General features: G+C 43.8%; 1 protein-coding gene across 1 annotated transcript; it reads right to left on the reverse strand.

The window, feature by feature from the left end:
- Positions 1–1,987: 1,987 nt before the first annotated feature.
- Positions 1,988–60,676, reverse strand: SYT16 (synaptotagmin 16). Its single transcript, XM_066551329.1, has 7 exons — positions 60,521–60,676; positions 48,720–49,346; positions 27,513–27,769; positions 23,254–23,697; positions 22,024–22,213; positions 11,058–11,173; positions 1,988–9,342 (listed from the first exon to the last, which is right to left on the reverse strand). Exons 2-7 carry the CDS (start codon positions 49,273–49,275, stop codon positions 9,145–9,147), a joined length of 1,761 nt encoding a protein of 586 aa, XP_066407426.1. The 5' UTR covers positions 49,276–49,346; positions 60,521–60,676; the 3' UTR covers positions 1,988–9,144.
- Positions 60,677–60,948: the final 272 nt, after the last annotated feature.

Consider the following 60,948-nt stretch of genomic DNA (forward strand, 5'->3'; position numbering starts at 1 on the left):
GGGGCTTCTCCTCCAACTCCGCCAGGGCTGGGTGGGACAGCAGGGAAGAGCAGATGTCAAAGGCACAGCCAGAGCTTCTCCTTCCCCACACAGAGCTGGCTGAATGGCTCTATGCAGAGGGAAGCAGAGACATGATGGTGATGCCTTAGGATTTAGCTTTCATATTTTTCAGGTCCTGTACTGCATTAGTGTGTAACTCTAAAACTCCACAGCCTGTCAGCTGCTGTTCTCCCATTTTGCTCAGACAAAACAATTCCTCTCTATGCCTGAAACCCAAGGACACCTCATTGTCTCAGGCCCCAAGAGATGCAAACAGCAGTGAAATGGAGGGACAAACTTGGAGTAAATTACTTCATTACCTGAAATTGTAATTGCAGGATTAACCCCTGATATGGGAATGGACCAAACTTGTAACTGTATGAAAAACTTGTGACCATTGTCCATCCTGGGTGTAGCCCCTCAGAGGCTTTCACTGCCCAAGGTGTCCCTAGTGAAGACCTTCAATAAATACCCACTTTTATTCTCTTAATTTGGTCTAGCCTCTTTCAGACAGCCACTCCAGGGCACCAGTGGGAGATGGGAATCTCTTCAGCCCCTGGAACACCCCATCCTGCTGCCACAGAGCCGCTGTGTCCATGTGGATGGACAGGGGGACCAAGGGCAGGGCAGACACTTCCCATTCCTGCCAGTCCTGCATTATGCACCAGGCACCTGCATCCCTGCTCTGAACAAAGCACATCCCCCTCTCCTGGATGCATATTCACTCCTTTCTGCCACAGAGAGAACAAAAAGGAAGACAGGATGGGTTTGCATGTCTACATGAGCCATCTGCTTCTCTTTTATTGATAAACCTGTAACAGCAGCATTCTCCATGACAAAATAAGGCTGTTTCTAAGGTGTGGACAGCTGTGTGTGCAGGGCTAGTTTCAGCCCAGAATTCTGCAGAAGCTGGGTTCAATGCTGATTTTTTTTTCCAGTCAGATATCATCCAGACATTAGTATTCCTAACACAGCATATAATTAGCAAGAGGCAATATATTGTATGATCATGCACGTTAGCACTTAAGTAAAATAAAAAATGTTTCATTGTCAAATTCATGAAAAGCTAAGAAATAAACCCATACCAGTTTTCCAGCTGAATATCTAAACATCTTTTCCTGGTACTTTTCATCTCTTTCAATCACATACCCAGCCAGTGAAACAATGCTCACACCATCCCAGTGGCCCCTCACCAGTCAATGCCAACCATTCAGCAATAGATTCAAGGTACAATTTTGAGTGCAAATCTTTGAGCTTTACAAAAATGAAAAGGACATATATATTTGTTTCTTATAACTTTCACAGTAGGCAAAGTTCTCCCTTTATAGCTTTATTTACCAGAAAAATAATTCATCAATAAATGCAAGCTCTAGAAGCCTTGCCTTTGCACCAACAGAAGTTAAGGATGTGGCATTCATATTAATTTGTCTGTATTGTTATTTTTTCAAGTAAACAATTTATAGATAAATTTTGTGCTTGTCCAGAGTCGTTGTGGATGTGCTCAAGGCCAGGTTGGATGGGGCTCTGAGGAACCTGGTCTAGTGGGATATTACACATGGCAGGGGGTTGGAATGAAATGGTCTTTAAGGTCCCTCCCAACCCAAACCATTCAGTGCTTCTGTGATCTCAGGCTGGGAAAGGGGAGCTGAGATCTCCATGGTGCTCCCTCAGCCACGGGGCTGAATCACTCCAAACACCAGCCAGCTCTCTGTGCTGAGGAGATGGCAGCAGAGAAAGGAGAAATAGGAAATATTCTACTAAAGACCGGGTGGGGGGTGCAGTGGGAGGCTCACAACTCTGTCCTGTGGCAGCAAACCACAGGAGGGACATCTGTGCACCCACAAAGCTCCTGAGGGGAGCAACTCCCACCTCTTGGAAAACAAGGAGGAAACAGGACAAGGACACACCTCAGTGTCCAGCTGTGCCCACAACAGAGACAACAAAACCCTGCCAGAGATGGTATATTGTTCCAATATAGAAAGAAGTCAATACACACTAAAAATAACTTATTACATACTGTGTATTTAAATCAACAGTCAAATATACATTGAGATGTGCTTCATGCAAACGCCCCGTGGCACTCTGCCATAAAACCCATTTTTTATATATACACACACACATATAAATGTCACACAGTATTTAAATGCTAAGTCTACCAAATGATTACTTCATTTACTCTTCTTGACAAACAAAATTCTCTGCTGGGAAAAGTCAATGAAGTTACAGCTGAGAACAAAGCCCAGCAAGACACAAACCACAGCAATGCCAGCAGAGGAATACAGCAGAGATGTGATACCAGTTTAAATGGAAAACTTGTGCTTGAGGTGCCACAAAGTGACAAGGGATTGGAGGACAGGTTTTATCCTGAGCACCATGAACAAAAAATATTGCTACCAGGCACTGACCTGCCTTGGACCAGAGCTCTGCAGACATTAATGAGAGGGTGGGAGATGCAGTGATGGAGACAGCATGAAGGAAAAACACCTGGAAAGTGCTAACAAGACATAACAGGGATGAGGAAAGCTGGCAAAATTATATTATTTTTTTCCTGGTTGTTAATGAAGAGAGAAATTTGCAATGTTACCCTAAGAGAAATGAAGAGAGAGGAAGTATTTGGCATGATGAAGTGCCTTCCCTGAAGGTCACAGCTAATTAATGGTTGTGGGGCTCGGGAAGAATCCTGCTTTTGTGTGAACCCTGAATCCTTGTTCCTCACCCATGGCCAATATCAGCTTTTTGTCTCTTGTTTCTCAGTAAGATCAGCCCATACTGGGAATGACTCTACAGGGGACAAACACCTCCAGAGTATTTGGTGTCTATTTGATGTCCCCCTCCAGAGCCAGAGGAAATAGAAAAGCAAGGAGGAAACATCCTTAGCTCCTCACACCTGCAGCTGCCAAAGCAGCTGTGATTTCTGTTACAGCAAAAAAAAATTACTTTCCAATTTCCTTGAGAGATGAGCAAGTAACAGTTCTGAATGGAGTTTCACAGCTCCTGTCTGGCTTTTGTGTTTCTTCCTCAGCTATTTCCAACCCCAGCTGCCCAATACTGACTGTGACCCAGTGGCCATACAGGTTTTTGGTGTGTGAGTTCAGACTCTCACAGCCTTCCTGCATCACTACCTGCAGTTTCCTCCTGCTCCATCAGTGATACCTCAGAGGATTCAGGAGTTTATTGTTTTCCCGTGATAGGCAATACCCTAATCCTATGCAGGTTCCCAAATTAAGACCAAAAAAAGTCCCACCACTGGAATTTTGTCTGCCTTCTGCAAGAATTAAGTTTTCCCTGCTCTAGGTGTAAAGACCTGTCTAGTGGCAGAGCTCTGCTAAGGTTGTTCAGCTTTGCAGAGAGATCTCAAAATTCATCCACCCAGGACAAACTCAGGGGGAGCAAAAGAGGGAGAAAAATCTCACCTTCAGCCTTCTGTTCTGGAGGAGCAGCACAGGGAGAGCCCAGCCCAGAGCACTCCTCTTATCCCTTCATTTGTAGAGAGGGTTTGTGTGGAGAACAGAGGGATTGTAATGCCAAAAGAGATGAATGGCATCTACCAAGTTTTTTATTGAGGCTACAATATTGACCTATATCTGCTTTACAAAGGTGAAAAAACATGGATAGCTGTGTGGGTTGAGCAGGAGCATCTTCCTGCTGCCAGCTGGCAAACAGCTTGGGGATTACAGCATGAGGATTAATAGCCTTTGTCATTTGTAAGTGCAGATGCTAACCTTACTCATATGACAGACTGATCTTCTTTGGATTCTGTGCCTGTTTGCTGTTCCAGAAAGATGACCTTGGGCTGCTGTGAGAGACAAAATATTTACACATTCATTTCTTAGGGCCCACAGCGTAGGCTGCAGGAAGACACAAGCTCACTCTGCACTGAATAAAAAAATCTGTGTGCCTTCAGCAGAGCTGGAGCTCAAGAGTCAGGCAGAGAAACTGGGTTTCAGCTCAAGCTGGATGCCACTGCAGCCTGGCTGTGCTGCTTTCTGGAGTAAGGAGCGAGCAAATTCCCAGCTCTAAGCAGCACAAGCTCACCAAGAGCCTTCCCCTCCTGCCTCTCTCCCCCACCACCACCTTCCCACCACTGCCTGGGGTTTTCATTTCTTGCATGACAGCTTGTTAAATCCTCACCAGATCCCAAATAAACACCCAGACCAGCTCTGTGGAATTATCTTGGATGCCTTTCCAAGCTTTAGGATCTGTCATCTTCTGGCTGCTTGTATCACAGAGGCAGATGAGCTCAGAGCCAGCACTGCTTCCTGGGAGATGAGAATGTATTTGTTGGGGTATCACATGCTGGAGGGAAAAACCTGCTTCATTCAAAGTGTGAGCTTCTCTACAAACCCTGGCTGCTTTGTTTCTTCCCCTCAAACCATAGCTGCAAACATCACACTTAGCACATTTTAAATGGAAAGAGGATGCTCCTGCATACTAATTCCTGCAGGCTCCGTTGTCCTTTTGCAGAGCACAATGCCCATGAGAAAAGGAAGAAAGCAAATACAAACCAGGATCTTTCTTCTGCCATTAACTTGGTCCACGCGGAGGTGAACAGGTGTCACTCTGTAAATATTTAAGTGTCACAGCCCAACCAACAAACTTCAAACTCTACAAGTGGACAAGAGAGCAGGAAGGCAAGGTCTTGATCAGGAACATCACAATTTTGGGATGAGATAATATGATGGAGAGGCCATATTCTTTGCTCAGCTTTTCAGTCTAGTTTTCATGCTGAAGGGCAGAAGGCATGAGAGATGAGAGAGAAAAAGGCAGAGAGATGAAGTGCTATGATCACACAGATTAAAAATGATGATAAATATGGGAGTGGAAAGCAAGCACTGCAGGCACACCAGCTCCAAGGTCACTGCCAGCTCCAGCTGAAGGGGAAAATGAAATGCCACCAGAGGAAAAGCCTGCTCCTCTGCCAAGCTGCCACCTTCAGCTTTATGCTGGGAAAATGATCAATAGCAGCTGGCAGCCTTTGGATCTGTGCATCCAGGAACTTCTAAGGCCATCCATGACTGAAGATCAGTCGGCTGTGTAAAGCACCAAATAACTCCTCGGGATCTGCAGCTGCTAAAAATACACCCCAGCATTGTCCACCTACCCGGGAGCTGCACAGCCCTCACTGCCCCTGGAGGGAAAGGAGACAAGGCAGAGCAACAGGAACAGGCAGGCCACAGCAGGGTCCAGCTAATTAAAGACACTGGCAAAAAGGAAACCCAGACAAATCAAAGGATGTGGAAGATCATCCAGATAAAGCCTTTGCAAATAGGTACTTCACAAAGTGAGCAGCGATTGCTGCAGCTCAGTGGGCTAAAAAAGGAGCTCATTTCTGTGGGCATCAGCTGAAGATCACCGTTATTATGGGGAGTAGAAGCACGGTGAGATCACTCTGTTCTGTTGTCAATAAACATTAAAAAAGAAAAAAGAAAATAGCAGCAGAGAGCTTGGCAGGAGCTCTCTGGCCTGGACTGGGGCATGGTGGCTGGGGAGAGAACAAGGAAAGAACAGGCTGCAATCAGCTGAACAATGCTGTTCAAGATACAGAGATGGATCCAGGGCACTTGCCCATAATACTCTGGGCCAATGCAGTTAATCCCTTTCCATATTTTCAGGCCTCTTTTTTTTTTTTTTTTTTTTTTAGAAAATTCAAATAAACTATAAAGTGGTGTCAAAAAGGAACAAATTATCTTAGAAAACATGAGGGCATTAGGAAACATCCATAATCTAGACCTGTAAATTCCCAAGCATTCCCAGGACCAAGTTATCCATTCCTCTCCTGCTCCTTGAAATCCTCATGGCCTTCTCAGAGCTCTTCTCCCCACCTGGAACCCCACAGGAGCAGAGAGCATCAGCACCCACATGGAGAAGGCCAGGGGAGCACAGGGTCTACAACCTATCTGCAAGTCAAGTGACAGTCAGGATTCCCAAGGAATGGAAAACCTCCTGGAAATTCAGTCTTGTCAGCCACTTCCAAAGGAAACAGGGGGTTAAAGCAGTGACTAAAAGGGCAGTGGTGTTTACATAAGAAAGACCATGAGCACAAGCCCAGCCTGTATCAATATTAGCAATGACTAATTCAATCTGTCAATGGGAAGAATTTACAGGAGCTTTGGAATATGCCAGAGCTGCTGCAAAGCCTCCATTTCACACACAGTCAATAATAGAAGGAAAAATAAAACCCAAAAGCAATAAAAATCCCAAAATACAGCTAGCAAACATGAGCACCCCCAGCACCTTGTTCATCCCAAGATTCCTAAATTTCCCCATTGCTTTAGCATGAACATAAAGAACCCCACAAAAGCACTTCTTGGGGTGTGGATGTGCCAAGAGTTTTGCTAGTAGCTCTAAAAACCCAATGGTCTCCCTGCCACAGCCCTTGCCCCCTCCCTCCAACATTTTTGACAAAATAGAAGGGTAAAACATGGCAGCAAGGATGGAGCAACCTGCTTCCCTTGGACAGCCAAGTTTTAACACCTGCTTAGGAATTGACTTACTCTAAGTAAGCCATTTTCACTTGCTTTACTCTGACTCCAAAAACTCTACAATGAAATTGTATATTAAAATTCAATTCCCTTAATGCCATATCTTCAGAAAAGATCTTAATGTGAAAACAGCATGGAAGTCCAAACCCAGTGTACTTCATTGTTTTTTTAAATTATCTTTTTCATTAGGGTTTTTTTTTTAATCATGCCGTTATAAATCTGGGTTATCTCCAGTTCACTGCTGAAATGTATTATGAATTTACACTTTTTCCTTAGCTAATCATGAAGCATAGGCAAGGCTTTGCAGGTTCAAGAAGTTCTGAAGAAAATCTCAGTAAGTTTATTACACCCACACATTCCAGGTAATAAAAATTAATTATAAACACTTGCATATACATTTTATGCAGTTCAGGACAAAAAAGATGGAGAGATTGGAAAACAACTAGAATCAGCCTTTTGAATTGGGCTGTTTCCTCTACTTTTTTATTTTTCCCCAGCAGAAAAGTGTATGATAAATGAAATTCTATTCTGCTGGTTACCACTCAGATGTTCACTTTTCTTGCATTGATAATACAGCAGCTTTAACAGTGCAGTCAAGAACACATTTGCTGGATGAGCTGCATTTGGGTTAAACCCTGTCTGATGTTTCAAAGCCCCAGTAGTGCAAAGCAGACATGCCAGCTTATCTAGACAGTGGAGGAAAACCCTCCTGCATAGGATACCCACCAGTCTCCCTGGAAAAATGATGCTCAGACAGGTGATAAGAAAATACAAGAGTGTGGTCTGTAGAGTAACTTGTATCACCTGTAGCAGAAGTGCTTCTCTGTGCAGATTATTCTGTCTGCCTCCCTGGCCAGACATAGCCTCTGTGACACCAAGTGATAACCTGTGAGTGCCCTCAGGGCCTGTCTAGCCTGGATGTGACAAAAACCAGCACCAAGGACCAATTTTGGTCAAACAGCCAGTGCCAAAATTTGCATTAGTTAGATTTGCACAGCACCATTGAAGCAAAGGAAGCGGCTGTGGTGCAGGAGGAGGCAGAATTTGGTGCCAGGTCTCTGTAAATGGCAAAAACAAACCATGAAGTGACTCAGTACAGACAAACCTCTTCAGCAAAATATTTCCTGTGTCTTGCTGTCATCAGCAGGAATGGAGAAAAGACAGTCCTCTCCTAGAGAGTGTGGGGAATGGGAGATTGGGCAGCTGATAGCATTTGGAGATCTCAGCAGCTCACTGCCTACATTCCACTGAGGAGGAACATTCTCCTTTGTGTCACACTCAGCACTGCAACAACAACCACTTAGCCAAGCAGCAGACTGAGACACATCGTCCATCCATCATCCCCAGGACTTCAGCTCCCAGAGACAGGAAAAGAGATTAAAATGGAAAAGGACAGCGCAGTCTGAAAAGTAACTACGTGACAGTGTCATCACCTCATCCAGCAAGGCTGCTCCTTGCTTTGCTCTCAGTTGGAGGCAGGAAGCACAACTCTTTTCTCCTGTGCTAGTTCAGCAGAGCCAGCAGCCCCTCTGGAGCCTGTTCCTGGCCTGCAAGAGAGCTCCTTCCCCAGCTTAGGTGACATGGTCTGGCATCCTCTACTGCTCAGCATGCCAAAACCAGACCCTTTCCATATCCCAAGGAGATATTACAGGAGATTTGAAGAAGAGCCCTCAACAAACTGAGTAGTGCTTTGCTGAATCACAGAAAAACCCCAGGTCTGAAGCCCTCTCCTGTAATGCTCACAGGAATGCTTTTCTGAATGAACTTCACTTCTAAAAATCACATTAACACATGGGCAAAACAATGCAGAAAGGAGTGATTCAGGCACAAAGGTGGCTGTGCAGTTTGTTCTGGTCTTTTTTTTTTGGTATTTGTGATGACAGAAGCCATAACTTCAAGTAAACATCTAAACATGCATTGTATAATGCAATATAAAACTGATGCTTGTTATCTCTTGTGCAAACCTATGTCAATGCAGGCTAACAGGTGCACAGGGTGCCTAATTAAAAATACCAGTGGTATTTAGTCCTTATATCAATTGTTAGTACAGGAGAACAGTAGGAATGTCTAGGCACTTAAAAGTTGACAGAGAATTCAAGAGTGCTTTCTCATGCTGCCTGAAAAATATATCATCCAGTCTACAGTGGTATCAAATGCTTTTTTCTAGGACTTAGAAACACGATAATAAAAGGGAGAGGATGTGATCTGCATGCAGGTTAGCTTTTCTGCGAGCTATCTGCGTGGCAAGAATATTTGCAAACATCATTAATACAAATAAGGGAAAAGGGGGAAGTGAGAGTTTACCCCAGAAGAAAATAGCATCACATCAGAATCAGTCTGTGGTGATTAAGCCTATAGAAAAATGAGCAAGACAATGTCCAAGGAAAGGATTTTCCAAGTATTCCTGCTGCTTCTTACTAGGGTTATGTGGATGTAGAAAATGCAGGGCAAGCTGGTAAGGCAAGAACTAAACTTGCTTCCCAGGCCTTGCTATCTTTGATACCCACAGTTGCTGCCACTGGGGGGGGCAGATTAAAGCTGTGTGCCCTGCCAGGGCTGGATTCTGCTGGCAGAGATCAAGGAGAGACAGCCCTTTGTGCCAGCACCTGCAGGCTGGTGCCCACTAGGACTCCAGCAGCGTGTGCCACCTGCAGACCTGTGTCCCCTGTGCCTCCCTCATCTCCTGCCAGTGGCTCTGCTCCTCCTCCCCGCTGCTGCTGTGGCCCAGGGAGATCCAGCCCAGCATCTCCTTGCGCTTCAGGCCGCGCCTGCTGTAGATGGAGATCAGCAGGGTGACCTCAGAGAGCTGGAAGAGGGCGACCTGTGGTGGGGAAGATGAAACAGGAAAGCCTTATAAATATGATTGGCTGGCAAAAGACTTTGAGAATATGGAAACTGTAGGTGAGATTGGAATGAAAGCAAGCTTTGAGATACCTCAGTTACTGAACAACTGGAAAACAATGGTGTGGCCAGCTGAAGGTAATCCCCTTTTGATGAAACAATACCCTCTGCCTGCAGACAGGCCCAAGGGTCAGAGCAGACACTACTAGCTCGGCAGAAGGGGTCCAAAGAGTCATTTTTAAGGTTTAAAATGTAACACAGAATGGTAATGTAATGGTTGTTATAGGCTGTTGGAAATGCTATAGGATTTGTATATTGTACTGTCACGGACATATTTTATGAAAAATCCTTTTGCTGGGATTTTTCTCCTGAGAAGCTGAGAGGCTTCAGAAATGAAATGTAAACAATAATTATCTGCTGCTGTGGAGTGCAACAGGTGCATCTTTGATTGGTCTCATGTGGTTGTTTTTAAGTAATGGTCAATCACAGTCCAGCTGTCTTAGACTCTCTGGTCAGTTACAAGATTTTATTATCATTCCATCTCTTTCCTTTCTAGCCTTCTGATGAAATCCTTTCTTCTATTCTTTTAGTATAGTTTTGATATATCATTTTCTTTTAATATAATATATATCATAAAATAATAAATCAGCCATCTGAAACATGGAGTCAAGATTCTCATCTCTTCCCTCATCCTGGGACCCCTGCAAACACCACCACATTGTACTACATTGGTTAGTGAAAATTAGAACATTCAACATAGAAGAATTGTTGCATTGTAGCAGGTGCCTTGCTCTCTGATCCTCTCTTTTACTTTCTCATCCCCTTTACCACACTCTTGCCTTCTCTCTCTTTACCACTGTTTCAGTTTGCAAGACAAGATGTGTTCTATTACCATCTGTATGGCAGTTGTCTTTTGTCAGTGGGCAGTTTTCCTTATCTCTCTCTATGTGCTCACAATCACTCCTCCCTCTAGGGGGACACCTGCTGATAACAGCTATTGAATGTCTCTGCATGGCTGATAAGAACTACAGCATCCCATTGGGAGATGTGAGCCCAGGGGGAGGGGCCAAGCATTCCTGCCTGGATATAATCTGGAGATCCTGGAATAACTGCACAGCTTCTCCACTGGATTTCCCAGAGGAACAGCAGCTGCCTCTTCTTCCACTGGATCTTTAGAGGATGACTACACCTTTCTACAGGACCCCCTGCTCCATCAGAACCACCCCTGACACTGCAGGAGGGCTGCAGCCACAATTCCAATGGCACTGCTACCAACACCCTGACCCACAGGGTGTCAGGTTGAGTTCTGACTCTGTCAGTGTTTTTCCAGTGTACTGCATTGTTTATTTTATCCTTTTATTTTCTTCCCTGTTAAAGAACTGTTATTTCCTGCTCCCATATTTCTTACCTGAGAAACCCTTAATTTAAAATTTATAGCAATTTGGAGGGGTGGGGAGGGTTTACATTCTCCATATCAGGGGAGGCTCCTGCCTTCCTTAGCAGACTCCTGTCTTTCCAAACCAAGACAAACACTCTCTTTCCCTCTCTCGGGCCTGCTCCAAGCTGTGGCTGGCAGCTCCCAGCAGTGCCCCTGCACCCAGGCCCTTTGCAATAAACCACAATTTCCATGACCTGGCTTCAGAGATCTCTCATCTCTGTCTGTCCTGACCATCCTACCCCCTAGCTCCTACAGACCTGGAAGATGAAAGTCTCCTTGTAGACAGGGTTGGGCTGTGCCCGGCGGAGGGAGGTCTTGCAGCGGGACATCTCCTGACCCACAGAGTTGCGCAGGCAGAGCTTCCCATAGGTGTCTAAGACAAAAAAATAAGGGAAATTACATGTTTGGGGCAGGTGAGAGGCTAAATGAATGACCCAAGCAGTCAAAAAACACCCCCAAAACCCATCCAAGCAGAGGTGCTTAGTCTGCAGTGAACAGCAGATGAGGGCTGGATGGCGCTCATGGTAAAATCCATGGGATGAGAAGGAGAAGATGAAAGCACCTCTGGGATTTTCTCATATTCAGCTGGGGAGAAAAGAAAACTGATGCATCTTTCAGCCCCACTCTGTTGCAGTATATATCACAGTTGAGACTGCCATGATACACAGAGCCTCACCGTACAATTCCAGAAGGCTTCACGCATTCCCCCCAAACAGAATAACACCATACTACATCAGAAGGCTTAAGGAGCCTGCCCATACAGAGTAACATCCTATCACTTCAGAAGGCTGCAAGGGTCTACTCTTTCTCGTTCTTCAGCCCAACCTTTCATCCCCCTCATGTTGATGCATTGCCCCTGTGTGCCCTCTGTTCCCTTGGGTGGTTGCTCAGCACACCTGGGCACTCCATGGCTCATTGCTGTCACTGCTGCTCACCTGCTGCTCACAACTGTGCCCACTGGGGATGAGGCTGGGCCACAGACCCATTCCCAATCACCACAAACTTTGTACCTACATCACTGTCTTGGAAAGAATGGGATATCAGGTACCCAGTCCTAGCAAACCTGTGTAACCAAAGCTGTGAGCATCTCTACGGATTCTCCACTTCAAATGGTGTCTCCACCTTCCCTTCCTCTCCCTCACAATCAAGCTTCATTGGGGCTGCCTTACCCAGGCTTCCCTCAGCTGCCCTTGCCTCTCCACCACTATTTATTTTTTGGGATACTAAAAAATAAGGGTCTTGAAAAAGAGGGAAAAACACCCTGCAGAAACAGTGAAATTATTTTATCTCCCATAATAGTTTTCCAAAATCTCATATTACTTTTTTGGTGGACCCAAGTTGAATTTTATTTACAATTTAAGTGTATACAAGTAGTAAAACATGCTTAACAAATACAAGGAAAGGATGGTCAATTTAGTGCTCCTGTAAATCTGCTCTTTAAATTCCTGCTGCCTCCTGTATTAATCAGTTCTCCTCTATTACATGGTTGCTAACACTGTGGTGTCAGAGCTCCCAGAGCTCCACAGACCCAGCTCAGTGAAAGTTTTCACCTCGCTCTGCACATGACAGTGACAGATTCCCTGGCTAGACAAGTCCTCTGCTAACCTCTTCATAATCTGTGCCTGGGTCCCTGCAAGTGAGTATTATTTCAGAGTGTGCTGAAGATAGGAAATAAATAACAAGCCTCCATCTCTTGTCTGCAGCATTTCTACCCTCTCCTGTTCCCGTTTGATGTGCTATTTTACGCACTTATCTACTGAGCAACACAAGGTGTGAAATTGCACTTCAGGTGTGAAAACACTTCCACCGTCTCCAAAGCAGGGCTTCCCGCTCCTCTCAAACTGTTCCCCTGAAAAAGCTGTCAGGAGGCTGACAATCAAGGAGCAAATTGTGAGCCTGCACAGCTGTACAGCTATCGAGTTACTGTGGGGAAAGTTCAGCCCAGTCATTAGCTGGGGGTGCCAGCTTGGCTCCCAGCAGAACGCTGGGGATGGAGAGGATCTTGCCAGCAAAGACCAACTTGTCACACAGAAAGGAAAAGCTCTGATTCAATTTCCTGATTGTGTCTGGGAAGGAAAAAAACCCCACTTTACTGAAAGGTGTAATTTCCACTAATTTCCACTGTAATATTCAGTGTTGAGGGACTGAAATCTGTAACAACTTCAGGCTCATCAGGAACACAAAGCCCGAGAGAGGACCCTCTGTTCCAGCTTGACTCAATGTGAAAGCAGACACAACTCCTACAGTGTTTGTAGGGATGTCACTGTACTTGGCACTGACGAACCACGATGTGCACTGAAGCATTCCTCATGTGTAAGTCCTGGCTGCTGGTCTAGACTGCAGGCAGCTCCCTGAAAATAAAGATAAGTAGGGGTTTTTTGGATTTTTTAAAATGTATTCATTGGGGGTTTTTTGTTTTTTCTGAGAAGGGGATTTCAAAATTTTGGAAGAACTCCACCAGACTGATTTTTAAATACAAACAAGCATGTAATTAGTACAATTCTCTGTTTGAACTTCAAAATTTTTCTTTCTTTTCACTACCATCCCAGCATTACCTTCCTATGCTATTTTAGGGAAAGGTGTCCCACACATGCCTGCATCTCTTTTTCTAAGAAGACAGGGAAAGCACTGAGGTCTAGATTTTACTTTCAGTAAACCTTGCTGTCATACTTCCTTCTGACTTTCACCAGTTCTGGCAGCTCAGGTGGGATTCATCACACCCAACTGCAGGCACATCCATCTGAACAGTGCCCAAAGGAGTCAACCAATTCATAATCCAAAAAGCAGATGCCATAATTCAGCACAGATCTAGCAGACAGTGATACCAGCACAGATGATTTAGGTGTTAACACTAAAGCAAGTGCCACAGCTAAAGCACCTCATGGGATACTGTTTCAGCATGTCCCAGTTAATTTTGCAGGCAATGAATGGATGAGAGTCTTACAGCCATAAACTCCAGGATGTCACATCCCTGACCGAGGCCTCAGCTTTTGCAAGTGAGGAATAACACAGCTGGCTTTGAGGAAAAATGACCACCACACCACCAATGAGTTAAAGTCGGAAAAGTTGGCTTTTTCTTTAATATATGTCAGATTTCTACATAATTCTGCACCAAGACCCTGTCTGTTCAGTACCAAAGTAGGTGAGAATTCTGCATGTATCCTCTGGATCAGGCTGGAAGGAGACTGTGCTCAAGGCAGAGCTAATACCAGGAGCCCTATTCACCCCCAAGAAAACACAGGCACAAAACCAGTGCAAGTCACAACTAAATCAGGCTGGAAATTCTCCTCAAGTTTATTCCACTGGGTGTATTTTACCAGCCAAACGAATCAAGCTTGCCTGAACAGAAATAAAAGAGTAGGTGTGGATCATATATTTAGCATCTGAAATTTGCTTTGCAGAGTTGGTACATATGAGGCTGAGCTGTTATTCTGCTTCACTAACTAAATTTTAAGATTGTAGTTTTGCCTTCCTGCATTGTGCTCTTTGCAGCATCTTTTTGGGTATCTCATCAGAAAATACAGCTTTTCTTGTGATCCACTCTGGTCCTCTGGGATGGAAAGCTCTCCCCTCCTGTTGACTTTGCCAAAGAAAATCCATCCCCAGTTACACAGTGAAATTAATGTTGCTACAGCAAGGATGAACTTGACGATTTACTGAGGAATGTATGTGTAAGAGCATCTATTCATTATGAAGGCAAACATTTTCCACCTAATTACATGCTCAGGTTCAGTAATGGCCTCATTACCGTGTGTCTCAGCACTCTGTGCTCTTCACAGTGTTTACTTTTGTGCCACCTCCATCAAGCACAAAAGGAAAAGAGATTAGGCCTGACACTCTTTAAAGTGCCTAAGTACTCACCTTCTGTTTAGGCACCCATCTCACTGAGTGAGGAAGAGTGAGACCTCTAAATATCTGGGAGTGTCTGAGACTGCAGCTTGCCCACGGTTACACAGAAGTCTGTGAAGATCCAAGAACAAAGTCTAATTTTGCCAAGACCAATTTTAGCACGGCATCTACCAGGCTCTCCTTTCCATGCAGGTTTTGGAAGAGAAGTTCTTGCTGCATTCAGAGCATTTTTGCTCTGAGCTCATCTTGCCTCTCTGGTATGAGTGGACTGTACGATGTCCACGTATACATAAAATACCAACATCTCAGCATTTAATACCAGACTGAAAAGCACTAAATCAAGAATGCTGTAATAAGCCAGACACATTTTGGGCTAGTGCTGCATCTTCTTACTCCAGAGGGTTGGGCAAACCTCTCCTGGTGCAGACTGCTCTGTCTCCATCAACCATCAAACACCTCTGGAGAGCTCATCTGCAAAGGCAATCAGTTTTTCCAGGATTCTTCTAATGACCCATTTCTGTCATGATTCTTCTGAGGGAACTAACTGATAATGACAACTCAGGGGAATAATCAACTGTAATTTATGCATTCCTGTTTTTGGAGCGGGGACCAGAGCGAGAGCGTTCTGCTTTCACTTACACTAAGCACCACCACTATTAGTAAAGCTGACCCGTGAGCAACAGCACTGCAAATACAAAAGCATCCAACCCCCCTGCTTGAATTTATATTTAGAAAGGAAGTAAACAACCAAAGACTCCTGACCCCTCACGTCTGAGGACTGCAGGGCACCGCACAGCGCCGAGCGGACTTTCCCACCCGCGCTCCAGGCGAGCCAGCTCATTTCCAAAAGCAGGATAACCATGTCAGCATGCTGCAATCCAGACTAATAACAGCCACAGCAGAAGAAAGCCTTGGGCCTGGAGCTTAATTTCCCCCAGCTGGCAAGCCCACGCTCCCAGCCTACATAATGAACGGCAGCGCTGCATGGCAGAGCAGCCCCAGAGCTCCGCTCTGTGCTGCTCTGTACAGGCAGCCCCATGTGAGCTCTCAGTCCGAGGCCCACAAGTCCATTAGTGCTGCCTTTGCCTCCCCTTTCAACCAGCAGTGGGGCAGAACACTCAACATTCACACTCTGAGCCAGGCTCACTGCAGCTGGATCAGTAAAATAGCTGGGAGGAGGATTAGACCCGAGCTTTTGATCCCAACCCCACGTCATGAAAGTCTGGATTAAGGCAGTTTATGGCCTATACTGTATAAATCATACAAGAGCTGAGAGCTGCCTACTGCGTTGCTGAGAAGCCAGCTTTCCTTTCCCTGCTCCACCAAGCCTCTTCTCAGGTTCCCTCTCCTGGGGCTGGCAGCTCTCTCACAAGGGAGAGGCTGGGAGCTGGCAACCTTCACAACATGTGAGTCATCAGAGAACAGACCAGCAGTGCCTTTAATTTAAAATGCAGCAGAAAAGAATGCCCTGGTCCCTGGAAGCACTGTTCCAGGGCAGGGAAATGCTGGCATCAGTGACATGCAAGAGGGGCAGGAGATGAGGGCTCCCTGGAAGCAACTGCACAGGTCTCTCGGGAAAGAAAGCTTCTCCTGGAGCACCTTGGAGCTCAGTTCTTCAGTAATCTTCCTCTGCTGCCTCAACAGCCCATGTCCACTCCATTTCACAGCACCTGGGACACGTGTCAGCTGCAGAGCTGGTTCACCACCTGCCTGCACTCCCAGCCCTGGCGAGGTGCAGCTCCAGCCCGGGCTGACACAGCTACAGCAGAGCACAGGCACCTCTCGGGATGCACAGCATGGCTCTCCTCTAAAAAGGGCATTTCTACTCCTTCCCACATCAGTGCATTGCTGCTGCCTCAGAGAGGGGGCTGGGGCTTTACCAGAGAAAGCAGGGATGCACACCCCAGCAGAGCAGGGAGGACACACACCTGCCCAGCCACCAGAGCAGGATGTAAGGATGCTTAAGCCCGGCTTTTGTCACCTGCAGCAGCAGTGCCCACAAGCATGGCTGGATTACACAGCCTGTGATCAGATCTCCTGCAGCTCGGCAGTGCCACTGCAGATTCCCACTAAACATTGGAGTGAGCTGGTTCCACTCTGGTAGAAATTTGGAATGAGCATGGTTCCACTCTGGTGGAAATGGCTTTTCTCTTCTGCCTGTTTTGGGAGGGGAAGAATTTTCGTGTTCACAGCCATAGGAGTGGGAGAGCATCACCATCCATCCACTTTGTCCTTTGATTCAGAAAGATCTTGATTCCTACATCCAGTAACTGTATCATGGGCTGTGCTTTTCACAGACCTTTCAGAAACCTAAAGCTATTGAAAACATTACTGGATAACCACACACTATCCCAGGATGTCTAATTATTATGGAATATCCCCCACAAAAATCTCACAGTTGCTCCTTGAAAGTCCCTTTTTCACTTGTTTTGAGTGTGACATTTGTTCTCCTAAGGCTTCTCAGTCCCAGGTGCCACATGTGGTGGGGAGAGATGTACCCAGCCAGCCCATCCACCCAACAGCACCCAGTACCACACACACATAAATCCATGAAAATATGGCATGTGCTGGTTCTCTCACAAATACTCTCAAATCTCCAGTGATTTGTGATTCAGGAACTTCCTCAGCCAGAGGCTTTGTATTTAACAGTCCTCTGTGGAACTTTCTCTGTGGATTTCTCCTGTGCTGCACAGAATTGAAGCAGGCTTCCAGCATCCATGGCATTCTCTAATTCTAGAGGAATTTGACAGCTCAGGTGAAGAGCTGTCTCCTCTTCAGAACCTGCTCCTTCCTCACTTCCTTTTACCATCCTTTGGTTTTGTATCAGGAGAAGACAGCAAATTTCTGTTGTTAATTCACTTTCTCAATGACACTTAGAGACCTCCGTGAGTCCTCCCCCACCTCCTTTTGCTGGAGCACTGTAGGAGGCACAGTCTATTCAGCTGGAAGCTGCTCCTCTTCCCCCTGATTGTCTCCAACACTCCTCACCACATCTTTCCAGTCCTGGCCATATTCTGTTTGAACAGAGGAAGACAGAACTGTACATGGTGCTCATTTACAATCAAACACCAATTTTCCATTTTGTCCACCTTTACTTTGGGGGTTTTTTCAGTACTATTGGTGACCCTTGAGTTGACATTTTCCTGCAGCTATTTACCATGAGCCTAATATTTCACTCCCAAGAGGCTCTGAGTCCATCCTGCTCACGTTTGAATTCCACCTGTGTCCCCATGCAATATCTTACACTCATCCACACTTCCTCTTCCACCTCACTGCCCAGCTGCTCGTTACTGAGACATCCTCCTGGGGCTTCTTGCATCTGGCCTCATCTTTTCCACCCAGAACAAAGCTTCCTCAGCTGTTCTTATTATAAGCTTATTCCAGCTACATTCATGGATGGGCAACAAGAATGTGCAGAAGGAGAGGGGGTTTTCTACAATCTTACTGACACTGACTGGCAAGCAGTCGGCAGCAAGAAGCTTCCCAGCACATCTCCTGCTCTGTTATCCAATATCTGGAGGACTGAATCCATCCCAGCTTGCCCTGGCACAGATCCCTCTTCTATTACTGATGACATGGGAACATGAATCACAAAGCTTTAGGAGCTCAAGCAAGTTCCCTGTTCAGAGCAAGATATGCAGGTTAAAAGTTGATTTATTTTATTCAGCTTCCTGGCCTGCTTTGAAGTAATTAAAGGAATTAACCTATGCCTTTGTTCTCCAGGAATGTAACAGGAATAATAACTTTTCTTCCCTCAAAAATAAGCTGATAAAATAAAATCCACTAATGGCTTTCAAGCACTCTGATCCCAGAGCAAATAGGATCCTAGTTTAAAGATCCTAATTTTCCTATGGGAATATTTTCTCTACTTGTTGGCATCGTTACCTGTGGCTCAGGTAGATGTTTGTTTTGAGACAAGTCTTTACTTCAAGAATTTCTCCTGTTCCCCATAGAAATCCTGATAGCTTGTTCTCTCCCCTCCTGTCTTTTCCAGCATCAGTGCTATTGTATTTGTTTAATGGGGTTAATATGCTGCTGGTATAATAATGATCATGCACGGATGCAATTATTATGTGTGATTAATTCTGCAGCTGCCAAAAAGCTTGGAGGACTTTTCTTAGGCAAGGGAATAACTTCACAATAGTTCTTCTCACACTGCATTACACACAGACATAAACCCCAAAAGAAATGCAGAAGGGAACAGAAGGAAGGCTGGATTAGAGGAGACAGAGCTGCCCCCAGCAGAGCAGCAGATGAAGGTTTAGCATCACATGGGCAGACACATTTCTGTGCTTTGTGTTTATGCACTGGCTAGCTCAAATGATTCCTGGTCCATCACTGTGATCCCAAGGTATTACTTCCATGCACATTGTATGTAACCAGTTATAAATTTTTAAAGACATTTCTGCCAGTGGTGTAGCCTTCTCTTGTTTGTTTTGTTTTTTTTTTTAAATAAACATCCTTTAAATGAACACACTGCATTTTGTTCTAAGAAGATACAAGACCACAGACCAAAATATGAACTCCTACAAAATGCTAGCACAGGCTAATGATTTTTACAAGAAGCAAGGAGAATGAGGTGCACAGCACACAGGCCATTAGCACTAAAATACCAACAGTGTCCACATCTGACAAAGCTGTGGATGCTTTTCTGCACGAGGCTTTTTGGCACACCCAGATAATTTATGTTCCAGTGCTGGAGCCACACTCTTGAGTGCTCTTAAGTGCTCTGAGTGATAATGGATCTATTTGTGTGATCAGGGAATGTAAGCTGAGGCCTGTAACTCAGCAGGTTCCCCAGAACAATACCTGGACACTTATCTTTGACCAAACTATTCTTAAATCTCACATATGTGTCCTGAAGAGAAGGCACTGCCTGCACAATTTAGGTTTCTGTAAGCTGCCCAGCTGTTTTCTAACCCATTTATTACCCACATAAGCACCCATGACTTTGACATTTACCTGACTCAGTTGAAAGGTTTAAGTGAAGGAGAAGATGTGCCCAGGAAACACTGAGACATGCACCATCTCCCTTTTCTTCTCTATAAAACCATCTGTTCCAGCCTCTGCAGCCTTTAACACCTAAAATCACCAGTGGCCCAGTCCAGTTCCTTGTTCTGCACACAGAGAAATCCCTGTGCTTGTATGCCAAGAAGGCAGCACACATGGTGTGGGTCTACAGGTGGCAGAGAAGAGGGTCAAGGTGGGCAAAAAGCACAGCTGGAGACTTTGCTGTTGTTCAAAACTCCTTTGCCATTCCTAAAAGCTGACAGGACCACAAATGGGTTCTGCACAGGGTCTGTGTATCCAGGGCTGGGAATGGTGAGGAATTCTGCCCCTTCAGTCTTACCATAAATGGCTGCCCTGAATAGCAGTTTAGGCTGGCTGTTTAAGTGTTCCACAGAGCTATTATATCCAAAATTTCCATGATACTTTAAAGAAATCACTCCCTCTGAGCCTTGAACAGCAGAACTTCAAATAGCACCTATTTAAGAAAACACAAGGGCTCTTTGCTCAGCCTCCAGAAAGGGGCTCAGCAGTTTTAGCTTCACTTTGTGAAGGACTTATTGAGCATCTCATTCAGCCAGCAGCATGTTTGAGACAGTAACAAACTGCTCTGCAGTGCCTGGGGGTTATCAGTGAAGTGCTACTCCAGCACCGAGACAAGGGCTGGTTTCCTTCCTTCTTTTTAATTTCTTTCAGTTTCTGCTTCACTGGGTTTTCTTTTCTCACCACACTACTGGGGCTTTACAGGCACAGAAGAACAATTCAGAAGGCAGAAGCAAAAATGTGACTTGGAATAAAAGAAGTAGATTTTGATAGGTTCAGAGTTTGCCTCTGATAATTTATGGATTTCTGTGTTTCACTTAAAAGTTGATCTAGCAGTGAGAGACATTGGTTTGACACTGGTCTGTATCCTCTGGGTACAGAAAGGATGACATTTCCTGTATGGGAAGAGAAGTGGGCATTACAGTTGCCTGAAAACTTATTTGGACCTATATTGGGACTACTTTAATTTAATTTCTGAGAATAAAACTTTAGGATGTATCTACTCTGCAGCATATATAAACAGGAGAGCTTTCCTGCTGGGGCATGGTTGCCTTAGTCTACCTTTGTTCTAAATTACTAAAGAAGATCCCAACTTAAACCTTTTATTAAAACATGTACATGCCAACAAGAACATGCCTTTAAGTAACCCATGTGGAGAGGGATCCTGTCACAGCTAATAAAAGACAGTGAGAGCTGCACAGGCTGGGGTCAGGGGTTTTATTGTGGCACAGAATTTCCTTAATTCTCAAGGGACTGACTGATGGCAGATTATTTCTGTAATCTGCTTCAGTATAGTTTAGTGTAAAACCTGAATTTTCACATCCATGTACTGAAATATTTCATCAATATTTTGCTAGATCTGAACCAAAGAGCAGAGCATCTTGCAAAAGCCATTTCAGTGTTCTGCAGCTTGGGATACTCTATCAAACCCAGAGAAGGCAAGGAGCTGCCAAAGGTTTACCTACTTTGACAAGCAGGCACACATCACAGACAGCAAACAAAAAGTTTGTTTCACATTGCCATCATCTGCTGGTTTCAGACAAGAGGCAAAAGGACAGCAGGAGACGAATGAAGCACTCTGTTCAACCCCTGAGTGAGGCAACCAGCAGCAAACTGTGCCTGTGACTCCATCTCTATCATGGACATTACCAGCACCATCCTTCTCCAGGACTTACTGCAGTTCAAGCACCAAGTAAACCTACTTTAGGCAATTTCCATTTTTTCCTTTAGGACTGGAGGAAAGGAACTCAGCTGTTGCAACAACCTTCAAATCTTCTTTCTGCAGAAGATTTCCCTGTGCAGCAGTGGAGGATTCAGAGCTGGAGGGTCCCCAAAGGGCCCAGAGCACCAGCTCACTCAGCACTCAGCAGCACAGCAAGGGGACTAAACCAAGTGTAGCCTTGGGAAACACTTAATGGCACCAGGCAGGGCCTCTGTGGGTCACATGGTAACACATTGGAAAGTGGTTTTTTTTAATAGAAAAACACTTGGAAAGTGTTTTTTTATTCAATTTTTTATGGATCTGCTGAGAATTCTGTGCTTTGGGTATAGCAGCACTTTTGCCATAATCAGATGTTGTAAAGGTATGAGGAATAAAGAAGATATTCAGGGATTATTGTCCCATCAGCTGAGCCTTCAGATGATTCCCTCCAATTGCCCTGTACTATTTATCAGCACATGCATCTGAAATAATACCTAATTTTCAATCAGGTGCTCTGCAAGGGAACCCAGCTCAGAAATGCTCTAGCTGAGTACCTTGAGGAAGAAAATAAAAAAGCAAATTTTGGCTCAAGGGTCCTATTTAATAGCAGTGAAAGTACTTACCAGGTGGCCTATTAATTGCAAGGTTTCTGAAATGGCTGCCTTTGATCATCTCCACTGCCAGCCTCCCTGTAGTGGCATTGTATGACAGTCCCACGAGCAGCTCTGGCACCCCTCCATGCGACAGGGATTGTGTTGAGGAAGCGCTATCACTGTGAGAGATTGCTGACAGACTCAGCTGAGAATCTGCACTCTGCAGGGAAAGAGCACTGAGAGAATCATCAGGACATTCATCACCCCTCCCCCCCCTCCCCTTAATTTGTGTCTCGTGGCCTTGTTCAGTAAGATCTCTGCTAAGAAATTACAATAGCTGAGAATTAATTATGCCGGGGCACCAGAAGAATCAGAGCGTCACTTTTGCAAAAACACATCTCTGAACTTTCTCTTTAAAGATGAGGAACTCTGAGTGAAGTGTTATCACGAGTGTAAATCAAAGCCTCTGAGATAAGCAAACATCCTGCTACACTAATACTCTGTACATCTCCTTGATAATGGCTTTTGGATGGAATACACTTTTCAGTTTGGCAGTTTTTGGCCGTGTACTGTGCATTTCATTACTTTCTTTCTTTGCTACCACAATGCTTTCACTATTCTCCACTTCACCTGAAGTAGGATGTTTTATTCATCTCACGTGCACAACCTCCCTCTGAGCTTTTGTAGACAATGAATCATGACAGAGCTCATCTACAGCAATTGATTGGCATAGCCAGAGCTGGATACAACTGTGATGTGTGTGGAAAATTAAGAAGCAGCACAGCCAGTTCCTCTTCACATGACCCAGCTCTCCACTTCCATCTGTCACGTAGAAGAACATTACTAAGCATTTCTGGCAAGATGGAAACTGCACAGAGGAGATCCACAAGCTGGTATCTAGGGCCAAATGAGGTATCTTCTGCACTGGCAGTACCAACACAGTGGTGCACAAGAACCACTGCCCTTATTGGAATTAAGACTAATTATGCCTTGGTGGTTCCCAGACCAACCTGGGGTATCTGAATGGCGCAGCATGTGGTGAGTTGTGCAGATCCACACGATTTTGTGTTAATAAAACACAGCTTTGCACAGAGAAGAAATGCCCTGAGCTTCCCCTTCCTGATAACTTTTTAAGTGACAGCAGGTCAGATCCACCAGTCACACACTGACAGCCCTGAATGAATGAAGGACTCCAGGAACACCATATTCACCAAAAACCAAACAATTTTATGGACTCCATCTGTCCTTCACCAAACTTACACTCAGGTTACTCCGTGGCTCCAAGAGCAGTGTCACCTTCACCTCCCCTTCCTGGCTGATGCCCCTCAGGTAGAACAGCTGCTCCCCCATCATCTTCTCCCCAACCACCTTGTGCACGGCGTAGAGGCGGAAGCGAACGGCGTGGCTGCTCAGCTCCTCTGGTTCCAGCTTGCTGAAGGTGATTTTGTCCTGGAAGATGGGGATGGGTCCTCTCTGCACACTGGTCTTGCCCCTCTGCTTCTTGCCCGGCATCAGAACCAGGTGCACCTGCCAGGTGTTGACACCACTGCGGTCCCTGTCTGGGATGTCCCTGGCCTCCAGGACAGTGGCTGTCAGCTTTTGGCTTGAGGATTTGTAGGTGAAGATGACATCCAGGTCACCACATTTGCAGATGGGCTCGTGGGCACAAAGGTGAGCTGGCACACTGTTCACTTCGTTGTGCTCCTGCAAAGGGAAGGAAGGAGTAAAACCTCCAGTGGAGTTCAACTGCCTCTATGGTTCCAATTCCAATTAAAAATAAATTGTTCTCCTCACTTGTGCCTGCAAGTATAGGCAGTTGCTGTGCGAAATATGGATCCAAACTGTTTCTGGAAAGGCCAATGATAGTTAATTGCCTGATTTTGTGTAATAGTCCCTATACACTCTAGTAAGCAGCAGCACTTGTTGAAACATTTCCAACAAAAAGTTTCATCAATATTTAAGTGTTTTGCAGGAGATGGTTAATTTGGCAAACATTCTACATAGAGAAAAACTAAACAAAGGGATTTTTACATTTAATTCATGCCAATATTGAGGCAAAACAACTTGACCTACTTAACCTGTTACTTTGAACATACACTGGAATTGCTTTTCAAGGTGGATTTTTTTTTCATTATTAAAATTAAACAATTCAGCCAAACCTGCTAAATTTTTTGATATTTTGTTCTGCTAGAAATTAAAAAAAATTAGGCACTATGTTTAATATGAAGAGGAAATCACCATGTCAGAATTTCTTGTGGAATGGAAATTCCATTTCTAGATGCTAACCCATAATTCAATAATTTTCCTGCAGCTAAAGCAATGATAATGGGGATAAGCAGTCTGATTAAATACACATTGATTCTTTATACCCTTCTAAAATCTCCCAAGAGAAGCATCTGTTCCTTCTGTTCAGTTTGGGTACTAATAAATTCAGAATAAAAATTCAATAAACAACCACAACATGTGCAGACCAATTCACACACAATCTTTTACCTACTTTTAAAACAAAAACCATCTTGATAAAGCAAGATAAAACCATGGATGCTCACCTTACCTTTTGCTGAGTGGGTGTGTGGGTTTCTGTTCAACAGTGCTTTTTTATCTTAGAGCTAGAATGTGCTTCATATGATAAAGGGGTTGCTATAGTGATCAATGGTTTGTATTTAAACATGAGTATACACTGTACTAGGGAAAGATTTTCAGTTAATAGCCAGAAGGTGAATTAAGGCCTGTCACCAGCATCTGAGTCACCCTCCTCCTCAAACATTTATCTTCTTTTCACATTTCAAGTAACACTTCTTTCCAGCACAGGAGTCTTTTTGTTCAGGGAACAGATGATGGGCCATGGGACGTCTGGTGTTAAGTCCCTTCAGAAGTGTCTGGGTGTCTCAAACAGGGCCTCGGATAAACATCAAATTTTTTGTTTACTTCCTGTCAATCTACTTTTGAAGTGCCCAGATTCATCTGCCATGACATGCAAAGCTCCAGATTTTCACATTTTCAGAGGTGTTTAAGACTTGAACACAAAAGTCCGAGTGTGCAGATTAGAGACCTGCTGTTGCATGTCTTGCAGAAGTAATGTCAAAGGGAGAACAACACACAAAATGACTTGCTTGGCTACAGAAACACCTTTCTGTATAAACAGCAGGCTGCTAAAAACAAAAATGCAAGGCAGGCCAGGTTGCCTGGCGAGAGCATGGTGTTACAAAAATGTTAAGTGCTCCTGTGTAGCAGTCAAATTATTTCTCTCTGGTTGATGAAATAATATTCAATACGTGATGGGGTTGGGCTTGACTCATATTTCCCTGCACACTTTTATCTGTGTGTTTGCTGTTGAGGAGATGGAATCAAGGCACATTTAAGGACTGCTGCTAAGGTCTGGAGAAAACCGTGCTTGAGGCAAAACTTGGCTTTCATCTACATGTCTGAGCTGGAAAATGTGAACTCTAGTGCATCAGCACAAACCCACAGGAATGAAAATCCAAGAGACACCTTCCTGCCCCAGCAGGGCTGATATCATCACCTTCTGGCAGTGTGTAAGGCAAACTGAAGGTCAGATATCTGCATTTTGACTGAACAGCTAGAGAAGATTTGGATTTCAGGAAAGCTCAAATTGTGCTACTAGATCAGAGGCCAGACCCACTGCAGAGAAAACTGCATGAGCTGGAGGCAAAGAGGGAAAGAGAAATGCCAAACTCCTTCAGTAAGCTTTCCATGGGAAACCAAGCTTTGGAGACCTCAGAGCCTGGCCCTTTCTGAGAGCACTGTGCTATCGAGGACTCACCCCCATGCAGGTTTGCTACACACCTACAAATCCTCCTTCTGTGGGAGTCATTGACAGAATTCCCCCCTGCTTTCAGAGCCCAGCTGGGCCACAAGTGATTCGTGAATGTGTTGGTTATACAGACACTTGAGCTGAAATCCAAGGAAAGATTGGGGTTTAGGTACTTCATCTGAATTTCTTTCTTTCCCTCTTCCCAGCAGAGTTATTGAGAGGCTAAGCCAAGAATCCTGATTGATACTGCACGTCTAACCCAGTCATTCAGGACAGCCAGCATCCACTTCACTAAGTAAAATAAGTCCATTTCTGCCAGAGAAACCTGAAAGAGCAGCTAATTATGGACAAGGCTTGAAATGGTACTTGTGGTTCCACTGCAGGGGCATAAAATTACCATTTCTGTCAGTAAAGAGAGGTCCTTTGAGTGGAGCATAATAACACTTGGGCATTTCTGGCATGTCAGAACATTTAGTTCCTGCAATAAAAAGTCTTTCATTAATCCACGCAGTACCTTTGAATGAGAAGCTGCTTGTAAGAGATAAACTGTGTCTTGGGCATTTCTGCTCCAGTATGCTGGAACTCTTCTTTGCATTTTTAAAATGTAGACACCAGGAGTAAAATGGGCCATGCATTCTAAAGAAACACAAGAGGACACTGGAGACACTGCAGCACACGTGAACCGTGGCAAAGCAAATCAAACATGGAAAAGGAGAAACGAGCCTCAGAAGGGCAAACAGTGTCAGAAACACAGCAAAGAGAGGGCAGGGCTGCTGCCACACACAGCTCCCATGTGGGGTGTAGTGTTTTGTGGGATTGGGTTGTGCAGAAAGCCAAAATGCTGCTCCAGACACCCCTTAGGGCTGGAGCATCTGCAGCAAGGAGCTGCCCTCCAGCTTTGAACTAGCTGCAGAACCTTCCCTCAAAGCCTTGCTGCTCACAGTCTGATGGAGGTATGGATTTCCACAGCTGTCTTTTAACTCAGGCAGAAGATATGACCTTTGTGCTGTTCTTTTAATATGTCTGATGCAAGCTGATATTTTTCCAGAAATCTAATCCTGCAGTAAGATAATGAAAATCAACACATCATGCAGAGAGGATAGAAAAGGGGGATGCAAAGTCATCGGGTGTTTATAATGCCTTAAAATCCAAAATGTTTCCTTGAGGATTCAAAAAAAAGTGCAGAACTAAAGGAAAGCAGACTCAGGTTCTCTCCTTCCCTAAAAGTTTGCCTGGTATCAATGGGGACATTATGGTCACTTGGGCAGGTCACAGGCCACCCCCAGCAGCTGCCTCCAGCTTTTCAGATTATTCCCATTGTCTAAGTCACAGAAAATACCTGGAAAAAGGACACAGATCTGACCCAGTGACCACATACTCTGTCCTGGGACACACACCCTGCACGTACAGCCAGTAACCAAGCCCTGGGATACCACTGAGAGCTCCTTAATAAATGTCAGTAAATGCTGCTGGGTAGCCAAAGTTCCAATTTCAGTTCAGAGACTGCAGTCAGAAATCAAGCAAGGAAAGCCTTTCTGTGAATTAGTGTTAGTAGCAAGGGGTAAAACACCAGAAAAAAGGGGAAACACAAAGAGGTGTATGGTCATGCACACAAGCACACAGGAATACCATTATCTTGTGCTGTGCTGATCAATTTTTCACTTCATTTCTCCTGTAACCTTTTTTGGCCCCCAATACCCTTCAAAAGCTTTCAGTGTGTGTAATAAATGACAATCCAGCATACCTCAGGGCTCCAAGCCGATGAGCTGTTAGTAGCATCATTTACTTCCAATCCCTGGTTGGCAAATGCTGCCTCCGTTTCCAGGCGTCCTTCCCTGTGTGACTGGCTGACACCATCCCCAGTTCTGGGCTCCATCCTGGGCCCTTTGTGCTGCCCAGTGTCCCTACTCCTGGTTGTTGTTCTTGAATCAACAGATACATGGTCATCTTCACGACAGGAGAGGTTGTCTTGGTAACTCAGTTGGCTTAGTCCATCCAGATCTAACAGTTTTCAGCAAGAAAATAATTTCAGAGGGATTAGAACAAATTCCTCCCCCTTCCAAAATGTGCCTTTCTCTCCTTTCTTTTATTTTTTTTTAACTTTTCCCTAATCCCCAGAGTTTACAATAGACAGTTTCTGTTTCCTGCAGCTCTGAACCTATAAAGAAACCAATCCTGTTTAAATCAGCATTTGATGGAGGGGACATGGCTGTTTCTCGCCCCTTACTGAACTGAGAAACCCATTGCCTTTACTTGAAAAAGTTATCCACAAAATTCAAGTGGAGTGTCTGGGATATTCAAGTGCAGCCCCAAAGCAATCTATTCCATGAAAACACAAATCAAACCACAGAAAAGCAAGTAGGAATCTCCAAATCCCATGCTTGGGCTGAATTTTCCTCCCAAGGACAACAGAGGGGAGCTCTGTTACCTAATTTTCTAACTGCTTTTATTAGGTTTAATTCATCTTGTCCTACACACTTGTGCTCCATGGGCTAGAGTAAGCTTCATTAATGAGAATAAAATAATTCACACCACAAATTCCTTTCCTACACTACTGAATCTCTGTTATGAACACAGGGTGCTTTTCTCTACTTGAAAGCACCAGTGAGAGCTCTCTGGATGGAGCAGCACAGATAATTACATGTCCAGGGACACAGATGAAAATAACATCATGATTTGGCCTTGGATGTGTTCTGCAAGCACTTTCAGAAGAAAACCAGGGACATTCCTCCTCCTAATGCATCTCATGATGAGCCTTGCTTCAGGAACACGGAAAGAAAATTCTGCCTCCATCTCTTTCAAATAAGCAAAAGGCAGTCACAGTGAAAGAATGAGTTGTGCTTCCAGACAGCTGATGACAGCTATGAAAACATAACAATTCCCTTAGCAAACAGAGCTATTTGGGGTTTGAAGGTTGCACAGAAGGAGGTGAGGTTGGAAAGAGCCTCTGAAGGTCATCTTGTCCACTCCCCTGCTCAAGAAGGGCCACGTCTTTATTCCTACAAAGGTCACTACCAATGAACAAACATTTTTCTCAAATTTGGTCTCAAATTCAAATTTTAAAAGATAGTATTAATTACTGTGTTTAATAGAAAACTATTAGTTTGCTTTTGTTAAATGAATTAATGTTTTTATGCCCTGTCTGATAGATGAGATAGAGAATCTGGTGGCATGGAGGAGGCTGAGGTGCCCAACAACTTTTTCTGTCTCAGTTTTCACTGTCAGCTGCTTGTCTCACATCTCTCAAGTCCATGAATCTCCAGGCAGGGGTCAGAGGAATGAAGTCCCACCCATCTTAGAAGAAGATCAGGTTTGAGACCCTCTGAGGGACTTGAACATCCACAAATCCGTGGCACCTGAAGAATGCAACCCAGGATCTGAATGCAGGGAACTGACTCATGCAGGAGAGACATGGACCTGTTAGAGCAGGTCCAAAACAAAAAAAAAAAAAATTGTCTGAGGGCTGAAACACCTTTTGCATGAAGACAGGCTGAGGTTTGAGGTTGTTCATCCTGGAAAAGAGAAGGAAGACCTTATTGCTGCTTTTCAGTACTTGAAGAGGGATTACAAGAAAGATGGAGAGACACTTTTTGCCAAGGCCTGTAGTGACAGGACAAGGGTAATGTTTTGAACTGAAACAGGTGAATTTAAATTGGATATAAGGCAGAAATTCTTTGCTGTGAGGTGGTGAGACCACTGGCACAGGCTGATCAGAGGAGCTGTGGGTACCCCAGCCTTGGATATGTTCAAGGTCAGGCTGGATGGGGCTCTGAATAACTTGATCAAGATAGGGAGATTGGACTAGATAAATTTCAAAAGTCCCTTCCAACCTGAGCCTTTCTATGATCCTCTACACATCGCTCTGTCTTAGAACAAAAAGCCCAAATCTTTCTGAGTAGAAGACATTCTTTGTTTGGCCTTAGCAGCAAATGTACTGTTTCTGATGTTTATCTGCTCCACACACACAAAATTCCAATGAGAGGAGTGGGGATTATAGTCAGGAAACATTTCCTGCAGGTGAACAGAAGTCCTTGTTTCTGTCCTTTGATGCTCTTTCAATTTAAGAACTCAGAAATTAGGAGGATAACTTTATCCCCTCTCTTCAACTAAGAATGATCTCCACTCTCCCTCCCAGTAAAATGCTTCAAGCACAGGCACTTCAACCAACAAGTCTGAGAGCATCTCACAGCTTCGTAATTATGGTCCTCTTCCTCTTGGGAGATGGTCCTTCAGGAGCAAAGAGGGATCCAAACTCATCTCTCTCAAATTCCAGGTGAGTGCTCTTCTCACTCCCTTCTGAAATGCAGAACCCATCTCTTCTCCTGCTCCTCATTCTCCCATCTGGCAGACCTAGTTCTGAACTGAGAGCCCTCATTGTCTCACCTCTGCCCTGAGCAAAAAGTCTTGAGCGAGGGTAGAAAGCAATTTTTTTTTTTTTTTTTGCCATTACTTCCCTTCTTCTCTACAAAGTCAGAAAACAGAAAGAACTCAACTTAGGAGCATAAGCAAGAAATAAAAGAACAGAAATTCCACGCATTTACTGAGACTGAATGGAACCAGGCACTCCTTAAGGCATTTAATTAGCAAGCCAATGTCTAATACACATTTAAACAGTGGGTCATCCATCAAAGCACACACCACACAGCAGGCTTTCAGAATAAAATGCTTCTGTAGTAAGAAATTATCCTCACACAATTGTCTTGTGGGTTTGACTCCTGCTGGGATAATATCTAGATCAATAATAGAGGAATTTTCAAAAACTACATTAAAGCCATAAAAGTCTACCCATAAGAGGAGAACTCCAGAAATATATTAATAGAGCAAGCCATCTCCCTGAGACTCAGGCACAAAATGAATGTGTTAGGAAAGCAAAAAATGTAGTATTCAGGGGAAGTAAAGAAAAAGGTGATTCACCCAAACCAATCAGTGAAACAGTCTGGCTTTTTCTTTAAATTTAAAGCAGTTTTGGTAAGAGATAATCACGTATAAATACCAGTATTAGATGATTATTACAGGTAATAGACCAACCATACAGACTAAAACAACTACACCTCTCCAATTACATCCCTTCCAACATTATATCCACAAAATAAATGTTGAAAACAAAAGTTCCTCCTGTAAAGGAAAAGGTCAGGGCAGTAAAATGCCTGTAATTTACCTGAGAGATCTTTAAGGAAGAAAATGTCAACCGTCTTATGAATACCTGACGTGAATAAACAGCACAGCATCAGGGACAGAGGTTGAGACAGCATTATCTGAACTTTAATTAGCCAAGACTCCCTGCAGAGCAATAGCAGACAGTTCTAAGATTAAGGACAGATAGTACTGTACAATGAAAAATCGGGATTTTTTCCTTAAGAATCCCATGTCCCAAACTTTCCCTTTCAGGTCACATGTTCACAATCCAGGAAGGAGGCAAGGGGGATACTGGGTAGCAGAAATCACCAATAAATCAGAAAAGCCTGTACTCAGGGTTGGAGAACTGGCAGTGAAGGAACTGTCAGATGAAAGGATGAACATGACCTTCCAATAGAACCCTAACAGGAACTGGGATATAGAAGCCTCTCTCCAAAGATACAAGGATACATCAAACACTGAAAACCAGGCTAGAAAAATATTGTGCAGTCCCTTCTCACACTGGCAGGCAAATGTTCTGGCTAATTTACAGTATCTGTCTCTTTTTTTCAATGACACAAAATCTCTCAATTCTATAAATCATTGTATTGTGCCAAAGGAGTGTCCTGAGAGGTCTCAACACTTCCTAAAGCCCACTGCCAGAGTTAAAAGATGGGGACTGGTAGATCTTGCTAAATTAACACCACATAGTTCATTAACCAGCAAGAAACACAGATGAAGAATTTATGTGTGCCTGTTACCTGTGCTGACCAAGGGAGTGTTTGCTATGTGAACTCTAAGGAATGACTTTGCTTCCATGCAAAAAAAAAAAAACCAAAAAAAATTACAGGAAAAAAAAAAACCAAAACCCATGTCTTTTCATTGAAAGAAATTAGATCCCTCCTTTAAACTGTATAAAAGTCATAATGAAAGTTAAGAACCTGTTTAAATATAGTCCAGAGGAAGAAAGAATCTCAGTATTGCCCTAGGTACTTCTGGACTTGAAATCCTCCTAGCTACAAGCAGTGATTTTTCAAATCCCTCTTCCCAAAAGAAAGCAGAGCTATGACTAAGTAAGCCTGAGAAATATTTGCCCCCCCACAGCAGCAATTCTCTTGTCTGTCCCCTGCTACAGCCCCAGTTCCAAACCATTCTGCACCCTTGCATGAGATAAACACACAGGGAGACCAGGCAGTGCTCCTGCCCCTGGTAATTTGGAGATTAGCTACCAAAAGAGTGCTAAAAAACTTCCTAGAAGAGCCTCAGAGGAGCAGAATCATTGTGTAATTACAATAAATCTAAACAAAAATGGCCTGTAAATTTTAGGGGTTAAGGAGAAAAAGGATCTTAAATTTCAAGTGACATTATGCAATCAGGCCAAGATTGTTTAATTTACCACATGCTGGGTAATAGCCTGAGAAGGCTCCATGTTTCCAGAGCTGAAATAGGCTCTTTATTAACAGGGTGATTTGCAGAGAGGCTGTGGGCAGAGCTGGCATTCCAGCCCGTTCATCTCCCCAGAGCATCCTCCAAACACTTCCTTCATGCTGTGTGCACTCCAGGATCTATTCAGGTTACTGCAAAGATTTTTTAACAGGTGAAAAGTTAAAGCTAAATGAGTCCAAAGTGCAGACTGTCACAACAGTGAAAACAGAACCAGGGGGTCAAGGAAACTCTCCTGTATGAGCACAGTGTGAGAAGACTCTGCCCCATGCCAAGTCTGAGTGGGAGAGAAGTTCAGGGCTCTCCAAGATGCTCAGCTTTGCTCTGTGCCCGAGTTTGCTATAGATTTTGGATTATATAAGAAATGAAAACTACCAGCAATATGTGTAAAAGGCCTGTTAAGAGTACACAAGGAGAAGCAAAGCCTCAGGCAAAGTCTGAACATGCCATGATCCCAGTCTGGAATCAGCACTTCCTAAAGGTCCTACATCCTTCCCAGGCAGAGGATCTGCTCAGCTGGAGCAGTGTGTGATACACCCTTGGGGCACAGGGATGGCTTTACATCCACAAATCTTTGTTTTGGGATCGTGGCACCAGCTAGGTTCCTCTCAAAATAAAAGAGCAACTCTGCACCATGTTGTACCAGAAGAGCTAGATGGAGAGACAAATCTTCAAATGATCTAATTGGAGGGTGCATTAAATTCAAGCAATTATATTTCAAAATTAAAACATTCTGTGGAACTAAAAACAAAGGGCACTTTTATGGCTCTTCCCTCTAATGAACTTCTCTGGGTTTTAGAATGTGTTCAGGCCAATTTTCTAAATAGCTATGTTTTTAAATGCATTTTATCTCTGTTTGTATAAAAGAGTCATTACATTAGTCCATGGAAGATCATAAAACTCTTCCCTTCTGTGCCATAAATTTTCTGTCATTGCCTGACATTTGGTGTATGTGCTGGCAAATGATACAGCATAATTCATCCAATGTTCACCTTGTGTTTGTGAAGTTGTTACAAAAGGAGATATTCAGCTTCTGCTAAAAGGCTTGCTAAAGAGATGACTTATGTGGCACAGATAAAAAATATTTACAACCAAGTCCTGCAGTCTTTACTCTGGAAAAATTTCCAATAAAAATCCATGGGAATCTGTGGGTTAAGGAAAGAGAATTCAATAACAATGTGCAATTAATGGAAAGATCTTAATGGACTTCAGCAAGGCTTGGACCTGGACACTTCCCTCTAAGTATTATAGCTGCAGGTGAAATCAGGAAATCAAGTTTAGTAAGAGAGAATGGAAGAACCAGGACTTGTTCTCCACAGCAAAAGAACATTTCTGTGTTGAGGCTACAGATCTCAGACTCCAGCTTCTTGAACTTTTTCCATACAAGCAGCACCTCTGCATCCAGACACCTCTGTCCTGTGCTCCTCGTGGCTGGAGGGCAGGTGGCTGAATTTGGGTCTGCACTCCACATCTACTTTTTATTCAGATACTTCTGATCAAAAACCATGTCACCATGGCACAGAGGCCTCAAGCTGCCTGACCACATCGTGGTTACTGCCTGAAGATGCTGCTGCCTGTTCATCCTCCCCCCTGTATCTGTTCACTGGGAGAAAAACAGAACTCAGGCTTTAGCCAGCTGCTGCTCCTGGCCAAGATGCCAGAGGGCACTTCTGACTCTCAGGTGCATCCCCTGGGGAGAAAAAGTCACCAAGGATTTAGGGAACACTGGGGCATGAACATGAGAATCACCTGCCTCTTCAAACCTCTGGAAAGCTTGATGGTGTCATATTCTATCAGCAACATTTACTTGTTATTAGATGCTGCTCAACTCTGCCTGTTAACCTATTTTTTTTTTAATGAAGAAATTTAACAGAGCAAAACACAAGGTCACAACACACAGAAGTGTGGTGGTGTTTGAGGGTCCCCAGGACAAGGGAAGAGATGAGAATCTTGACTCCATGTTTCAGAAGGTTGATTTATTATGATATGATATGAAAATTATATGCTAAAACTACACTAAAAGAAATAGAAAGTAGACATCAGAAGATTAGAAAAGAATGATGATAAAAAACCCGTAACAGACTCAGAGAGTCTGACACAGCTGGCTGTGATTGGCCATTAATTAAAAACAATTCACATGCTGGGTAAACAGTTCTCCAAATCACATTCCAGAGGAGCAAAACATGGAGAAGGTGAAGCTTCCCAGCTTCCCAGGAGAAGAAATCCTAGAAAAGGTATTTTTCATAAAAGATGACAGTGACACAGAAGAACCTTGTAAAATCATTTACATGTGCTAAGACAAAGTAGTAAACAAAACTCTTGAAAACTTTTTCCTGCTTCCATTCCCCTGCAGTCTCTGCTAAGGTGAGGAGAGAACTTTTGTGCAAAAAAAAGCAGCTCAGATGTAACCTGCTCAGGGTAGCACCACAAACACATAAATATGGCACGTGGCTAACAGGCACTGCGGGCTCCATCTGCCAGCAGCAGACAAGCTCTGGAGACCATTGTAAATTATAACCCTTAAAAATGAAGATAATGTACTTGAGCACATCCCTGTACATGGGGCATGGCTGTACCCTCATCAGTGCTCAGCACCCTGCAGGTGGGAGAAGGAGTGTGGTGTTTGTGAGGGTCCCCAGGATGAGGGAAGAGATGAATCTCACTCCATGTCTCAGAAGGCTTATATTATATTATATTATATTATATTATATTATATTATATTATATTATATTATATTATATTATATTATATTATATTATATTTTAATACTATATTATTATATTTTAATACTATATTATTATATTTTAATACTATATTATTATATTTTAATACTATATTATTATATTTTAATACTATATTATGTTATATTAATACTATACTAAAACTATACTAAAGAAAAAGAAAGGATACATCAGAAGGCTTAACAAGAATGAATAATAAACTCGTGACTGACTCAGAGTCTGACACAGCTGGCTGTGATTGGTCATTAAGTAAAAACAATTCACATGGAACCAATCAAAGATGCACCTGTTGGTAAATGATCTCCAGACCACATTCCAAAGCACTCAGATAATTATTGTTTTCATTCTTTTCTGAGGCTTCTCAGCTTCCCAGGAGAAGAAGTCCTGGCAAAGGGATTTTTCAGAAAATATGACAGTGACAAAGGAGGGCTCAGGACATGCTCTGTATTCTTGGTCTGGCTTGGTCAGGATGGAAACACAGAGACATTTTGCTGATGTCCCTGCCAGCAGCACCAGGGGAGCACAGCAGGATGTTGAGGGCAGCAGCAGGGACCCAGCAGTCACTGTGCACACTTGGATTTGTGTGTGAACAGCCCAGCTGGGAGTGGGGTCAGGCCACAGCTCGTTCTGCAGCACCAAGGGCATGATTGGGTTGCCAAGACTCACTCTGATAATCTCCATGGCAAACCCCAGCAGCTGAGCAAACACGGGGAGAGGGAGGCTCTCCTGTTTTGGGAGGGAAAGCACCTTCCTCCACCTCAAACCTAACATCAGCCTCAGGTGAGGAGGCAGGGACCTGCTTGTACACACTCTGCTAGATCTATTGAAAATCTGCAGTATAAATTTAATGGCAAGTGCAGTCAGAGCTCCATAAATGTGCCTGCTGCTGCCCAGGAGGCAGCTCTCCCCTCCCAGGACTCAGCACCCGGTCCAGCTGAGCCCAGCAGGAGCCAACTCCTTTCATGCCACCACACTGGTGGGTCTGACCCTCTGCTGTGCCACAGTTTGACCACAAGCCTGCTCTTCCTGCTGGAAAACTGCTCTCAACTGGAGGAAAAAAGCTGTGTTCCTGCTCTGATAGAAGTGTAAAACTTTTAAACATTAGTTTGTAAATGGCCGGTGAACAGCTGTCATAAAATTTGATTACTTTTATGAAAGCTATTAAAATAACCTTCTTTGAAATTTTCTTGGATAAAAATTATTTCAAGCTGTAACAACCTCATGGCCTAAACGTGATCCAGTCAAATAATCAAAACACATAAAAATAAACATTCCTTTTCAGCCTAATACCTGCATTTCTACCTGCAGCTCATGTAAGCTCTACTAAATGTATCTAATTGCTCAGCAAATGCTATAAAGTTCTATTAATATGTGTATATCTTTTGGGTGATTAGGATAAAAATAAAAAATTACCCCAGTTTAACCAAAAGTCCACATTTCAACTTTCATTCTCCCATTTCAACACATTCTCAACTTTTCTAAAAATCCTGAATAAAGTAACACCTTTAGTAATTAATCCATACCTTTCACCATTTTTAAACAAGTGTAACATTAAAATCCTGCATCCATGGGCATGATACTGTAAATAATCAAAACACATAAAAATAAACATTCCTTTTCAGCCTAATACCTGCATTTCTACCCACAGATCATGTAAGCTCTACAAAATGTATCTAATTGCTCAGCAAATGCTATAAAATTCTATTAATATGTGTATCTCTTTTGGGTGATTAGGATAAAAATAAAAAATTATCCCAGTTTAACCAGAAGTCCACATTTCACTCAACTTTATAAAAATCCTGAGTAATATAACATCTTTAGTAATTAATCCACACCTTTCACCATTTTCAAACAAGTGTAACATTAAAATCCTGCATCCATGGGCGTGAGGCTGTAAACTTAGATAAACGTGGCTTAACAAAATGTGAAATTCTGATTATTACAAGAAATTTTGCAAAGGCCACGTGGATGCAGGACTCCTGGACAGCTCCTGTCGGGGCACTGAGCCACCTGCAGCCCCCTACAAAACACAGCAGAGCCCTTTTGCCAGGAGAGGAGGAGGAGGGTGCAGGGATGGAGGAGAGAAGCCTGGCATGGTGTGATACATTATTGGCTGCTTGACTTTGATTTCAACTTCCCCAATCCCCAAGGCACGAGTGCATCGCTTGTTATGACAGAGGCTGCTATTCCTCACAAACATTTGGAAGCACACAGGCTAATTAAACTGTGGCACTGGGGAATCTGCAGCAAATCTGCCTGATGTGCCTGCTGCTGCTGCTGAATCGCTGCCTGAGCAGCGACAGCTCCCTGTCAACTTAATATCTCTGTATTAATAACAGTAACTTAACCCAGGGGAGAGGAAAACGAACACCATTCAAACACACAAGTGGCCTGATTAGCAAAGGACAAGGGGGAAGCATTTTCTACATCACCATGGAAACTTAAATAAAGGGCCTGTAATTACAATCTAAATTCTGGAAAGATAATGAATACATCTTGAGATCTGCAGATGTTGTGCAGCATATACATATTTCTAGCAACTTCAACTCAATTACTTCTATGCAGCATCTGTTTTACAAATCAACTTCCCACTGCTCATAACGAGGCATGTGGGATTTTTAATTTATTTTTTTTCCCAGAGGAGACAATGGGGGAAGAAGAAGGGTGACCTCTTTTTTCTGGAAAGGTATTTCAAACCACCACTATTTATTTAGAAATTTCAAACACCCAGTCAGTTACAAAGTTAGCTTACAGGCATCCAAATACACCAAGCTAAAATGCATGAAATAAATAATTCAAGAATTTGCTGCAGTGTTACCAAGTAGAAAGAATAACTTATCATTTGCTCCAAGCTTACCCAAGAAAAAAAGAAATTACTGAATAAAATACATCATGTAGGCGTGAAATACAGAGGTACTGCACACATCCTGTCTGCCTGCTTGTTAAAAAACAACAACAAACAAGAGTCATTTTGTCTGAACAATGGAAACTTCCTAAACGCTAAATTTCTGGTTTTCCTATACATTTAATGCTGCCTTTGTGCATCCACTTTTTCTGAGAGACTTTTGATTCTGCTCTATGGAAGTCAGTGAGAGTTTCAATGGGAACATCACCAAGCCCTGAAGGAAGCAGGGGTAGTAACAAAAAAATGCATTTGATCACAAAACCAAGACAATATCAGTACATCTATGCATAATGCAAACACTCAGAGCATCCCAGGAGCACTCACTGCTGTGTTTTTTGCTTCTACAGAAGCAGTCACACAGGCCTGGCCTTAAAATTTTCATGATCAGGATGACAGAGAGGAACAGAGCTCCTACCTCAGCAAAACCCAGAACTGTGCACAGAAAGAAAAGCTTTTCTTTGGAAAAATGGAAAGGTCTGTGGCAAACAAGGGACTTGTTAAAGCTTCTCAGAAAAAGGAGGAACATTTTGTACAGGGAGGAACATTTTGTGCAGCAGCACACATGGAGCTGCTCCTATCAATTCCTGGGTGGCTGCAGCTCTGTAGGAGTTTTCAGTCTGGAGCCTTCATCCTGCTCTTGCTGTCAGCCCCTTGAACTGGGAATTCAAATGTACAAAGCATCAACCTGCCTGATTTAGGCTTAAATAAGGAGGAGGGCACCCAATCCAAGCCATTCCCTTAGATCCCAAATGTGTTAAAAAATGCTGGAGCAAACCCAAGCTCCTGCACACTGGCAGGACACCCCTGACAAACACCCAGTGGTCATTTACTGCTGAGAAGGATTGGATTTCTCCTTGCACCATCCCTGTGTGTTCTCAGCCCTTCCTGCCAGGTCTAACAGCCAGGGAATATTTGGTGTCCAGTGCTGAAGGTGAGGATTTCCCCTCTCTGCTGAGTGTCCACAGACAGGGCCCTGCTTTTGCCTCTCCATCTGTCCTCACTCCATGACCAAACCAACTAGGAAGCTCCCCAAGGTGAGTTTATTTGGGTGTTTGCATGTGATAGAGGTGGAGAGCATCACAGCTTGGGAGCCTCTGTACCAGGAGATATCCACAACAAAAATAATTTTCAAGAAAAGAGAGTGAAACAGCAAAAAAAAGAGAGCAATCAGAAAAAAAAAAAAAAGAAAAAAAGACATTTTTTGGCTCTAACCACCTCTACAGTGAAACAACACAGCAGTCAGAGCACTACACCCCAATTCTGTGCACAGCTGTGGAAAGAAATAGAGGACTGCCCACAGAAAACAGCATGAAAACCAGCATATTTTCCTGTTGTTTCTTTCCTACTCCCAAAATTGGATTTTAAAAATAGGAACATGGGATTCCACATCAAACTGGCTCTCACTGTGCTGCCTAAGGTTCTTCCATAGCTGTAAGAAATGGCAGCCAAGAGACTGAACCACAATCATCCCTGATTTTCCCAATCACCTACTTTACATCTTACATGTAGAGCAAAAATGAGTCAGGCTTCATTTATTCTACTGGGTTCTATTAGCACAGGCCCAGGATTTGTGCAGAAGTGGAAGAAAAAAAGGAGATTACACACTGCAGGAGACACTGCTAAGCCAGGAAAACCCCTGGTGTGGATGCAGTTACATCCATGAGTCAGCCTGCAGGTCCCTGACAGCTCAGGTTGGGTTGTGTGCAGGAAACATGCAGCTGCAGAGGCAGAAAAAGCACCTTCTGTCAGCAGATGTGCTGCACTGGGGACTCTGCAGGGCACAGGTGGAGCTGAGTGTGCCCTGGGGTGTGGGGCTGGAAATGCTCATGGGCTCCGAAACTCAACACGCTGCTGGATGCCAATGGCTGGTGAAGTACAAAGCACTGTCCTTCCAATCCAACAAAAAAAAAAACTTTCCCCTCACCATTATTATTTCCATAACCATTTTCCTGGTGGTTTTCATACCACAATGGGTTGAATTCCTTCAGGTTACCCATCCATCACTTCTTCATTTTGTTTGTTTGGCTTGGACATGAACTTCCTCTAGTGCAAGGCAGTCAGTTCCTAAACCTCCTCCAGTACGTTTAAGGAAGTTTCTTTGGATTAGGACCCGTTGCTTTCAGCTAGCAGAAATCAAACTGGCCAAGGAAACATCCAGAAAACTCAGGCCATTGATTTTGCTCCTCTTTAAAGCAGTTTCACCACTCCACACAAGACCCAGGGTATGCACATAGCATTTAAACCATCAGCTTCACACCCACAGGGCTTTGTTTGCTGATCAACAGTGTGGAAATGAACTCCCTCCAAAAGCGATTTGTTTGGATTTGATACAGAAAACAACTGCACTGCAACAAGGCAGATATTTATTTTCCCACTGATTTTTCTAATGGAAACTTTGTTTGCTGCCAGAGTGTTGATTCACCACAGTCCCCCTTTATTGTAACACCACAGCACTCTTGGGAAAATCACCAGCTTTGGGGGCAGCAGTGGGTGGGGATGTGGTGCAGCAAGGCTCACATGCTCCAGTACTAAAGCTGTCACCCAAAAGGGACAATCCTGTCCTCCTGCCCCTCCCCTCTTCCTTTTATTTTGGTTTCAGCAATCACATTGCCAACTCACCTGGCTCAAAAGTAACAGGGAAGGGGCTGCTGGCCCTTGTTGGAAGCAAGAGGCTGGGTTGAGTCATGGGAAGCATCTCAGCTGTGTGATAGGGGAAGGATGTTGTATTTCATCTGCAGTTTTACTTCAATAAGTGGCAATTGCAAAACTCAGGCCCAAGGGGTTCGTAGCTCCATTATTTATGGCAGTAATTCTAAGCCCCAAACTGACCTTGAGACACAGAACTCCAGCAAACCACAGGGCTCTCATTAATCCAAACTCAGGGCTTTCTCTCCAGCACCACCAGTCTCATTATTTGCTAGCAAATACTCCCACCACAATTATGCTGTATGGACTGTACAGGTTTGAATCCCTCTCAGCCTGAGGAGGTAAATTCCTCCAAAGACCCAGCTTGGGGGGGCAAGTCCTCATGAGTCCCTCCAGGGAGGCTTCACCTCACAGGGGTTCTGAGTTCTTGAGTCAGAGAAGCACCTGCCTGGACACAAGGGAACTTTCAGGTGGTCCAGTGATGCCATGAGAGCATCAGCTATTTTCATGGTCATGGGAAGGGATTTTCTGCAGATTTTTGCTATGGACTGATTTAAGATTCAACCCAAGCCATTCTTGTTGGTCTGCAAATGGGTACTGATGAAGTGTCCCTAAGTCCATCTGTGGAAACTGCATGAGAATCACACAAACAGCATCTGTGGAGGGACAGCCCAGCCACACCTTCCTCATTACCTGCAAGACCCCCGAGCCCAACAGTGACATTATTCCCTGGCTTTAAAACTACACAGTTTTACCCCCATGACTGTAATCTCCATATTGCAGAAAATTAATTTTCCTCTTGGTTACTAAAACTTGAGGAGTCTGTGAGGCCACTCCAGGTCATTACAGCAGCCAAAAATTACCAGGGCACAGGGAAGTCATATCCACACCCCTGTCTGGCAGAGGGTGAAGATCAACACCAGCTCACCTTTTGGCAGAGTGATCCCATCTTATATAAGCTGTATGCCTCTTATTATTAATGTTATTATGAGTGGGTTTTGTGCTGTTAAGCATTGGAAGGAGGGAAGAGGGATGGATTACCTGAGCTTCCACCAAGACCCTGTGTGGTATTCACATTCTCTGAAGAAATCCCTTCACCCAGGACTCATCTCCTGGGAAGCTGAGAAGCCTCAGAGAAAAGGAGAACAATTCTTATCTCGTTTGCTTCTCCTGTGTTTTGTTCATGTGGAATGTGTTTGGAGATTGTTTACCCACAGGTGATTGTTTCATTGGTTTCTGCTATGAGTTGTTTTTGCTCATTGGCCAATCAGGGCCAAGCTGTGTCAGGACTCTGGAAAGAGTCACGAGTTTTCATTATTATCTTTTTAGCATTCTGTAAGTATCCTTTCTGTATTCTTTAGTATAGTATAGCATTCTTTAATATAATGTAATATCATAAAGTAATAAATTAGCCTTCTGAGAACATGGAGTCAGATTCATCATTCCTCCCTGCAAATACAACACACCCCTGCAGGCCAAGCTGGCAACAACTGCAACAGAAAAGAAAAACCACACACACACACACACAAAAAAAAGACAAACAGTAGTACTGTTTGTGTCAGCACACAGAAATACTATGTTCCAGCTCTGCACAGAGTGCTGCTAGTATTGCCTGCATGTCACCTCCACCACAACACAATGAGATCATTCACACCTGCCTCGCCTGTAGTAGGAGAGGGAAGGTGAGGAGGCAGGGTTTCTAGGAGAAAGGCAGCATACCCCAGATGCTGCCAAGATGCTGTTTATTGGTAAATGAAGTCTCTTGAGTCCTAAACAACCTTCCCAGAGGAAGATAGAGTCGCAACTGCCATATGGAGAGTGGGAAGAGGATGTCACTTAGCGAAATGGATCAGAAAATACATGCACAAACACACACGCTCACACACAATTTGTTCTGTAACTGCACAGAATGGCAAAAGCCATTTCATCCTCTCAAATAAATCCTTCTCTATACAGCTTATGCAACCTTCTAGATGACAAGAGCAGATGACAAGTGCTCCTGAGCAGAGCATCCTTCCCCATGCCCCCAGGGAGATGGGCATGAGGAAGCTCTGCCTACCAGACAAGGAACTTGGTGAAAACCCAAACCCCTGATCTCCTGTGGCCTGACAAAGACACTGTGTCTAAAATCAGTGACTGAGGATGAACAGCAAAGCTGACAGGCCCAAGACAGAGCTGGCAATGTTACCACCTTTGAGAAATTGTGGTTTGAACCACTGTTTGGCTTCACTTCCCCAGCTATAAAGCTGATATGCCACAATCCACTCTCCTTCTGGGGCTGTTGTGTTCTCTCATCCCCACTCACATGTGACATCCTGCATGAAGATCCTTCATAATCTGAAAATAAGAGAGAGAACTGCAAAGAAATGCACTAAATACAAGTAGGAACATTGTACCACCTTCTCAAGGACAAAAATCTGTGCAAAAACACTTGGAGTGGTTCTGAATTTCCCAGAGAGAAAGAATTCAATGCAAACTCACGTCTGCACTTCACTTCAGAAAGCCAAGGCTTGCATCACATTCTTCAGAGAGCAGATGCTGTCCCCAGTCACGTTTGTGCTTCGTCCCACTCGAGCTGCCAGGAGCATTTTCTCTGAAGTGTTTTTGTCCACTGTCTGCCTTTGCTTTCACTCCCTTATTCTTCATGGTGGTATTGATTCAGTGTAGCCTCTTTGAATGTCCTTCTTGGAGTACAGGCAGTGATTTTTATAGGGTTACATTCTGGCTAGGACACTGGCTGGCTCCATACCCAGACAGGTGATAAAATTCATAAACACTTCACTTCTCAATGTGGAGACTGGCCCATCTATCTATTTTAGTCTCAAGTTAAAGCAGAAATTTAATTTATCACATAATCAACATCTTCTTCTTAAGGGTATTCTTTGCTATATGGGTTTATAGGAGCTAATGAAAAACTCACTTCTTGCCTAGGATTTCCTGCCTGTATGAAGGGTCATTTACTGAGGTCAGGAGTATTCATATAGAGCAGAAAGAATAATTTCCTTTACTATAGAAATTACTGGCAAAAATCAATGACCCCTGTTAAGCTGGAGGCCAAGGTAAGTAAATGCAATAGTGCTCTCTAGATTTAAAAACTCCCAGAGCCTCAGAGGTGTGCTTCCCCTCACACACGTGCTGAGGAAAACTAGCCAGCCATCCAGACAGGGGCTGTCACACTTCCTAGCATCCCAAGGCCACAAAAAAATTATTTTAGTGCAACTGGAATGCAGCCTTCAGCTGGCACTGAGGTTGTCCAGTTGATGGAGGAGAAGAAATCTCTAAGGACTTTTTGCGGTGGAAGTGCTGTGCTCACCTATCCATTACAGCAGGGCTGTGAGCAGTGCCAGACAGCCTGGGAGACTTCCACCCCAGCCAGCACTCACTCCTGCAAAAATAGTTCAGCTCTCACTCAGAAGACTCAGCTCTGCCTGTGCCTTTTTAGGGCAGTTTGGTGAAAATGAGAACTTAATGGTCATTTGGTTTTTGTTTGCACAGGACAACAGCCCTGGGGGAGAAATGGGCTAAAGTCCTTGCTTTCAGTGCACACTCATTGCTGTTCTTCACTTTTTCCATTATTGCTGGTTTTTCCATTTTAGATTCATGCTGGAAAGCAGAAGCACTGGCCACCTCTGCCCTTCTACTTGCAGTGCACTGCTTTCACATGTGGCTTCTTGCTCCTCTGTTTGTTGGTTTGGATTTTTTTTCAATTCTCAAGCCAACTGTGCAATGATGGATCTGGCAGCCACCCCCAGTCAGCTGAGCAGCAGCATCCCAGCCATGGGGGATGCACAGCAAAGGCTGCTCTCTCCCAGCTCTGTTCTGTGAGACAGCTCCTCTGCCACAGACACTGAGGTTAAACAATGGACAAGGCTCTGAGAGACTGAGTTCATCTATTTCTGCAAAATTCACAGCTACAGGATTTGCCACTGGTGGCAGCAATCTGCACACACAGAAGGCTCTGCCTTGCCATCATTAACTTAAGCCAAACATCTGGCACTGCAATAATTCCTGCTGAGCCACCTTCTCAGTATTAAACTGTGGATCAAAAGCATACAAAGTAAAAAAAAAAAAAAAAAAAAAAAAAAAAAACCAAAAAAAAAAAACCCAAAAAAAACCAAACCACCAAACAAACAAAAAAAAGCCCCAAATTTCCTTGCATTTGTTTGAAAACTTGCTACAACTTTACTATCATCATTTAATTCTAGAGCAGCACAGGGCAGCAGCCAAACCTGCACCCTGTGATTAACCTGCCTCATGGTTTCTGATGGACTTTTGACTTCAAAACCCAAGAATTTCATTGCTCAAACAATTCATTAGATCCCTAAGCCTAAAATAGGTTTTCAGTAATGTATGTGCTGCTTCAGAGCTAAGAAAATCTACTCTGGGAGCCAGGAAACATTTCCTAAGAGGCAAAAATGGGATCAAAAACATATTTGATAAAAAGGAGAAGGAGTAATGATGGTTTTCAACTACAGTGTTATTTTATTTCATCTCAGAAGCATGCTGTCAGTTTAAGAGAAGGGAACATCTATTGGATTTTGTTTGCACCTCTTTTAACAGAAAATTATTCTCACCTAGGGCTGCAGGGCTTTTCCCCCCTAAACCAAATAAACTATATATTGGAATGACCTTGTAACAGGTTTCTGTGGCTCTTTAATCACCAGTGGCTGCTAAATGAAGCATATCTATTTTCTCTGTTACATTACTATTGGCAACCAGGTCTTCAGTAAGTGCCCAGAAATATTTCCATGGCAACAAAAAGCATTCAGCATTGCTACTGTTTTGTGCCAATTTAGCTTTAAAATATTCTATTGTGGAGAGAAATATGGTACATTAAGTGAAATAAAGTCAAGATGCAATTTTCTGAAAAGAATACAAGGATAAACAGGAAATACGTATTTTGCAGAAAGGGGAGGGGGGGGGAACCTGCCAAATGGAAGGAAAAATGTTCAAAGCTCATTTTGATGCTACTGAACAGCTTTGCTGAATGTCAGCAAGTCCATGTGTCACTTACATTGTCACTTAGGGTTAGGTAAAAAGCTAACAGAAATAAGGATACCTCCAACATCTTCTCTTGATCATTTTAATCCATGACTGAAATTTTAAGTTGCCAGGGTATTACAGCCTCTCTGCATGTCTAGGTTACCATCAGAAGAGTTCACACTCTTGATGTTAGAGAATGAATCTAAAGGAAAAAGAGGAAATAAAGAGCTGAAAAATAAAACACAAAGAGCATGTGTGTTTTGGAAGTGAAAGTTCACTTAGAAGAGCAAAATGAGTTCTTCCACATCAAAGGGTCTGTGGAAAATGTTTTCAAATCACAGTTCAGCACTTTCTCTCCCATTATACAACTTAGTTCTGAGAGAAAAAGGTATCAGTTTCCAGCCCTGTAACCCTCAAACAGCCAACTTTTGTGACTATGAAGTCTTGAGACCATTGGCTGGCCCTTTGTGCAGCACATTGCAGAGATAAAAAGATTAAAGTCTGTCTGAGACCATTTGGAATGACATTCCCTAAGGTGCAAAAAGCTGTGTAGTGCTCCCTGAAGTGCCTGGTGTGCAAGCAGAGAGCCCTAGGAAGCAGCACTGTAGGTGCTGGGGGCTCCATGGGGCCAACCTTCCAGCCCACAATGGCTCCAGGAAGGTTAGGAAGAAGGAAAGCCAAAAAATAGGGGGAGAGTCAAACAGCATCTTGACCAGGACCTGCTCTCATCTGGGAGAGATGTCCAGAGGGACCCTCCCTTGAGCTGCAGAGATGGGTCACTCTGGCATCTAAGTCTCTCATCAGGAAACTCCATCTGGTCCATCATCCATCCCTCAGAACCCTCTTTCTGAGAGGTTCTGCAGGTGACAAAAGCTCTGACCAGGACAGCAGCTCCTTCCTGGGCCCCATTTCCCTGAGAGCTCACCAGCTTTCCTCCAACCACTTTGAGCAAGGGACAGGGACAGGGGGCTGCCCTGGGAATGCTGCCTTTGGACCTGGCTGAGCCCCAGGATTTGCTGTGAGGCTCCAAGAGCCCCTCCTGAGGCTCAGGGCTGAAGGCTCTGCAGGAGACAGGTTGTGCCCTAGGACAGTGCCACTGTCATATTTTCTGGAAAAATCCCTTCACCAGGATTTCCTCTCCTGGGAAGCTGAGAAGCCTCAGAGAAGAATGAAAAGAATAATTATCTGATTGCTTCTCCTGTGTTTTGCTGCTTTGGAATGTGGTTGGAGGTTGTTTATCCAACATGCGGTTGCTTGATTGGTTTCATGTGAATTGTTATTAATGACCAATCACAGCCAGCTGTGCCAGGACTCTGGAGAGTCACAGGTTTTTCATTAGTGTCTTGTTAAGCCTTCTATTTGTGTCCTTGCTCTATTCTTTAGTATAGTTTTAGTATAGTGTGTATGGTGTAGTATAGTATAATATAATAATAAATTAGCCTTCTAAGAACATGGAGTCAGATTCATCAATTCCTCCTTCATCCTGGGGACCCTGAAAATCCCACAGGACAGCACTTGTCCAGGAGGATCCACAGGCCCAGCACCCCCTGAATGGACACACTGTGCCCTGCTCCATGATTTCTGTGCCCATACTGGTCACACAGTCCAAGCACACACACAAACCAACTCTGCAGCACTGGCTCAGTGCCTATGGACAAACCCTGGGGCAGGATATTGCCCAGGCAATGCACAGAGGTACCAGAAGGGAGGGACTGGGCTCCAAGAGATACAACTCTTGAGATCTTTAACCTGAGAACTGGCAATTTTTCATTTGAAATACAAAACAAGCAGTCCCAGTTTGGGAGGCAGAACAGCTAGACCAAAAGAGCTTTTTAATTATTTACTCCCTGGCCATAACAGAGTGAGAAATAGCAATAAAGAAAAGAGCTAATTTTACAGTCATTAAAGAGCACCATCAAGGTTTATACCCTCAGTCTGATATTCCTGTTAAATACAAAAACAAACAGGCTGATCTTCCACAGTCTGCACAGAAAAGGCTAAATATGTAAGACTACCCTAGAAGCCAAGAGTGAAGAAAAGCTCCTGGTCATAATAAAACAGACATTTTCAAGAGCATTTACCACCTGCTTAAAAAAAAGAAAATTGAAGCCAAATTCTGTAGATCCTCAGTGAATCTCAACCTCTTCATCAGCTCCATATTGCAGAACCCAGTCCCCCCATCCTCTTTCCACCCTCATTCCCATTCCTAGGGTGTTTGTTAAGAGCAGCTTTATGCCAGCAAGACCCAAGGATGGTGTCAGCAGGACTGCAGCTTCCCTGGGTGTAGTCAGGAGCTGTGTCACCATCAAACCTCTGTGCCCCAGGAAATCTCCAGCCACACTTATGGTGACACTGAGAGAGCACAAGTCATGTGGCTGACACTCAGTCCTGGGCACAATCTCCTGAAAACACTCCTGCTGTCATTTAAAGATCAGAAGTCATAGTTAGGCCTATTTAAAACTGAAAATATCAAACTCAGTTCTCCTTCCCATAATCTCCTGCCTGCTGTCTCTTCAGTCTTGTTTGAAAAGCCTGTGGGGGCGGTGGGAGGGGAGGAAAGTGATTTGGGAGCCTTTCATCCATAAAATCATGAGATACGGCTGGCTTTTTAGTACAGCATTTCACAGCACATGGCACAGTAACATCTTGAGATTCCTGGCACAAAGAAACAAGGTTTGAGATTACATATATATATATCAATATATATATATATATATATCTTTAATAGCAATGACGCAAAGGCAGATGGTTCTCAAAGCAAAGGCTTAAGGCTAAACATTCCTTTTGAGGGGTCCTGCTACCAGAAACTGAACAGGGAGGGAAGCAAACTCCTTGCTACAGCAGCAGGGCCTGATTGCCTTCTAATACAGAGAATTGTCTCCTAATACACAGCATTTCACCCTGGAGATCTCCAATTCTTTCAATGAGATTAGTCTCACAAACAAGGGAAAGGTTGGAAAGGTTAGATTTTTTTTTTTTTTACTTTAGGATTTGGGGAATTTTAGCTGTGGGAAACAGAGACAATACAGAACATACTGAGCAGATCAGCAACTAAATGAAACCAACAGCAGCAAGGAAAGGCCTGGGTGATGCAGTCAGGGTGGTGCCAGCTGCTTACCTGCACAGCCTGCCGTGCCATTGGCACTGTGCAAGGAGCCACCCAAGCTGAGGCTGTGCTCATGGGCTCCCATCCTCCAGGAGGGCTCACCTTCTTCCTCAGCAATGGGAGGAAGCCGATCAGGAGGCTGGAGATCTTCACTCATCCAGTAGGATCCATTGGCTGACAAGGTCCTGCTGCTTTCAGTGCACTGCTCTGGCAAGGTGCTGCTGTTTTTAACCCCTTTGTGCCTCTGGAGACCTGTGTCAGAGCCTTGAGGGAGGTTTTGTGAAGCAAGATCAGGGCCTCCAATGTAGCTGTCATCTCTAGGGTAGAAATAGTCCTCATCCCAAAGGTCCAGGTCTCGTTCATCATCTGATTCCTCAGAATAATCCTCATAAACTCCTCCATTATTCTCCAAGTCCTGGGTCCTTTCTCCTTCTGGTTTCCGACCCACTCCACTCAGATTCAGCAGAGAGGCAGATATGGAGTCTCCTGCTTGCTGGATTGCTTCATATACTTGAGACATCCAAGAAGAGAGTGGCTGGAGGAAATTGTGAGCAGCCTCAGAAGCCATGTTTAACACTATGCCAGTGTCTGGTGATCAGTTGTTCAGCTTTGCCAGCATGTCACTTACAATTCAGGGAGCTACAGAATAAGAAATTACTGTAAGTTTCTTGTCCATCAACACCTGTCGACATACTATCTATGTGCGATGACTAGAACTGAGAAGGGGAAATGGAAAAAGCACTCCTACCCATTCAGAATACTACCAGAAATCCAGAAATGATGGACAAATTGCCCATATTCCTGCAGAGATCTGGAAATCTTTTAGTCAATTGCTAAACCTTAGATAAAAATAAGAACACAGAACCTTGGAACACAAGTAACTTTTTGAAGTGCACACACTCTGGTTACAGCTGTCAACAGACCTGGGGAAAAAAAGGTATAAAACAACCTGTAATCAAAAATCTCAATTAACCTCCTGGCCCAATTTCCTTAGCATTAGTATGAGCAGGTGAGAAAACTGAAGGGAGGAGAATTTGGGGAGAATTATGTTTTGAATGATGAAAATGACAGGCCTAAAGCTTGCAGTAGCAGCCCATGGCAGACAAACATCTCAAATGCTTTGCTCCAGAAAAGCTATGAAGAAACTCTCTCTGCCCATAGCTGTTTTGCCATTCACAGAAATTAAAAAAAAAGCCAAACAGAGGAGGTGTAATATTACAGGTACAAAATTACTGAGAACAGAAGCAAGTTAACAAAAGCACTGGTGTCATCTCTATATGATACTTTCTCAAAATTCATCTAAACTCTAAATAAAAACATAACTTGCAGAAAGTTAGCATGCCTTTTTGCCCAATATACATCTTCCCACAGTATCACAAGACAGATATTCTTTTAGGAGCTCTGAGAAGGAGAAACCTACAAATAGGATGATGGGTTTAGGAAGAACGAATTAAATAGGTGCAGATTTTAGACCAAAAGGCAACTAAAAAGAAGCTTCAAAATAAATATAAATGTCTTGCTGAATTGAGAGGTCTAAAAGCAATCAAAGTATAAAAGGGTAAATACAGTGTGACAGCAAGAAAATAATCTCAGCAGCAATGTGTATTACCTTGTGAAATGATCTCCAGAGAAATGTAGTGGGAATCTCAATGTTGTGGATTTTATATGTAGCATGGACTAAGGAAATCCCACTTTGCTTGGTGAGCAGCTCCTCTAGACATGACATCAGTGACTTAAGAAGACTTTAGCTTTAAAACACCTGTGCCAAATAATTTTGTTCAGTGATGTTGATTTATGCTGCAGACACTTCCAGCAGGTTTATTGTCAGCTTCAGCTTGTGCTATGAATTGCAGCCCTAACAAGGGCAGTAAATGAATGTGGGTTACTAAAGGCATTTTAAGAGCTGTGGCTGTCACAAATTCCCTGGGCTCAGGGCACACACTGTTCCAGCATCCATCTGGCAGCTCCAGCCCTCAGCTCAGCCCCTGGGATCCAGGTAAAGCTCCCTGCCATGCATTAAATCTTTGGCAAGGAGCAGACAGTGCACAGCCTCACCTCCCAGGTGAGCTGTTCCCTTCCCTGACTCTCCTCTTTCCAATCCTGCCCTAGGCAAAGCCTCTCTGCTTTGTGCAACTGATTTTCTCACAGACCAAAAGAGATGACAGGCTCCAAACAATCCATTTACAGCATAATGTGTATTGGCTACTGGTAAATCACAGCACCAAAGAAGTCACTGGGAGGAGATGGTACTTTAAACAAGGAGATTCTCCCAGGCATGGAAGAGCTCGGGTGGGTAAGTGCTAGATACTGGATACATTTTTAACCTGACATTTATTTACAGGCAAGAGCAAATAAATCTCTGGTTTTTGATGAAAGGAGAACTTCACAGTGCTCTCCCTGTGTCTCAGCAGCAAGATCCATGGCAGCAGTGGCCCTCAGAGGAATGCAGGCATCCAGAAGTGATGGAGATAAAGCATATGGGTGCTGAAATGAAGTGCTGATCTGTTCTAAAAATCAACAGAACATAGCCTTGTAATATTTGCATGGGGAATAATTAGCTCCTCTTGTTATTAGATTTTGGAGCTAACACCTGATTGGTCCAACAGAGCTACCCCACTTCTGGCTGGCTGCATCACAGACTGACACAGGGAGGTTGGTACCACAGCCATCAAGATGGAGGGAGCTTTCAAGGCAAGATTTTGCTTCAGTAAGGGAAGTAGGGCAGTGATCTAGACCCACCTGCAGGGCTTGGATGTGGTCACTCAGTCATCTGAAGCAGCAAACAGAACTTGAATGTGAACTTTCATATAGCAAACAGCTGCCTGTAGGTTGTGGGGAAACATGACACATACACATGTAAACACATGCACAACTCTACCCAAGCCTGGGACATTTCATTGAATCCTAGGAACCACAACAAGTGGTTTGATTTCAGTTTATAGACAACAGATGTGTATTTCACTAAAAAATCTAAACCATTTTGCAGTAACACCTGCAGCTTGCAATCCAGTGCCTACACTATCTCTAGAGGTAAAAGCAATGTCTTTTCCAGGGTGCCTGACTCTGCTTCACCTTTGCTTTGCTTTTCCTACCATCCTCTAACTAAAGACTCCACAGTCAGTGATATGCTGAACAACTGGAGTTCAGCTGAATTATAAATGGTTTATTTTTGTTCTTGCAGCAGATGGGTAAAATGTGTAACAAGCTGCAGACAAGTTTAGGCGGGCAACAATTTTACAAATTCACCAGAGGATCAAAGGGGGCTGAGCTGTGTTACAGGCTTGCTGTTTCCCAGGAGCTCTCTCCATTAATTAGGAGACACTGCTCTAACAGCATGCTTATGATATATTTCACAACGTGGCCTTTTCAACATAATGGATTTTTACTTTTGATTTCTCTAACAGTTTTGACTTGCATTAGAAAAAAAAAAAAAAACTAAAAGAACTGAGAGAAGCATAACATGTGGGGGAAATAGGAAAAAAAATCCATTTCTTTTTAAAAGTATTCATCAAAGAGAGAGGGAAAAAAGCAGTTTAGCAAATTTACTTCAAGTTCCATCTTCTAAAACCACCCATAAGAATTTTCACACCAAGTCACATGCAAAACTCAAAGTGGTTAGGGTTCTTTTTTTTTCCTCTCCTGGAAAATCAGATAGCTAAAAGGATCAATGTTAAGCCTCTCACAGAAACCATCATAACCTTTACTACAATCTATATTCCCTTGTCTTGATAAGATCATTATTCCTGAGAAGCATTCCCATTGAGAGGTGCAATTACTATATTGCTAAAAAAAGACTATTACCAGAATTTCAGACACGACCACAATGCAGAGGTTTGTAATATTCCCATAGTGTCTTTCAATCTTCTTGATATGTAGGTTCCTAAAAAAGTGCCATCAGTTGTGCATTTCTTAATGTTTCCCTTATTCAAGCTGCTGCAGAGTGTAGGCACAAACTCCCTTTTCTTCCCTCACTTTTGTGTGGCCCTTGGAGAAGTTTTCTACCAAACCCCTCCCTTACAAGCAGAACACAGGCTGAAAATGGGTTATATCCATGAGCAGAAGCTTTATTTGTGTGGATATTGAAGAAGAGCAGTGTGACTGACCCAGCATGAAGCTCTGCCCCAGGTTTAGGGGGAAAACCTAAAACAAGTTGTGAATCTAAGCTGATGCCCAGAACATCAAGGATCTGTGCCAAAGGTAAGGACATTTTGCTGTTCACAGAAGGGGGAAATAAGGAAGCCTTGGAGAGAGGAGTTTTTTTGAGCTACTGAAAACTGCAATTAGCCTGATCTTCCTTTCAGGCTAGAGCCCAATTAAAATACACACATAAAATAGCAGAGGGTAGATTAGAAATGTACTCAGATGAAGGCAGGCAGCAGCAACACTGGGCCAAGAAATCCTCTATCCTGGTTCTGGGAACAATCTGGACTCTGTGCTCCTCTTGCAGTTGCCAGAATTGTATCTAACAAGATGCCTGCAAAGCCCTTACACTCTCACCAAACATTACTATGATGAAAATGTATTTCCAGTTGAAATTGTCACAGTGCCAAGCCCAGCCTGTGCACTTGAAACTGTTCAGAGGGTTGGAGCTTCTTGCAGAAGTGTTATGAGAGAAGTTCACAGACAGTGCCCAAGGTTCACATCAGCTGTGAGCATCACTACTGACCAAACTGCCCTAAGGGAAATACAAAACAGAAATGCAGAACATCTGGTACCTTTTTGGCCTATTTTGGGCTATAAAATTGCTATTTATGTGGTTGACTTTAACACACAAAGAAAGAGAAGACAGAGGCACTTTCCAAGTGATTATGTGCTCTGTGATAATAGTTTTCAGCTGGTGAATCAGAAACTCCAGGGCACTGAAGGAAAATCTAATGGTTTATGCCAATAAATTAGACACATCTCATTGGAAACATTCACGGGTTACAAATCAACACAACAATAAAGCCACTGCTGCAGAGCCGTGGTCCTGCAAGCCCCAGGATGGGGAAGGGAAAACAAAGATGAGCTCAGGCAGACAGCAATGTACCCGGCTGCACGGGGCTCAGCCCACGCACAGGAAGCCTGCAGACTTATTTCTCACTCCCAAATCATCTCATCTCTTTGCAGGCAGCTCGCTAGTGATGCTGTGCCAAATTAGTTGTAAAAATTGATGCCCAAATGACAAAAGTGGTTTTGATCAGGATATTTAGCCCCACGTTTTCTCCTACTTTCTTTTCGTTCCTTTGTTCAGTGCTCTCCTTTTGTCAATAACAATGGCAAAAATTTACTGATCTTCACTGCTTTAGTGGGATGGGGAGAAGAGGAAAGAGGTAGAAGAAAAAAAGGAATTATGCAAATGTGACATTTATCGTTCAGAATTGCGAAGCTTTTTTTTCAAAAACCCAAGTCTCTCCATCATACAGAGTATGTGATGACAAATTCAAGCAAAAAAAAAAAAAAGTTTCTGGAAGACCAGTATTCAAATATTGTGCTCAGAAGCTCCTAGAGCAGTGGGGCTGAGGAGCTGATGGTGATTTCCTATGATTTCCTATGCTGACCTCTTCATAACTCTGTTTTGCCTAGATTGTAAGAACTACTGAAATCAGAGGTGTTCATCTCATGTAAGTCCAGGACACCCAGAAAGCAGAGGATCTGTGAATGCACAGATAGATATTATTGCCACCAAAATATTAATACAAAACCTGGGGGAATTTCAGGAGAGAAGGTGGCAACACCTCCCTGGCCACAATATTTGGTTTGGATATTCAGGTGAGCCAGATTTTGACTTGGCACTGGTGATAAATCCAGAGTCACTCCATGAAGGTAGTCACATCCTTCAAATCAAAATAAAGCCCTTTGCATTTAAAGAGCTACTTGTCACCAGAGGCACAAAAAAGCCCCTAACTGTTCCATGCCAAATGGCTGCACAAAAAAGCAGCAATGAATAACTTCATTTTTACTTCTCCAGCCGAGGGTTACATAAAGGGCATAAAGAAATTCACAAATCATTGGAGTATTAGGAAAGTGGTGTTAGTAGTGGCAACTGTGCTCTTTCAGGCTGAAAGAGTGAGAAACGTCTGTAATTACTGGATTAGGGGAATGAAAGAAGAAACCTGCAGTCAGAAATTACAGCAAGTTCTGTAATTGAGCTGCTGCCATTCTCCAGCTTGCATGAAGACAGAATAGCCAAAAGGAAATCACAAGTTCAAAGGGCTGGAGAAACACCAATTTACACCAGCACTCCAACCCACTCACCTGTTCTGTCAAGCTGCTCCCTAGAGCAGATCCCATAGACTACACCTTGCCTGCAATTGTGCTACCCAGTTTGCAGCAAGTGAACAAACCAGGGTCAATCAGAGCAATTACTTGCATGAAAATGAGCAGTGGGAGAGCATGTCTAGCTGTTTAACAAAATGAAGTTATTTTAGAAACATTTAGAGGAGTCACCCAGTTCCTGTTACTCCTTCCCCCACGCACACACTCCATCCTTAGAGAGCCTGTGGGAATTGCTCTGTGTGGACCACCAAGAGCAGTGCAGGCAGTGCTTTTTGGGAGACAAAAACACAGGGGATGATTCCTGGTGATCCATCTTTGTGTGCACACATGGCTGAGTGTCCTAGTTTAGGGCAAATTTGGGGGAAAGCCTCCAAAGGGGCCCCTCCAGAAAGCAAACCCACACAGCTCCTTCCCCCAACCGGTTTGGGAAGGATTCCTCGGAGAGAAGTGGAAAGAACCTGTTTATTTAACAGGCACAGCACCCCCCAGCACACAAAATGAACAATACTGGGTGACACCACTGTGTCACTGCTCTGAAAAAGATGACAAATTCAGAAAGTCTCTCTGGGGGTGCTCGCTCTGTTCTCAGTCCCTCCGGCGCTGGGGCAGCTGCTGCCCAGAGTAGGCCCCGCTCGGCCACAAGGGGCAAACTCTCGGTGTTTGCCAGGGCCCAGCCCGGAGCAGGCTCGAGTGGGTCCAAAAAAAAAAGGAAAGGAGAAACAGTCCAGGAAGAAATTTGGACTGCTTAGCTGAACTAGCTAACGAGCAGAAGCAAGAGCAAGCAGAAACAAAGTAGAAGCAAGAGCAAAGCAAAAAGCAAAAGCAAAAAAGCAAAAGCAGCACCATGTACTGCCCTGTCTCTGTGTCCTGCCAGCCATGGGGGAGTGGCTGATTAGAAACCCAAACAAAACTTTCACTCTTCAGAGCCAGTCTTGAAGGCTCTGAACATAATATCCAGCATAAACAGAACACGCGAATGGGGATACAAACATCATAATGTCACCCTAGGACACTGAGTCTGTAGTTTCCACCTCCTCTCACTTCTAAGTCAACCACCAGTCCAGCCAGGAACACTGGGAGGCTGAGGGGTCACTGAGGAAAGCTGAAATTTAAAGGAATTTGGAGCCACAGATCTGAGCAGGCAGTTGTCCCTACTGACTTAGGGACTGCTCCCTCAGCTGCTCTAATCCTGCATTTAATTCAGCCTGTTGCAAACCAGGCTCATCCAACATCAGTAGCAGCAATCCCACTGTCCCATGGCCACTCACTCCTCCTATGCACCTCTGTCGAAGCAGTTGAGAGAAAAAGCAATTTAGAAGAGCAGCTTCATGTGGGCACTGAGAAACTTCCCTTTCACAACCTTCTCTCCTTCCTGCCACAGGTTGGTCAAGGAATCTGAGCCACATACCCCAGCTGGGTGACAGAAACAGCCTCAGGCTCACTCTCAATCTGCCCATGCTGAGGACAGGGGAGCTACTGGGTGCTCAGCATCAGAAAAGGACCAACCACAGTTGTGTTTCTTTGGAGAAGTACACCCCTGGGTTTTCCACAACTTTGGAGGAAGCCAGACTGGTGCTGTCACACTCACCCACGTTTCTTATTTCTAAACATGAATCTCTGCCTCTGCTGCATGTGACAGTCCCACTCACCGCATGTGACAGGTCCCCAGGGCCCGCCTGGCCCCGGGCAGCACTGACAAGGAAAGGCAGCACCCAGGCAGCCCTGCTAACATTCCAGCCCCGGCTGAGTGTTTGAGGTGTTGATGCCTTCCTCAAAGCCTTGGCTAAGGGAGATGAGTGGTTTATATAAGAACTGCATCTCAATTTTTTTATTTAGTCTAAGTGTGCAGCTAGCCCTAAAGGCTGGAACAGTGGCTGTGCAGAACAGCTTGAGAACATGAACTGAAAGTGCTCTTGAGGCTGATAAAAGAGAAGGAAAAATGAAAATAAAAAAAATCTTCCTTCCAACCTCATGATATTTATGCTGTTTTCACACATCAAGAGTATATCTTCAACAAGTGTTCACGGCAAGGCACAATTGGAATATTTTCATATAAAGCACAGTGTACTAAGCTACAATTTCTTTCCCAGTCTCAGGTGACATCATTATGAAAAGATTGCTGTGTAGAACAAAGAGGAACTTTCACTCTCTTGAGCCACAGCACTGAAGCCTGTGGTTGGTTACAGCTCTTTGCATAAAGGTTTGCCCAGCATTGTCACAGGTACCTGTGAAATTCACTTCACCCATGAACCTTTGAAGTAAAGGACTCCCCAACTCTATAAACACCATGTGTAGGAACATCACCACCTCCTCTTGGTCCCAAAATCCACACTACACACAGGGACACCAAACCATCACAGCACCAAAAGGTCTCACATGAGACCTCACTGACTTCTCTCAAGCCTCTGCTCAAGGGAGGCTCCTCCTTCCTTGTGTGGAGAGATGATTCAAGGGGAAATTTCCCATAAACACTCTCCCAGTGCTTGAAAGACCCCCAGTGCTGTGAAGAACCACTCCAGCTGACTCTAAAGTTAAGGCAGCTAATCTTTCCCTCACCAAGGAGTTCTGCACATGACCTCTATAAAGGCTCTACACCACTCTGGAAAGACCAGGACTGCTTTGTGCCATCACCTCTTCCTTCTGCACATTCTTGTGTGTAGCCAAGCAAGCCTTATATGCCCCGTGCTGCCTTCCTACCAGGTACGTGGTTACCAGCTTCTCTAGCTTTTCAGCCTGCTCTGAGCAGTGCCAAGTGCATCCTAAATACAGGCTGGCTGTGTCCAGATGAGCTCCAGCCCTCCCAGTGAAGGGACTCCTGAAGCTGAGTGAGAAGAAACCAAGGCAGCACATCCCTGCTCCAGAGATGAACTCATCATTGAGATCAATGAACCAGTCAAGAACAGGATTCATAGAAGTCTAAAGTACCAAAAATCTGCCATCCATTTTGTCCCAGTAATTAAGAGTCTTTGTCCTGAAGTCTCCTAAAAGGTTTTCAATGAAATCTTCATTTTCACAATGATCTTTTCCTTATCTTTCTCCCTCCATAGAGACACAAACTGTGCAATTAAAATCAAATCAGGAACAAACCAGCCAGATGTATCCTAGAGCCACGTTGATGGGAGCACCTATTTCAATCTGTCATTTGCCTTGTTCTGGGGCCAGGCTCTATACAGGAAAGCAAAAACAACAACAAAAAAAGAGGCTCTGACATTTTACAGTAGATTTTCTAAATGTCACCCTGCACACCTGCAAAAGTAGACAGATTTCCTCATGTTTCTCTACCAACTCTCTTCTTCATTGGTAGATAACTCAAAACTCATCTGGATCCAAGGGCAAGAGGGGCAGCTCATGGGCTGAACCCATCCACCCCTTCCCAGGCCACAGCCTTCATTCACCTGTGCTATTGCATGTGGGGGTTCATCCTATAGCAGATGTCACAAAAAGTCATGCAAAATGCCTTCTCTCCTAATTAGATAGACATATTCTAAGCACTCTTCATTCCAGATGTGGAGAATGAAAAATCTTTCCACAATTTGAGAGTTTAGGACTGGGAAGAGCAACCCTTAGTGGGCTGCATGCTAAAGAGCAGCAGAGTCCTTGGAATCAGGATCTCCTTGCAACGTACACAGCTCAGAAGAAAAGAGTTGAAAAGAGGAAAAGTGAGTGCTAACCAATGAACTACATGTTGCAAGTGCTCCCCCATCCTGCTCCTTCCTACCCACCAAAGCCATATTTCCAAATCTGAAGCAAACTCTTGCTTGTCAACACTCCTCTTGGGAGAGCTCCCTGAGGGTGCTGGAAACAGCCTTCCCTGGCTTCCCTGCCCAGGCTCAGCCTCCAGGTTTCTACATTCGCCATATGACACACTGAGTTAGCCCAAGGTTTAATATATTCCCTCATGCTGCCGTCCTTTAAAAGCATTGGCATTTCCTACACACAGATTCCATATTGACTTTACAAGTACCAAGACACCACGGTGAAATTTAAACTAAATATAGAGGTGATATTTTTAAATAACTCTCAGCTCCAACTCACCAAGCCGATTTTATTTGAAGGGGAAAAGCAGACTCCAGCTTTAAGCTTCCATTATAATTAATGATTACAACACATTCCTCTGCCTTATCAGATTTAGCACCTCATTAAGGTACGTGGTATTTTTCTTGCACTGCACAGCTGTAGTTAAAGTTGACTTAGTGTTTCCATTATAAGCCCATGTTTTCAAAGGTTTATCACTCAGACACATGAGATTTAGTCTGAAATGAAAATTGCCATCGAGAGTGTCAGCTGGGAAGCAATTTCTTGTCCTTCAAAACCTGGAAGCAACAAACACCAAAAAAAAAAAAAAAGCAAGCCACTCTGTTTATTAATAATTCACATTTTAAAAAGCATTGCAAATACATGTTTACATGATAGCCTGTGACAGCTCCATAGAATGTCAACACCCACACGCTCCTGGGAGATGTGTCATCTTAAAAACTGAAATAAAAGCCACATTTTTACACCACTTGATGGGAGGCGAAGGGAAGGGGAAAAAGACTTTAAAGTAATATTGATGAAGGAAACTTATAAAAAAAACCCCATAGTCTTTGTTTAGAAACACTGAAGTTAGGACTTTCAGTCGAGAGGGGTGTGGGAGGGAATCATTTCAAGTACCACTTGTACTTGTACCTTTTTGGTGCCTGTCCCTGGCTCACTAATGAATTTCGCAAGAATTAGACCCACTGAGTTCCTGCCACAGATGGCATCCAAGCTTTCAACTGTCCATGAGCCCTGGAGTCTCAAAGTGCAGCCAGATCATGTCCTCAACCAGGCTGAGGCACAAGGCAAAATGAACAGCAAAACAACCTTGTATGAGCTCTATGTTTTGGGATTGTGTTCTTATGCCATTGGAGTTAAGACTGAATCATTGAGAAGCAGACTCCTCAGTTGGGAGACTTCTGAGGCCTCTTCTTGGCTGACTATCTCAGTGATTGTGCACTTCTGATGTGCAAATTTACAAACAAATACAAGAAGAAATTACCAAATTCACAGTGACCACCATTACCAGAACAGATGCATTTTTGATGGCTGAAAAAAATTAAAATGTTCTTTTTCTAACATAGTAAAATTCCCAGCTGTTCTGACTCCAGGACTTGTGGGTTTACCCAAGACATAACATTTCCAGAACACAACAAACACATGAAGGAACATGTAATCGCTACAAGGAAAGCAGGACAGGCATATCCTCTGTGAGCAGAAAGGCACAGTTGTTACTCAGAAACACTCACATTTTGCTCCTCACTGGATAAACAAAACACTCCCAAAACAGACAGAGCAGGGAGTGGGCTTCTTTACCCAGAGTTGACTTTCATTTTTCAAGACATTACTCCAGACAACAAGGATAATGGGAACACAGTAGTAATTGCATATCCTCATGATCAAATTTGGGAGGTTTATTACCCAAAACCCTACTGTTTTCCACACAAACAACCTAAGAAACAGCAAGTGGGCCTGTGTCTGTCCTCCCAGAAGACCCTGTACACCAAAGGCAGTGTAATAAATACTGTGACACTCACCAAGGCCTTCATGAGCTCTGGACTTTGCTTTCCAGTGTTTTCTTTGCCCTCATTGTTCCAGGCATGGGAGCTCAGGTGTCTCTTCACAGTAGAGCTTCTTGTTGATCAAGTGAAAGAGGACTGCAGGGAGGATAATGAAGGCTCCCACTGCAGACAAAAAAACCAGTGGCATCAGGAGTAACTAAGGACAGAAAGTCAAAAAAGAAGTCATTGGCACAACCAGGAAAAACTGCCCAGGGAAAGGTGTGGTTTAAGCACAGCTGTATACATGGCTCTGCTTCCCCATGCTCTACACAGAAGAAATGGAACTGAAATCTAGCATAATTTGGGTTTGGATATAATATCCATTTAACACATTGATCTGGCCTGCTAAGGATGTGCATCACACAGACTTGGTTCCAATTTAGGTCTTCATTTCTGTCACAGGA

This window comes from Molothrus aeneus, chromosome 6 (assembly GCF_037042795.1).
Source record: "Molothrus aeneus isolate 106 chromosome 6, BPBGC_Maene_1.0, whole genome shotgun sequence".
In the NCBI taxonomy this organism is placed as follows: Eukaryota; Metazoa; Chordata; class Aves; order Passeriformes; family Icteridae; genus Molothrus; species Molothrus aeneus.

Excerpts from the sequence above, each read along its gene's own strand:
- SYT16 (XM_066551329.1), bottom strand. The coding sequence starts at position 49,275 with ATGGCTTCTGAGGCTGCTCACAATTTCCTCCAGCCACTCTCTTCTTGG. Across the intron at positions 23,698-27,512 it reads CATCGGCTTGGAGCCCTGAG|GAGCACAACGAAGTGAACAG; the intron begins GTATGCTGGATT and ends TTCCCTTTGCAG. Across the intron at positions 9,343-11,057 it reads AGGAGACTTTCATCTTCCAG|GTCGCCCTCTTCCAGCTCTC; the intron begins GTCTGTAGGAGC and ends TCCCCACCACAG.